General features: G+C 41.5%; 3 protein-coding genes and 1 pseudogene across 8 annotated transcripts; all 4 read left to right on the top strand.

Annotated features, from left to right (window-relative positions):
• Positions 1-4513: 4513 nt before the first annotated feature.
• On the top strand, positions 4514-17636 carry LOC119889830 (annotated as a pseudogene).
• An 8600-nt stretch (positions 17637-26236) lies between these two features.
• On the top strand, positions 26237-39650 carry commd1 (copper metabolism (Murr1) domain containing 1). Its single transcript, XM_038734962.1, has 3 exons — positions 26237-26447; positions 28010-28300; positions 37543-39650. Exons 1-3 carry the CDS (start codon positions 26274-26276, stop codon positions 37648-37650), a joined length of 573 nt encoding a protein of 190 aa, XP_038590890.1. The 5' UTR covers positions 26237-26273; the 3' UTR covers positions 37651-39650.
• Positions 39651-40707: 1057 nt separating this feature from the next.
• Positions 40708-51540, top strand: LOC119915403 (N-acetyllactosaminide beta-1,3-N-acetylglucosaminyltransferase 2-like). Of its 4 annotated transcripts, XM_038734951.1 has the most exons (4): positions 40883-41164; positions 42470-42536; positions 45672-45804; positions 48698-51540. In XM_038734951.1, the coding sequence occupies exon 4, from the start codon at positions 48698-48700 to the stop codon at positions 49919-49921; it is 1224 nt and encodes a 407-aa protein (XP_038590879.1). In that variant the 5' UTR covers positions 40883-41164; positions 42470-42536; positions 45672-45804; the 3' UTR covers positions 49922-51540. The 4 variants fall into 4 exon arrangements, with proteins under 4 accessions (XP_038590871.1, XP_038590862.1, XP_038590879.1 ...); XM_038734943.1 differs by lacking the exons at positions 40883-41164; positions 42470-42536 and adding an exon at positions 40708-40859; XM_038734934.1 differs by lacking the exons at positions 40883-41164; positions 42470-42536 and adding an exon at positions 40708-40872.
• Positions 51541-51993: 453 nt separating this feature from the next.
• zgc:66455 (uncharacterized protein LOC393502 homolog) lies at positions 51994-59322 on the top strand. Of its 3 annotated transcripts, none has more exons than XM_038734908.1 (10): positions 51994-52155; positions 52249-52279; positions 53611-54206; positions 54570-54921; positions 55769-55810; positions 56129-56229; positions 56330-56391; positions 56787-56953; positions 58563-58718; positions 58823-59322. In XM_038734908.1, exons 1-10 carry the CDS (start codon positions 52072-52074, stop codon positions 59203-59205), a joined length of 1974 nt encoding a protein of 657 aa, XP_038590836.1. In that variant the 5' UTR covers positions 51994-52071; the 3' UTR covers positions 59206-59322. The 3 variants fall into 3 exon arrangements, with proteins under 3 accessions (XP_038590836.1, XP_038590829.1, XP_038590844.1); XM_038734901.1 differs by having other exon boundaries at positions 54570-55023; XM_038734916.1 differs by having other exon boundaries at positions 54570-55023; positions 58884-59024.
• The last annotated feature ends 12767 nt before the right edge of the window (positions 59323-72089 follow it).

The following is a 72089-nucleotide window of genomic DNA, read 5'->3' as shown; positions in this document are numbered from 1 at the left end:
TGCACCATTTCATCAATAACTCGTTGAAACTCTTGTCCATTTGCAACCAGGCTTCGGGCATTCCAATGTATTAATAACACCATGATATATTTACCAACCCATGATTCCTGGCTAGACTGATGTTTGAGATCATCTCTCACTGTTTCCCATGTCAGCCCTGTTACATCCAAATGCCGTACTGCTGCCATCACTATCAGCTGTATTCTTTCTGTCTTTGACTTTACATCTGCAGTACCGTTAATCACACCAGCAATAAATGTCACTAACTTTCTAACATCCACTTGTATGATATTTCCCTCATTCTGCTTCACTTGCCTTGCTTCATGTCTTACATTATCCTCACCGCTACCCCCTGCTGTCTGGTTCTAAACCTTTTTAACCGCTTCTGCGTATGACACTTTCTGTCCCACTCTAATGTGTTGCACTTGCACCGCTTCCTTCATCATTGCACACCCTCCATAAGCCACGCTATGTGCACCCCCACAATTACAACATTTAGGTTGGACACCTTTCCCACACATGATTCCCTCCACATCTGGCACACCTTCTTATCTCTTTGCACATTACTGCTACATGTCCAAACCGCTGGCAGTTATAAGATCTAAGTGGTTTAGGCACGTACGGTCTCACAAAGTAGCTCATATATCCAATTGTTACTTTTCCTGGAAAGACCCCTCCCTCAAACTGTAACAAAACTGACAACATGTCTATCTTCCTTACCGCCATCTCTTGTTGTTTGTAATCTTTGTGCACTCATTAGAGTCCCCCTCTTATATTAATCTTAACTTCTTCCATCTCTACACACACCGGAATACCTGTAATCACCCCCTTACTCCATCTTTTCCCTCCCTGATCTTTTACAACACTTACTACCTGAAATTGTCCCACCGTTTCCAGCTTCAGTACCCGCTCTCTTTGAACCCTATCCTTACATGTAACCGCTGAACTACCATTTCGTAGGACCCTTGCTGTAACTATCTCACCTATTGGATTCTTTAATGCCGATGTTAATCTGACCGGATTTACACCTCCTACTCCGCCTTCCTCATGAAAATTGATAACTACTTTATACTCATCAATACCACAATCCTCTTGTGTAAATACCTCACTCTCCTCACCACTCATTTCCGAACCACTACTCGTTCCTAGTGTGTTGGCCTTCCTTTCTTAATCAGACTGTCATTTCCACTCTCTACCTGCTTTCCCTTTCCACCATTGCCCTTTCCTCGTCCTCCTCCACCTTCTTCCTCCATCTCCGGTCCAGTCACAGTACAGCCGTACCGAACCGCCGACACTCCTGTTGTCTTTGCAATTATTTCCGTTCAATCTCAATTTCCACAGTCCTCGGGTAGTTGTTCTGTTGGTAATCGACCACCGTTCGAGCGACCTCAGCTAAATGTGGAGCAACAGCTCCCACATATTGTTTCTGAGGTATCCAAGTAAGCAAAAAATAAAAAGCCTAAAGCTAATGTAACTTCAACCTCAGGTCTTACTGTACAGTGACAAAGGGTCTGCATGGCACAGGTGCTAGCTAACATTACTGTTCTTCAGGTAAGACAACAGGTAAGCATAAACCTCTGTTTTTTCTTATAGATAAACACAAGCCAAACTAAAACATACAACAGAAGTAGCATAAGAAAACTTACTGCTGTTATTGACATTATTCGAATGTTCATTTATTGAATTTAAATAGTGCTAAAAAAACTTCTTGTTCTCGTGCATCGTCACGTTTCATGACCCAAATGTATCATCACACCCCTAATCTGAGCCCTTCTGTCCCCACCACTTTTCAACACAAAGTGACCCGTTCCGCTCTGCACCAGCTCCTCTGTGGTAGGCCTACTCATTCTCTCCACTAATTAGAGAACTGTGGATTCATTGAAATTTAAAGGCATTTTCTCCCCCTGTTTATTATTTAAGTAGGCCTTAAGTGCAATTTATACTTCTGTGTCAAATCAACAGTGAAGGTGACGGCGTGGGCTACAGGGCTACGCAGAGGCTACGCCGTCGCCTGACGTGCACCTCCTCAAAGATGTAACTACACGTCGAGTCGACGTGGACCGTAAGCTCTGTGATTGGTCGGCTGGGTAGCCTCGCAATGCCTCCGAGCCGACCGGAAGTACCCCGCGCTTTAAAGTAACTTTTACTAGCGGCCAAAACGGCAGCTGTACACACAAGTATAAATGCATGGCTACGTGCACGCAAGTAGACCCTACGCAGGAGTATAAATGGGCCTTAATAAATACGGAGCGTTACATCGCGATGCAGAGCTGCACTGAAAACGCAGAAAAGACAGATGCTGTGTTTACCTGTCAAGTGCAGTGAGAGATTTAAAAGTCGTCCCTTGTGATTTCGGGCATGTTCAAAGGTGTAACAGGGACACTGGGCTGCTTGTCATCATAGAAACAGATCATCAGATTGTGAAGTTTATTGCAGCTTCAGTAATATCGGCTGCCTTCCCTTCGACACACAGCTCCGCCGTTCACCGGAGCAAATGTCTCAAGCGTTGATGGGCTATTTTTTCGCGACTTGTAACAAATCAGACAGAGAATTGCGTCACTACTGAAGTAGCACTGATCACTCTGAAGGGGGATAAATTTTGTCCCCTCCGGGGATGAAAGTTATTCAGCAGAGGTAGGGATATATAAACCAGAATGGAGGAACCCCCCCCTCCGATTATTATTACTAAATATAGCCATTTTGCTACAATTAGGCTTCAGGTAACAGCTGACCTGACCTTTCTTTTCTCTGTCAGATGGAAGAATTTCGAAAGTTGTGTGGCGCTGTGGAGAGCCCCCAGCTGTAGTGCATGGATCATGTGTAAAATTCATCCAGCCGGAGGGACGATCACGAGCGGTTTACAGACTAGGGCCTACTACACAACCCATTGTAGGTACCGGAGAGGGAGTGGGCCTCTGGGGTGTACAGGGCCAGGGACAGGAGACCATGTGGCCAGTAACTAAAGTCATCCTTCTTTGTGACTGGAGTCTGACTCGAGTCCAAGTCATGTGATTAGAGTCTACACCTCTGATCTATATGTATCTGTTAATGGGTGTGGATGTAGATTGTTGTTTCTGTTGTGTTCATGTGGTACAGGAAAGGACAGAAGAAGACAAATATCCATCTTTTTCAGACGAGTATTAGCCTTTAGACAGTTTTGTGTGATGTAAAAGGACAATGGATTTTCCCTCTCGCCCAGTGTTCCTCTACCTCCACCTGGAGGTGCCTTTTAGTTAATGTGCCAAATGCATACATACAGCATATTGTGTGTGTGAGCGCACTTCCTCTTTCTGTATTAGCAACATGCATTTCTCATTAAGCATCTACAGCAACACTACTTCTGTTACTGCAGTGAAAAATGTAGTTTTACCTGTGCTGTTTTAAAATCATTTTATCTTTCAGGTGTCTATAAATAGAAACCTGCAACAGAGTGACTTACACCAACAGAGGCATCCAAAGGCTCACCAGTGGACATTTGTTGCATGGACGAGAGTGATGAAGAACACAGCATCCTCCCTTTTTGATTCCAATTTTTTTGGACTAACTGACATACAGGACTTCTCATGTTTTTGATCTACCTGCTGATTTAACAGACGTGAGGAGCAGCTATGAGTTTAACAGCAGCAGCGAGTGGATTTGTTGTCTTCCTTCTCTCAGTACAAGGTACTGTCCATCTTTATATTGTGTTAGCACACTTCAGAAAATCAGAGGAAGGTGGGTTTTAGTAAATAATCATTTTTGATTTGTGATGTTATGCAATGTGTTGCGACCCCTGCAACCCTAGACATTCATTTTTAAAAACTTTCGGAAAAAACTTTAAATTGAAGTTTTTACAAGACTACGACAGTTTTTTTTACACCAGCAGACTCTCGTTGCGTTTATACCTTACCAATGTAAATGTCATAAACTAAATTATATAAAATGATGATTATGAACAATGTTTAATGTTTAAAATTGATAAGTCAAATGCTTAAAAAATATTTGCCACAGTGTACCTTTATCTCATACCTGAACACAGTTATAATTTCAACTTCTACATTTAGAACAGACTTAGGAATCAGCCAAAATTAATTTTAAACCTTGTGGCGATTTCTGTCTCTAGAATAAGTCTGTAATGTTTTATATCACACCATACAGTATCATCCACACTCACACAGCAGCCTGACCACAGGAAGGAAAGAAGCCGAGCTCCACCCTTCTAATATTTAATCTAGAGCTTTTTTCATACTTTTCAGTTTCAGTATATTGCTGCTCTTCCTTCAGTGCAGCCTCTGTGTGATGTCCTGCCTCAGTGCACTTTGAGATTAACTGCAGAGATCATATGTACATATTTGACTGTTCCTTTGCGTCATACAGTCTATTCTCATAGCTTTGTTCACTTTGGAATAAACCAGATACAAGTTGTTTTACAGTATACTGGTATATCCATTTTTAAAACAAACCAAAAGAGAAGAAAGAATAAGTTGGTACAATGAGATTATCTTTATCTCACACTGACTTAAAGTGGGATGGCATGAGAGCCAAAGTAAGGAGTCATGTAGCTTCACACGCTGAAGCACCTCTAATACAAATGAAAGTCTGTCTCCTGATGTTGTTGAGTCTGACTGTAGTTTCTGATGTGCTCTGTGTTACAGTGATACAGGCTCAGAATGGCTGGGGAGTGACTTACACCTCTACTCAGATCTGTGCCTTAAAAGGATCAACAGTGGAAATAAGCTGCATCTACACATACCCATCCAGAATAAATGGCCGTGATACTACAGTTGAGGAAACATTCTGGTTCAACAGACTCAAGATACGCAGGTCGTTTGCAGTACAGTTGTTCTAACAACATCTGCACTCTGAGAATCACAGACCTGAGAGAGAGCGACTCAGCTGAGTACAAGTTCAGGTTCATAACAAACCAACAAGGTGGAAGCTTTACTGGTTCACCTGGAGTCACTTTGTGTGTCACAGGTAACACTTTTGTTGGAAACCATGTACGTTAGCTCCAACATGCTCAACATTTAGGAAACACTACAGTGAATCTCGGTGTGCCTGTTAAAATGATAGTTTAATCTAAAATTATATTTTTGTTTCTTTGCAGATACAGGTTTCCAGGTGCAGATGAGCAACTCAGAATCATGCATGTTGTACACGTGTACATGGTCACAGCTGAAGTGTCTCAGCAGCTGTCGTCTACCTGATCAAAACTCCTACATCTGGTACAAGAATGGGCAGAAAATTAAGGAAGAATCATCTTATTCAGACTACTTTTATCCTGCAGACAGCTATTCATGTGCCCTTAAAGGATGTGAAGATTTTCCTTCTCCATCAGTTTGTGAGTTCACTCCACAATCTTCTACTAATGTGACAAAGTTTTGAACATTTTAGCTGATGTTCTGTACCATGACTTCATTTATGTTTTAACATGAGCGACCCCATCCACAGGAATACAACCAGCTGTGAATTACTGCAGTAAAGACAATAGTTTTAATAATAATTATCAAATATATTTACATTTTTCAGGTGGCCACGGTCAAACCTGCAACAGAGTGACTTACACTGACAGAAGCATCTGTGCTGTCAAAGGCTCATCAGTGGACATTTCTTGTACTTACAACAGTTATGAAACTATCAGATCTAAATTCTGGTTCAGTCCTGAACGTAGTCTTCAGTGGCAGAATCCCTCACAGCCTGAGGACCTTAGTGAAGACTCCCAGTATGCAGGTCGTGTTCAGGTCCTTGAAACAGAGAGAGGACGCTCCACTCTGAGAATCACTGACCTGAGAGAGAGCGACTCAGCTGAGTATCACTTCAAATTCACAGCAGGAAGCTTTGAATGGAGGAGTAGTTTACCTGGTACAACTCTGACTGTCACAGGTACTGATGAACACAAACTGTAACAGCACATTTAAACTATCTGATGACAAGTGAATGTGTCAAAGAGTGATCCTGATGAGAAATAAATGTATGTGTGATTGTCATAATGTTCTGTTGGTTATATGTCTGTGTGTCATTCAGTTCTACATAAAGAACAAATATTTCTGTTCCTTCTTCACAGATCTCCAAGTGCAGGTGATCAGATCAACACTCTATAGTAATTATACTGAGGCAGATCTGCTTTGTCACAGCAGCTGTCGTCTTCCTGATCGTTCTTCCTACGTCTGGTTCAAGAACGGACAGAAAAGGGAAAGCGTGGAGACATCTTCTTATAAAGATCAGTTTTATCCTGGAGACATCATCTCCTGTGCTGTAAAAGGACATGAGGCCTTCCGCTCTCCTTCAGTGTGTGAGTTTACTCCACTGTGTCAGGAAAAAAACATGCATAAACACTGACATTACAATACAAATTACAATTTCAGACATAATGGTATTGGAGTCTCTTAGATCTTAATGTAGACAAGCAGCAGTTAATTACTCAAAAGAAAAACAATTACCAGTAGAAAAGCACATTTACACAAAGCTACATTTAATGTTTGATAGTTATAAAGTTATTGAGATAGTCCATTACTTCTAGGTAGGTAAGTTTATTATCACAATATTTATTATGTTATATAGTGAAATTGCGTTTGTAACTCCCTTCTGCTTCATAGCAAACAATATCCATTAATACAGAATCAAATATGAAAAATGGTAAACAGAAATAAACCATCATCAGTGGAGCAGTGCTGAGGATGAATCAGAGTTTAAGAGTCTGATAGCTGGGGGGAAAAGCTGCTCTGCAGTCTGGTGGTGCGGCAGCAGAAACTTCTATATCTCTTCCCAGAAGGCAGCAGGGTGAACAGGCTGTGACTGGGTGGGTACTGTCCTTTAGTATCCTTTGGGCTCTGCAGGCACCTCAGCGATATCACTGATGCTCAGGAGATGGGTACCAATGATCTTCTGAGCAGTTTTAATCAGCCGCTGCAGAGCCCTCCGGTCCTGGGCCGTGCACATCCCATACCAGTTAGTGATGTTTCCAGTCAGCGTGCTTTCTGTTGCTCCTCTGTAAAAGCTGACAAGAACTTGGCACAGGAATTTGGTCTTCTTAAGCTTCCTTTAGAAATACTGTCATTTCTGAGCTTTCTTCACCAGTGTGGAGATGTGAGACGAGCGTGTCAGGTTCTCTGTGATGCTGATTCCCAGAAACCTGAAACTATTCACCTGCTCTGCCTCAGCTCTACTAATGTAGACAGGAATGTGTGTCTTTATCTCCTTCTTCCTAAAATCAACGATCAGCTACTTGGTTTTTGCTGACGTTGAGCAGTAGGTTTTTCTCTGAGCACCACTCTGCAAGATTATGAATTTCTTCCTGATACGACGTCTCATCGTTGTTTGACTGGGGTCTGATTGTGAGAAAGTCCAGTATCCAGTTGCAGAGTGTTGTATTTAAACCCAGAGTGCTGAGTTTGCTGATCAGCTTCATGGTGAGATTGTGTTAAACGCTGAGCTGAAATCCACAAACAGCATTCTGATGTAGCTGTTGTTTTCCTCAAGGTGTGTGAGGGCTGAGTGGAGGGCAGTGGAGATGGCATCCTCTGTGGATCTGTTGGTTCTGAAAGCAAACTGGTGAGGGTCCAGGCTGGCTGGGCTGTTCTTTATGTGCTGAAGAACCAGTTTCTCAAAGCACTTCATCAGAATGGGGGTGAGAGCTACAGGGTGGTGGTCGTTTAGACTGGACACTGCAGACTTTTTAGGTACAGGAACGACGGTGGCTCTCTTGAAGCAGGTGGGAACCCTCTGCTGAGACAGTGAGCTGTTGAAAATGTCAGTAATGAAAACAACTAGCTGATTGGCTCAGGTTTTTAGTACACGGCCAGGAATGTTATCAGGCGCTTCTTCTTCTCTAGCTTGCTTTCCTCTCTTCCTTCTCCGGTGTTTCCTTCTTATTGGCTGTGAGTTTCCACCAGCAGGAGTCAAACCTGGACAGCTCCAGGATCAGCACTCTGGACAGCTGCTGTGACAAATACTAGAGAGAATCAAAAGAAAAGAGAGGTTTTAATAAAAATAGTCATCCATGATAACCTATTCTAATCTTTAAGTAATTCATGTTCATCTCTTCTCCAGATGCTCCAAAGCTTCCCTCTGTGTCAGTGAGTCCCTCTGCTGAGATAGTGGAGGGCAGTTCAGTGACTCTGACCTGCAGCAGTGATGCTAACCCAGCAGCTAAATACACCTGGTACAAGGAGAATGTAAATGTCAAACCTCTCATTAATAAACCACAGCTTGTCTTCAGCTCCATCCGGTCCTCTGGCTCTGGAGAGTATTACTGTGCAGCTGAGAACCAGCTGGGGAGAAGGACAACTGAATACATCATTAATGTGAAATGTGAGTGAAACAACTTATTAAATCTGTCCAGTCATTGCAGAAGATTTTACGGACCGTGCCTACATCCTTCATCTCTACTTTCTTCACATTAACAACTGTAATTCACTGAGCAGCTCCAGTGGATTTTAGGAGTTTTATGCAGTTTTTGTGATTGTGAACTGTCACACATCCATTTATCAGACCACCTTCAAAGTCTAAAATGCTGCTGCACACAGCTGTTCCCAGTTTATAATAAATACCAGATGTGCTACTGTAATAACACACCCTTAACCTAGATTAATCCTAACACATCTCCTCCAGATGCTCCAAAGACCTCCTCTGTGTCAGCGAGTCCCTCTGGTAAAATCATGGAGGGCAGTTCAGTCCTGTGCAGTGTTCAATTCAATTCAATTCAATTCAATTTTATTTATATAGCGCCAAATCACAACAACAGTTATCTCACAGCGCTTTTCATAAAAGAGCAGGTCTAGACCGTACTCTGTGAAGACCGTACTCTGTGACTCTGTGTTGTCAACGTAGAAGAGAGGCTGAACACATTATTAGCAGGAGGAACACAGAAACAGCAGCTGGAGCAAGACTCAGGAACATCTATCATCAGGGCTTCTCATCCTCTTTTGAGTTGAATTTAAATGAATAATTTGTGATTCATGTGGGAGGCCACCAAGTTTCTTCAGAAAGATGGGTCATGAAGACGACACCTGTGACCAAGTTTCACGTACAGGTCTATTAGTGGTTGTTGCTAGCTAGTTTTCTAAAGCAGGTGGATAAGTAACCACTGGGACATCAGAATAATGAATCAAAATAATTCTATTGCTCCTCTTAGCTCGTGGTAGTCTGTGCTTAAAAACAGGTCTGTAAACAAATATTGATAAGTTGTCTCTCTTTTGTCCTCCAGATGCTCCAAAGCTTCCCTCTGTGTCAGTGAGTCCCTCTGCTGAGATAGTGGAGGGCAGTTCAGTGACTCTGACCTGCAGCAGTGATGCTAACCCAGCAGCTAAATACACCTGGTACAAGGAGAACCAAACACTGATTCAGGGACCATAAGACATTTATCATTTCACCTCTATCAGCTCTAAGGACAGCGGGATCTACCACTGCAAGTCTGAGAATGAGTATGGCCAGATCAACTCCACATCTGTATCCATAGATGTCCAGTGTAAGTACAAAACATCAGCAAAGCACTTCGACATAAAATGTGTTTAATTACAGATAGTGGATGTAAATGTCTGCTAAATACTTTTCCTGGGTTCCTTGAGTTCACAAAAACAAGTATCACCTCATTTTCATTGTGCAAATCCTTTTGGATCAAATTCTCCTTTTAAGGAGACCCTCCCCAGTTTCCTGCAGCCTCTAAGCTGTTTGCCTACAGTAACCTTATAAATTTCATAGAAACACAAATGAAGATCACTTTACATTGAATTCAAATACACACATTAAAGGATGAACATAGTGCTACGTAATTATAATAGTGAGCACATCTGAACCTTAAATTCCCAGTTCCAAACAGTTCCTGATCATACATCGAGGAAGGCTTTCACTTCCTCCTTGTGAACATGTGGGTTCACAGGTCCAGCTTTACATTCTGTGTTACATTTTGCATGTCTATATGACCTTTACATTAATTTGGATAACCTTAGTGATTACAATCTCCCCAACTACTCTTTAGTCTCTCTCTCTCATGTGCAGCGTGTTCCCGAAAGTTCTTTGGCAAAGCGAAAGGAAGTTGTATCTAATGGATCCATATCTTGTTTTATGTGTTTAAAATGTCAAATGACCCACATTTCCCGTCTTTGTTTACTCAAAAGTGCTCCAATAAGTACTTTTCACAGCTGCTTCCCCTTACAGCTCGTGATTTCGTTGGCAACCAAATGAAAATGTGTTTTTGACAGTGACAATTAAGTATGTGAACTGTGTCGACAACATTTTATCAAACTAATCATTCCTTTAAACTTGTGACTGTTGACAATAGTTTTTCTGCACATAGGCCATAATTTATTACTACATGGATGGCACAATGTGAGAAACTATTGGATTTAAACTTTTGGCTTTGCTCCAAGCTTGTAGTGGCTATTATGAACATTTTATCTGTGCAGACAGAAATTAGACATCTGTGAGATCAACAATATTCTTTTTAAGACATAAGCTGCTGCTGGATAACAATATAATGTTGTGACTTATCTTCTAAGGGTCCTTTCACACCTGCAGTTCGTTTCATTTGGCCCAGACCAAGAAAGAAATTATCCAGACCTCATGTTAGCTTCAGCTAATTTTGAGACAGCAGTTTGCACAGAATGCGGACAGTAGATTTTGACCCTCATTTCTTACAGTGTAGTTGTGAATAAACAGGGGGCTGCAGGACCAGTGTGGAGAGGAGGAGTGACCGCAGGGACCAATGACTGTTTCAACATGCATAATATGGCAATCAAAGTATTATATTTAGAAAAACTTGACAGTCTGAACCTCTGGTTGGTCTATTTTGTGGAACAGTATTGTGTTCTCATTTGTAATGTAATGTTTGTAAGTTTAGTTATATAGAACCTTTAACATATAAAAAGTGCTTCAAAATAAAGTGCGACACAAGTGGTTTAGATATGTGTCATGTGAAATATAGACATGCTTTCTGTTCTGTGTTCATCCATTTTAAATATTGTTTATTGTTACACACTTAAAGCTTTATTGGATTGGGAGTAATCCACCTTGCAAATGTCTTGCCCATCGTGATATAGCAAAACATATTAACTGTTTTCACTCATTGTCATAGTTAGTCAATACACATTTTCTCTCTTACCATGATGGGAACCTGCAGCACAGCTTATCAAGTGGAGCAGAGGGATCAGAAATTATAACTAGCTATTTTGTGTTATAATTGTTTCTCTTTTCTGTCCCTCCCAGTAGGTGGCGCTCAAAACAGCAACCTTGTTTGCCTAAAACCTGTTGTATTTCTATATTTGTTTTCCAGATGCTCCAAAGCTTCCCTCTGTGTCAGTGAGTCCCTCTGCTGAGATAGTGGAGAACAGTACAGTGACTCTGACCTGCAGCAGTGATGCTAACCCAGCAGCTAATTATACCTGGTACAAGGAGAACCAAACACTGATTCAGGGACCAGAAGGCGTTTATCATTTCACCTCTATCAGCTCTAAGGACAGCGGGATCTACCACTGCAAGGCTGAGAATGAGTTGGGCCAGATCAACTCCACATCTGTATCCATAGATGTCCAGTGTAAGTACAAAACATCAGCAAATCACTTCGACATATAATGTGTTTAATTACAGATAATGGATGTAAACGTCTGATGAGCTCAGGCTAGAAACAATATCATGTTCTAAAGTAGCATCACAGGGGTTTAAAGGATCATTTCAGATTTTTTCAATTTTACCTTATTAATATATTCACATTTTATTTGTACATTAAAATAGTTTTTGGTGACTAATCCTTCCTCCTTTTCCTCCTTGAAGAGATATCTTCGTAGAGCAACATGCAAATAAAAGCTCAGCTTAAGATAATTTGAGGTTTCAGCAGAGTGTAACGAATCAACTGTAACTTCCAAAATTACAGTTGTTTTAGTACAAAATTCCCTTTGGTGTTTGTCCAGACAGAGATTCTTTGCTGAGCAGCAGCAGAAGGTTTAGCCCCATTGTTGTCCTAACGTTACTCTGTCATTCAGTCACGTTGCGTTTGTAGTGAACCTACGTATTTATTGGTTAATAAAATTATGAATATGAATATTTGGAAATATTAATTCATAAAACTCGTTTTGTGGCACCATCTAAAATTTTCTGTCCGCCCAAGGCTTTAGGACTCCTTGGGTATAGCTTTAATAATTACACAATCATTTTTGATCAGTTTAATCAGTCAGTCTGTCTCATATCAAAGTTGTGAATCCTCCGTCCAGTGACTTGGATTTAAACAGTACATACACACAGTTCCTGTGATTTAGGTGAAATTTATTAACTAACTAAAGTGAATACACAGTGAGGTTAAATATATCAAAGAAATAAAACAACGATGATTAAACAAACAGAATGCAATCAATTAAAATCATGGAGTTCAATGTGAATTTAGTGTCTAGAAAAAACACGCATTGCAAAACAGCATGAGGGTACAAATGCAGAAAGGACAGTGAGCATTGGTGAACACTGCAAAATTAACTTATTCAGGGATTCTTCTTTTCAACACAGTTTTTAACAAAACATAGTAAGAGAACTCTAATTGAAGTGGCAAGAACTACTAAGTAACTTAACAAATATTATTTAATTCAAACAAGGTGATAGGGAAGTTTATTAGAAATGTAAATGCTCTGTACTTGTATAGCGCCTTTCTAGTCTTTTCGACCACTCAAAGCGCTTTTACACTACATCTGCATTCACCAGTCATACACATTCATACACTGATCCTAAGTGCTTAAACAGAAACTAACATTCACACGCAACCCATTCACACACATTCACACGCTGGCGGAACAGACACTTCAACACGCAACCAGGGGGAACCAGGGATCGAACCGCTGACCTTCCGATAAACGGCCAACCCGCTCTATCTCCTGAGCCACAGCCGCAAGAAGACAATATTCATTTGTCCACACAAAAAGGAATTTGGGGCAGCGTCCTTCTCTGGCGTCTGGCTTTTCTCACCAGTTTCACAACTGGGTGTGAAAAGGGAGAGGGCATGTTAAGAGTCCAAATTAATGGCTCTTTGGTGGGGTAGAGCATCAAGACTGAAGAAGGGGGTCTTTGATGTCTGAGGTAATCTGAAAGGGGAACTTCGTTACCATGGTTACCCTGGAAGTGTTTAGATGTTGTTTAGTTTATGGCTGCTGAGGTCCTCACAGCCTGATTCAGGTTGAGGTTATTCTCTGGACAAGGTTAATATTGTCATTTTAACGGTCATGCATAGTCTGAGTCTGTTATCAGAGTCTGTTATGTCAACTCCACCAGAGGTGGTAGATTTTGATATAAAATAAATAAAATAACACTAGCTGGTTCACTACACGTTCCATACGCAAACCTTAAAGGGGCATTATGTAGTTTCCAGCGGCCACTAGCGGTGCGGTTCTAAGATTTCACTCAGACATGTTCAGGCTCTGTTCTATTTTCGCTATTGGGTTTACCTTTTCCAAGCGCCTGCGCAGCACTGAGAATTTTAGTCTATGCCCACCCACAGCGTGGGCCTCTCCTACGTCCGCACCTTGTAAATATACAATGGTGAGACCGAGCCATCAGCTTTTTCTTCAGCACTGAGTGCTCTATAGACCAGAATAGACCAGAACTTATACACACCCGGTACAGATATTTTTCTGACAAAGAAATCTGTGCCCGGCCGCAAGCTTGTGAATAATCACAGCATCAATGGCATGGTCCTTCTGTGCGTCCAGGGGTCCCCCCTTGGTTCACAGAAGCCAGGCTGTGTCAAATGAGCCCTTGAATCGGTCATTACACTTCATGCAGCCGGGTTAGCACTACACACCACCCTGCGTGTAGTGTTCTCTGCTCCACACATTACACACGCTGGCACGTGACTGACCACAGCATCACCGACGCAGTCCCTCCTCCTGCATCCAGAGGTGTGTGACAGGCTGTGTTGTGCGCTGTACATGTGTGATGTACGGCATCAAGTGACGAACAGCAAGGGCAGCAGAGTGGCTTCCCTTCAGGGCCACCAGGGCACCTCATCAGCAGGTCCGACCGCTTTCAGAGACGATACTCGGAGTGGCTCGCTTCCTGCTCGATGTACAGATGGATGGACAGCCTGATCCGCTGGGATCACAGGCTGCAGTTCGCCCCCCCCTCCTTCGCCGGGATTGTGGAGACTGTACTCTCCTCCTCGGCTCAGAACGCCGCCCTCTTGGCGGAGCTTCAGGAATAAGGGGTTCTACTCCCGCTACTTCCTGGTCAGGAAGAAGACGGGTGTTGAGAGGCCCATCCTGGACCTGTCACTGTTCAACAAGGCGATTATGGTGAGACCTTTTCGCATGTTAACAGTGAAACAGGTGATTGAGTGTGTGTGCCAGGGAGACTGGCTCTCCTCTATCGACCTGAAGGACGCGTACTTTCCAGTGTCTGTCATTCCTGGACACAGGAAGCTTCTGCGGTTTTCATTCCAGGGCGTCGAGACAGCCCTGGAGCCGCTGCGGCGGTCAGGCATCAGGATCCTGTTTTATCTAGACGACCTGCTGCTACTGGCGCCGCCCCTGAATGAAGCGGTGGTGCAGACGGTCCAGCTAGTCGCACACCTGTCTTACCTGGGCTTCACAGTGAACTGGAAGAAGAGTGCTCCTCTCCCCTCCCAGAGACTCACATACCTTGGCGTGGTACTGGTACAGCTCTCTCAGGAGAGTGTGGATGCTCTGGTGGAGCTGCTCCGCCATGTTGTCCCTCGAGCGGCGGTGGCAGCTGTGTCGGTCATGAGGCTTCTGGGCCTCATGTTGGCGGCTCACGTGGCTCACGTGGTCCCCCTGGGTCCCACTGGGCCTCCTCCATATGAGGAGGCTGCCACGCTGGTTCATCCGCCTGCGTGTTGACCTGGTGAGACAGAGGCCCCTGATCTGGCCTACTGGCGGGAGCCCCTTTCTCTTCGGTCGGGGCTCCCCTGGGCAGGGTCACGTCCTCCATCTCGGTCTTCACAGATGCCTCCCTAATGGGCTGGGGCGGGACCTGCCTTTCTCAGGTGGTGGGCGGTCTGTGGCAGGCCGCTCCTGGCTCTGACATCGGCCAAGAGTGTCAGCGATCTGGCTGCCCTCTCTGTGGCTCCGTCGTGTCTCAAGATTCAGGGCGATGGCAGCTTGGCTGCGCCCTAACCCAGCATTCATGCCTAAAAGCATTACGAACTCCTTTCGGTTGTCGGGGTCATCACCCTCTCGGGTTCTTTCCTTTCCCCCCCATGGGTCGGTTGAGGACGCCACGTACCACTTCCTCTGCCAAGTGCGAGCTCTGTCCTGTATCGAAGCATCCACACACAACAGGGAGTGGTCCAAGGGACTTCCCCTGTCGGTGCAGCGCCTGACTCATTGGCTGTGCAATGCCATTTCCCAGGCTTACGTGTCTGCCGGTGAATCTCCCCCAGATGGCATCAGAGCGCACTCCACGAGAGGCGTCTCCTCCTCAGTGGCGTTGCACGGTGGTTGCACCCAGTTTCCCGACTTACGCATGGGTCGGCCCTCGGCCTCCCATGCCGCGCCATCAGTGCTCGTGCGCACGCCGACACCACGGCACGGGCGACTGGGTGGCTCATAATGGCTCTGGGCAGGTGAGTTGCGCTTGGTGGTGCCGTATGGGCCAGTGAGGCGTCTTATCCTGCTTCGCCTCTAATCCAATAGCGATAGCCTTAGAAGGCGAAGCCTATACGAAATAGAACGGGGGTTACGTACTGTCACCCGGTTTCTATGAGTATAGGCGCAGCCCTCTAAGTTGAAGGCCTCACTGGACCTTGGTTCTCAGTGCTGAAGAAAAGGCATTTGGGAGCCGATGGCTGGGTCTCGCCGTTGTGTATATATACAAGGTGTGGACATAGGAGAGGCCCACTCTGTGGGTGGGCGTAGACTAAAATTCTCAGTGCCGCACAGGCGCGCGGAAGGGGTAAACCCAATAGCGATAGGCTTAGAGGGCTGTGCCTATACTCTTAGAATCCGGGTTACAGTACGTAACCCCCGTTATTTCAACGTTCCCACCGCAGAGGCAGATCAACCCCGGCACTGTAACGTTACTTCATTCAGCGCAGCGAGCCGCATATCAGCACAATCCTCCTGAAAAATTGACAGCAGCTATAGACAGGCAGGGAGAACAGACAGAGCTGGAAATTCAGGTACACTCCCACTGCAACGTTACATTAATAGTTTTATCAGCTGCAGGCTGAACTAATCCATGCTCCATGATCACGGTATATTTACTACATTTAGCCGACGTGCTACATCGTACACCTGCAGCTTTCAGTATCTATCTTTACCATATGTGAATCTTTCACTGAAGGCTCAGCAATGTGAGCACAGCTACATGTATTGGATGATAACGAAACGGTTAGTGATCTGGACTGGATATAAAAACGAGATTAGAGAGAGTTAGACCACAGTAAGTAACTTTACTGTAACTAGTGATAGTGCATGGCTCTTCCTCTGGGTTGTTGTGGCCGTTTTGTTGCAGTGTTTCATCATATGTGGGTCACGTTAGTTACAGTGACTGAGGTGGAGAAGCTGTGTATCTGAATAACATTATTGGTAAAACCCATAGACTGTATATAAAAACCACAATAAGCCTAAAGTGAACGTTACGAAGAAAACAGCGGCAGGTCCGAGCTACTGTAGCATTAGCTGGCTGCTCCTGGCTGCATCACTATAGGCTAACGTTAGTAAACTAGTCGCTCCACATTTGCTTTACATCCTATTTTGCAACTAAATCAACAGTGGTACACAGGAAAGTAACATGGGTCGTGTTAGTTGGTGAAGTAATATGCAAAGCTAACGTTACAGTATATAACTTTGCACCGGATAACATTAGCAACTGCTCGGAGTTAGCCTGCGAGCTAACATGACTTTCTCTTCTGTTTCTGCAGCTTCACTAATGCTCATTTTGTTCTTACTCGACATCATGTGAACCTGTTTGAGCTTCAGCACATAAACCTTTATTGTTGTTGTGTATCCTTACGTGGAGCCTGTGTTTTGCTGGGAGCCTGTTGTTTTATGGTGTTAGTGGACTGCATGTCATTAGCTGCCGTGTTGTTGCTGTAGCACGAGAGAGGCTCGGGAGTGTGCACAGGGCTGAATCTGACCCGGAGACCTCACATTGAAAGCAGAATAGTGACTGACGCAAGCAACGGAGAAAACAGGCATGTGCTTCATTTCTAACTGAGTTTTGAGCCCATTGACAATAAGGCAATGAAAATTTGATTAATTTAATTGAAAAACTTACATATAGCCCCTTTAAGGTTAAAATCAGAACATTAATTTTTACTTGTTTCCAGCAGTGGGTTGTATTCTTGTAGAGCCACCAATGTCCAATGTCTGCTGAGAAAGGTAAAATGTTTGCCCAGTGAGAAAATCTCAAAATTGTTTTGTTTCTATTTACATTCTCTCCCAGATGCTCCAAAGCTTCCCTCTGTGTCAGGGAGTCCCTCTGCTGAGATAGTGGAGAACAGTACAGTGACTCTGACCTGCAGCAGTGATGCTAACCCAGCAGCTACTTATACCTGGTACAAGGAGAATGAAGACTCACCAAAAGCATCAGGACAGAACTTCACCATCACTGACTTCAGAGCTGAACACAGTGGGAATTATTACTGTGAAGCCCAGAACAGAAGAGGACGTCATAACTCCACCTTACATCTGATTGCTGTGGCAGGTACGTTTCTACCTGGCTGATTAACAGAAGAGCATCACCTGGCAAACTAATTCATGATACAAATCCTACTAGTGAGGTCCAGAACAGTTTTTCTATAATAACTGTCTGTCTCCCTTTCTAGATAAAACAACAATGATAATAATTATCATCACGTTGACTCTGGTGGTTGTGATGCTGATCCCTCTGCTTCTGGTTTGTCTGTGGATGAGGTGAAACTATAAGAATAAATCAGTTCCATCACTGATCTTTTACTTTGAATATTTAGTTTCATAGTTTTGGAGTTATTTATCAAGCATTTGTTTTTGTTTTTTTTATTCAATTCAGAAAGAAAAAAACTCTGAGCTCCACTGCTGAACCAAATGAACCCATACAGACTATAGAGGTGAGAAAGCTGTTGGGCCACAGTGACAGAACTTACCAAAGGGTTATAATCTGTTGGCTTATTCATTTAATTATTTGTTCAATATAAAATAGAATAGTTCAAATTACATTTAAGAAGCCTTTGACATCTTGTTTTTTCTCCCCATCAGTTGGAGTCTGATCCTGTTTATACAAACATCTCAGCCTTGAAACAAAACTGTAAACAGAGGGTCTCACCTGGATGGAAACAGAGAGTACAACATTGAAGTAGTTCAGTGGACGATTTGGATACGTTTACTTTCAACTCCAAACATTTTTAGTTTTAGTTTTCATTTGCAGCAGCAGGTAGACGTCAGCAGCAGCATGTAGCACAAGATTAAAGTAGAATGTTTTTTTACCTGTGCAGGTACATTACATTAAGCTAAGAATTTAACTCAGGATATAAAATTGTATTAAAATTTTTAATGTAATAAATTGTTTTAAGAAATACGGAATGCCCTTTCACATCACATCTGTCCTGGCCGGAAAAGCCGATAAAGTCTGTTCAAAACAAACACGTCAAACTGGAAGCCAAGTATTTCACAGCATGTACAGTCTATGTTTAAACACTTACATCAAACAGAAGCCCAGCTCTATCATCTTTGCTAGTTGTATCATATATAAAAAGTGTTGCAGTGGCTGATTGAAATAAAAAGCCAGCTTCCACAACAACTCTGCAGTTTGATCATCATTTCAGTTTCCTTTCACTGCTGCAGAGGGCGACAGTGTGCAGGAAGTTTTAGATTTCAGCTTAAAAAAAACTCTATTATTATATTACTTATATTATATTAAACTATTATTCAGAAAGAAGTTTGTTGTTATCAGTAAAGAACAAAAATAAAATTTCAAATGATCTCTTTGACTTATTTTTCTCGAATATTAGTAGAGATTAGCAACACAACATCTCTGTAAGATTTACTTCTCTGATCATGAAAATATTTGTTAAAGCACAAACACACAGCCTACAGAAATCTATTTACGCATTACCCATCAGGGGAGCTACTGTCTTGTTAAGAAGAGCCGAGCTCCTCTGTAGTTTGCACCCTGCCTATAGTCTCCACCATCAAATTTCAGCAACAGGAAATAACGTTAAGTTTTTCTGGTGCCAAAATGTGTCTCGGTGCTGGTGAATTAAAGGACACCTATTAAACTGCTTTTCCAGTCCTATATTGTAGTTCTGTAACTCCTGTGTGGCAGCTTTGCATGATTCAAAGTTCAAAAAAATAATTCTTATACTGATTCTTCATGAAGGCCTTCATTTCAGCCTCTGTCTGAAACCATAGACTGTATATAAAAATGGACGTAGCATCCGTGACGTCACCCATTGGTTTCTGAAGAGCCCAGTCACCACGCGTCACTCCCGGATAACCAAAAATGGGCAAAGAGGCGGGTCGTAGGTGGAGCTGAGGTGACGTGTTGCTGAAACCACTCCCACCTAGCTCGACATGACCGAGTTAGCTCATGCTAAGGAGCTAATGCTACATGCTACTCTGCGGTGCTGTACAGTGGAGGTTGGATCCTGCAGCTTGTTGTTACCAGTTTACCGACATTACCAGCTACAGTCAAGGTAAGACACCGGAAAATATTAAAATAACTAACATATCTGTTATTGACATTATACTTCACAAGGTTTTAAATGCTTTTTAATATATAAATGTGGTAACGTTAAAGTTATTTTGCAACACTAAAGTTAGATTTCAAGCAAATCAATTTACATACCGTTGGTATGTAGCGTTTACGAGTCGTTTATTTGGACTTCACCTCAGTATGTTACTTGTAATAAACTAATAAGCTAGCTAGAGTCCTCAGTTACATGATGAAAGCTGTATAACTTGTAAAACGTTAGCCATGGCTGTTATCACGTTAATTAATTCCCCACACCGCTATTTTGAGTAACGCTGCTGCTGTCGGCAGGGCTGTGTGGGATTATTGTCTGGAATAGGACACTTGAGAGAGAAAGGCACTTTTTAAATTTGTCACAAGATTGTTGTTGAGGTTCTGGTGCCTCCACATCTGCGACTCAAAGCTTAAACTTTGAGTCTAAATTACTGTTGCTACCCATAGCTGCTGGACATTTGACAACTGATATAAAATTGTCTGTCTTAAAAGGACAACACAAACATTTAAATAGTCTCCCTTGTTCCATTTTCTCCCACTTACGTGACATAATAGTGCTGTCAACATTAACATTAACACTGAGGCATCTTTTAGAGGACCATCTCAAAAAATTTGAATACTGAGGAAAAGTTCATTGTAAGCATCAGAACCAGACTGTGAGAGTACAGGCCTCAGAAACCTTTGCAGGTGTTTTGAGTTAATTAGCTGATTAGAGAGGTCTTCTCCAGTTATTTCTGTATAATTTATAATACAGAAATGTATTTTCATTTTAAAATGTTTATACATTTTGAGATAGTGGAGTTTTTATTTCCATGAGCTGTAAACAGTAATCATCAAGATGAAAGCAAAAAGGGTTTGGAATGCGTCGCTTTGTGTAATGAATCTAGAATATATCAAAGATTCACTTTTTTTTTCAATTAAATTACATTAGAAAATTAACTTCACCACAATATTTTATTTATTAAAGAATCCTCTGTATTTACTTTATAATTTTTATCACCTGAAGAATTTATTACACATTTTCCTCCCAGTCACACTGTGGATCAGATGTCCCACCTGGTGCCAGAGAGCTGCAGAGACCTGGAAGCCTTGTTATTGTCGTGGAAGTCTGTATCTGTTGGCGTGGACTGACGTGGAAAGGCGTTCTCTCCTTCTGTTTACTTTGAGTTTAAAATATTGTCCATATTTGAATCATAGATCCATTTTAAAAAAAGATATGGTTTATGGTTCACTTTAAATTCTATATATATATTAGCACTCCCTGTCTTTACTACTTACTGAAAAGCTAATCGTATACCACAGAAAACATGAAAAATTAAAACTGAACTCTTGCTTAAGAACATCAGTCTAGTATAAGTTAAAAAGTGAAAATACTCCCAACATGTTTCACATGCAGTGTATTTCTGTGTGTGCAGGAGTATTTTTACTTTCTACCTTATACTTTAAGATAAATAAGGAGCCATACACCCAGTAACAGAGCCTGAAGTTTCTGAAGAGTGCCTTGTTTGCTGCTCTGATATAAGTCTAGTTTAAACACAGAAACAAAGAATGATCTGCAGAGTAATTAGGAATCCCACTAGGTGGTTTTTATTGTGACCTTGCAAACTCTGAGGTCTCAGAGCTGACCGAACGCACATGTAGTAAATAGGTGAGTCTATACAATGTAAACCACACAAGAGATTCTCAGAGGTCGCAGTAAATGACACCTCCTACAGGGCTTCAAAACTATTCAGTGTGCAGATAATTCTTTGTTTTTCACTACAGAGTAACTTCTCAGTCAATGTCACATTTGTCTCTTAAAGAAATGTCAAAATAAAACAGTATATAACATCAACCTTTCATTTTTTACTTTCTACTAACATATATGCAAAATGTTAGCCTATAAATAACATCTTAATATTTTCATTTACAGCTGTTAACTATAATACTATTTAAAATTAAAATATGAAACTGATGATGAATGAAGGATGATTTTATTATGTATAATTAGTTTGATACACTGTATAACAAAGTATTCCTAATACAAAAGCAATAGGTTATATATATATATATAAATAAATTAAACTCTTGTCTTGCATTCATGAAAACATCAATATTAAAAGGCTACAAAAGTAAAAGTAGTTTTGTATGACTTGAAATGTGTTGTAAGAGTTATTATAATGATAGAACCCAGTGTCATAATTTCACATCAGTAGTGTTCAGGTGTTGTGAGTAAAAAGAAAAGCAGGAGCTGAAGAGCTGGAAGCTGGAGCTGTTCTCTCCTGAGCTGGACACAGCTAATCACATCTGGAGGGTTCTGTAATCAGCTCCTCTGGCACCTGTAAAGACAACAATGGGTAGACAGTTAAGCAGCTTCTTCCAAAGAGCCATAAAGCAACTGAACTATGAGATCGCCTCATCATGATAACCTCTGGCATGTGGCAGTAATTAGGGGTGGCAATGTTTACTAATATGTGCAATATACAGTTTGCTGCTGGACACTGTGCAATAACTAGATCTTATTGAACGTTTATTGTAAGGATCTTATTTTATATTTCTTATTGAACTGTACTACCTATTTTGGCAAATTCTAACCCACCAAACAAACTCAGGCAGCTCACACACACCTAATTTCTCGCCTTAACTAAACCATCGCCCTAGTTACAGCCCAGCCACCTGGCATAACGAATTATGCATCCACCTCTTAAGATCCTTATCAGAAACGTCGCTGATCAAACGCAGTTATCACATCAGATTGTTTGCTGAATCTCAAGGAACGCTACATCTACTAAGTGTAATAACTTATTGATGACTCTAAACTGCCTTTAATATGTACTTCGAATCCATCATCCCCACTGATGAACCCCACAAAGAACAGTACAACGTTATCGTTTTCAAACAGTAACGTTACACTTGGAGGTGCACGACTCTCCTCGGGAGAGACAGCTAGCTCAAATAGTGGCATCGGTGCTCCTCGGTGTGACAGTTTCAGGCTCCCCCCTCGGCTCTCTACCTTTAAACCCTTCGTGTCCTTTGGGATCAGGTGCAGCCACTTACAATAGTATCTGACTAGTATCTAACTGAACAGTGATTCCGTTACAGGACGTAGAAAAATTTCACATCGCCCGTCAGTAAAAGTTACCATTAACATAACGGCAGCTAACTGAGAGCTGAGCCTTTACTTACAACTTCACACAGACGCCTTTTCTTCAAAGCATTATCACCCTAATGTCTAACACTAAGGTTAATCTAATAATGTTACATTTTGGCTTCTCCCTTCTTGCTGACTTGTCTTTGACTCATTAAAAGCTGCAGTTAGAACACACTAACTTACATAACGTTGCTTACACTAAGGGCTAATTCGCGTAACGAGCTAACGTTAAGCTAACAAGCTATATGCCGACAGCGATACCTGTTAAATGTTAACACATAAATAAAATACAGGAATTTCACTCACCAAGTTTAAGGCTTAATATAATTTAAACAGGTGAGTTATAAATTTTTTTTACCCCCCTCACAGTTGTCATGAAGGGCAAACTTAGCAAATGCACTAAAACCATTTTTTGAACCAGGCTGTAAACATGTTTTATTCTGCTGTAAAGTTGGGCATTTTAACATGTGGCAGTAATTAGGGGTGGCAATGTGAAATACACCGCAGACAGCCTCAAGTGGCCACTCGATGAATTGCAGTTTCAGATACTTCCTCATTGGTATCGGAAGTGAGAGCCGGAGGTTGCCGCTTGTCTGAAACAAGCTGTAGATGCTCCTGTCTCTTTAAGCCCCCCCCCCCCCCCCCCCCCCCCCCCCCTCTCAAAGCCCACTCTCTTCTGACTGGCCAAGACCTGAAGCATGCTACCAGGCTGTCGTTGTCACTGACACTACAGACAGACTGAAGTGTGATTTATACTTCTGTGTCAAATTGACAATCGTAGCCTGACGCGCACCTCCTCAGGAAGTGCCCCGTGCTTTGAAGTAACTTTTAGTAGCCTCCAATCCAGCGTCTGTAACACGGTGGATCAATATATTTGACAGTCACAACCCGAGTGAAATGACTCGTTTCACTATCAGAATGTGATCCATTCGTTCGATAACATTTGAAACGTGTATAACAGCCACACGTATTTTACCCCCATTCAAAATATCTTCTAACAAATGTAGACTAAGTGTTGTCAAATGACCTGTGACGGTTTTTAAGGTTGAATTTGTTTTATAGCAAGGCTGTACAAAAGACAAAATAAAACACTTCTGTAATGAATACGCCTGTGTCTTGTTTTCTTCATCTAAGTGAACGTTTCAAATAAAATACAGCCATACCTTTCTGAACCCAGGTATTAACACATACTTACTAATAACTCACGTTTAGTCACATAGAGGAATTCAAGTGGAGCACATATTTCTAAGTTCAGAGAATTTAAGAGAAAGGAAAAAAATGCACTTTTTAATGCAAAGAGAGAGATGAGGTTTGGGCACTGTGGGCTCTGATTGGTAAACATCCTGAAGGAAAATGCAAATGTGGAGATAAGGAAACATCTAAGCTTGTACTAGCCCATTGCAAAAAGTTCTCTCGTCAAAGGAGGAAAGTGTTCAGGGACTTGGGAGCAACTGAAGAAACTGGTTTTAATCTACACACTGAATTAGGACAGCTGGAACCAAATGAAGAAACTGATGGAACATCTACATAAGACTGGATTAAAAAGGCAAGGCAAGTTTATTTGTTAGAGCTCATTAAAACAGCAAGGCAATTGAAAACATGAGAGCATTAGAGGGAAAGAAAAAAAGACATTGAAATACAATTTTAAAAGGGTGAAAAAAAAAAGAAAATCAGATGATATAGACAAATTCATGAACAATGATGTGTACAGCAAACTGTGGAAGGCAGCATGCACGTGCAGAGGGGGGTGCTATGGGTGCTTGAGCACCTGCCCTTTTGCCCTTTGATGCCCAAAGTGCCCTTTTGTCAATGACAAATTTAATTAATTTTTAAATTTGTGAAGGTCCTTTTGTGAAGGCCTGCAAAATCAAACTATTAGTAAAAATAATTTTGTAGTAAATAAAATGACCCACATTATGACCTTTCACCTGATGACCTCATCCGTGAAGTCAAACCGTTAGTGATTCAGCAGCTCTGCCTGCAGGACACCTGCGATTCTGCAGGTAAGAGGGGTTTGCCTCAACGTGCTTGTTGTGGGTTGTTGGATGTATTTTACAAGAAAGATGCAAAGAGAGCAGCACAGTAGTTGTATATTGCTGCGTGTCGCCAGTAGAAGTAAGTTTATCTGCCGACTAACACTGTGCCGACAGCTAACGTTGCTTCTACACACAGATAAACTAAAGTTGCTCTGTTCACTTCGTTCTTGCTGTTTGAGGGAGAAAAGTTTCACGGGCGTCGTGAGGTCTGGTATTTTTTATATAATTTGACTAAAAACCTTTCACTTCAACTAGGATTATTATAGTAATTTAATTAAAAACATAGTGTATCTTAAAATAATTATAGCAACTTTGGTAAAACAGGTTTATTACTTATTCCCCCGAATTATAGCCTACTTATCAGCCCTTTTTCAAACGATCATTTAAATCAGAACAGTATTTGAATAGATAGCAAACCTATTATATGAACTAAATAACTGGAAATACATGTAATAATGTCAGTGTCAATATAAAATAAATAATATTCCTGACATTGAAGAAGAAATAGCCCTATTAGATTTCAGAAAAAGGTATGAAATGTTAATGTGAGAGGTAAATGCTGCTCTGTCATGGTTATTATGGGCCAACAGAAAGAACACACACATATATTTTTAGATTTATGATTAGTCACTCAAAATCCAATATATATCTCAGATTCACAATGCAACATATAAAATCATTATCACAATATTGCCCACACACACACACACCTGTCTATAGATTTGTCTCACTCTTACCCCTGCCTTGGCTAACCTAGTCCTTTCTCCCAGTACTGTTTCCTTCCCAGATTATTTCCCACACTTTTTTGAACCTGGTATCTTATTTCCTCTCCCTGCAGCTCTCGGTGTGCAGCAGTCTCTGTGAGCGTCTCCCTCTTATTTTCTCATAGCAGTCAGTCTAGGCAGCGGCTGCAGCTACAGCAGGTCAGTCATAGTGAGCCGGTCCCAAATACTTAAAGCAATCTTTACATCTTGTCATGGTCACATATTTGTTTCATCAGTTTATGTATCTTCTATGTTTGTTATAATAAATCTAGTCACAGATCACCTCCAGTAGTATCAGCAGCAACCAAAGCAGCAGCAACAACCCTAGCAATCCCTCAACAGCAACTGTTCCCTGTAAGTTATGTCAGCCCACCGTGTATTAAAGCTAGATCTGGGTATTCCCTGTGTTTCTTTTTCAAAACTGTGTCACAGCATTTGTTGATGTATCGATACAGAAGCATCTGTATACACATATAATCAAGGAATACATAACAATATATTTCTGTATCGATATTTTGAGGCCCTATTTAAATCTTTGTTCCATGTGCCCCTTTTATACTTTGAGCACCTGCCCTTCCAAAGGTCTCTGGAAGGCAGCAAAACGCCGTAGATGAGTCTGGACTACCAAATAAAAGAACTACAAATCCCACAATGCCGCAATGGGGCGGGCTTCACGTGATACGATCCGTCAGCTTCATGTGACCAGGAAACATGGCGGATGTAGAAGTAGCGAAGTCTTTGAGCGGACTGTTGAACGGAATAGCTCAGAAAGTATATTATAACAACACCGAAATCACAGAGGAGCTGCTGAAAGATGAGCTCTACCCCGAGCTGTCGGAGGAGGAGTTCAAGGCTCTGCATGAGAAAATGAAAGGCCTGCTAAAGGTAATAAAACACCTTCATCCTGGAAGTAACAAAGCAGAAATACGAGCCTTTTTCTATGAATGAAAACGAAGCAAACTAAAAACTATTTTATTTTTTAGTTGAGATAAGTGATAAGTTAATAAATGTCAACTGGCAATGTTTACTTTACATTTTGCAGAAGCTGTAGCTGAAGCGTCTCTGAAATTACAGCCTGAAAAATTAGTGACAGTGACTCATTTTTGTCTCTTATGTCAGCCTTAATGTCATTATAACCAAAGCAGGATTAGTAGTAACACAGGAATAGTTTCATGTAAAAAAATAAAAATAAAAATCACAGATGGAGTGAAAGAACAAGATGCTGCCAGAAGTAAAGTTTAACCAACAGTTGGTAAAATATTTTTATTTGTTAAGGTTTTCTGGTAAATATCAGGTAATAACCCATGTATGTAAATCCCAAATAGACTGTCTTTAATGTTAATCAAGCGATCAAACTGATGTGTTTCCAGTAATTAGTCTGCTCCTGTGTGTCTCCCCTGTTGCCAGCAGGGGGCACTATCATACCTGTTAATCAGGTTATCAGCCTGGCTCCAGTGCTGTTCACACTTCAGGTGTAAAATGATTAATGTAAATCACAATAATTTTTCCTTTATTTAATCAAGTAAAAGTGACACAATTAAATTAGAAACTTTCCAGGACACATGAAAATATTCTCACAACATAAGGAGAGGTAATAGAAAATGGTTGAACACTATTGCGAAAAAGCATACATTACAGTTAAAATGCACAGAGCACAAAGAGCAACAGTGAGATAATGTGCAGCTTGATTATTTTATATTAATATATTTGTGGAATATATATATAAAACAGCCAAACATACTAAAACTAAATGGTGATAACAGTCATTTTTGGTGTTGTTTACGGACAATGTTTTTTCTGAACTGAAGTTGTTGATTAAAGTTTGTGCTGACACTCATAACACTTATTTTCTGTATATATCTCTGTGCAATCTGGTTCATTTGGTTGCATTTGGTTCTACAATAAATATGAAGAAGAAGAACAAATTAACCAGCTGGCGTAGGCTGTAGGCCAGGCTGTACACAGCGATGCACAGGCATCATTATTTCTAACCACCATCCATGAGCAACATTTATAAATGAACATCAGGTTTGATTGGAATATAATGACAAACTACAGGCTGTGCTTGACCAATAAAGCAGCTTTTTTGTGTGGGAGTATAAAGGAGAGAGACAAACTGGATAAAGCCATAAAGTTCTTAAAATAACTCCAGCACAGAGAAAGCGCCAGTTTGGAAGGTCATTAAAATATTTCCAACTGATAAGAGCTGCAGATCAGCTGCAGGACTCACGCCTGTGTCGCCTGACCTTCAGAGGAACGTGATTTTAACAAGCTTCCTTACCTGTCCGGCTCTGCCAAGCTCCAGCTCCATCAGGGCAGGGTTCCTCCAAAGGTTCCTAGTTCCGTGGTATAGTTCCTTTGGTCGAAACACGGCTGTAGTTGGTAGAAAACAGTGACTGGCTTGTGTCATTTTGAAGAATAAATCCTCCTTTTCCTCCATTTCTCAGTCTATCGCCACGGCAGACATGGACCATGCCCAGCTGGAGGCCTTCCTCACGGCGCAGACCAAGAGGCAGGGCAGCAGCGGGGTGACTGCCGAACAGGCCGCTGCCCTCTCTCGCTTCTGGAAGAGCCAGCGGGTCCGGGTGAGGGAGAGCTTGCTGGCTCAGAGCCGCTGGGAGCCCGGCCTCAGGGGCCTCTCCTGGAGGGTGGACCTCCAGACTGCAGCCAGCCGGGGGGATGCGGCTCACAGCGGCCCGGTCGCCCTGATGGAGCTGGAGCTTGGCAGAGCCGGTCAGGTGAGACTCTGATGCTGATCCAGCTTCACACATTAATGCTGGGGACCGACCAGCTAGAGACAACTTCTGGAGAATTTTGCTCAAGAGAACAACAGCAGCAGTCAACATTAAACATTTACCTAAAAGGTCAGACAAATATGTAATAGAACTACTAACAGACTGAAATAAATGTGAGTTCTCTTTAACTGGGACACAGTTTCTCAGTTCCTCACTATATAAAGGTTTTACATAATCAAAACAGTAGTGTTCATTGGACAAAATATATACAAAACGAAAACTTAAAGATGTCAACATGGACACTAATGTTTCCTGTGTGCTCTGTGTACAGTGCAGCAATAGAAATGGAGAGGCTGGGAAATAAAGATAGAATTGATTGATCACTGCCATTGATGTGTCCACGATGGCGGCCCATTCAGTCCACCGAAAGAGCTTTTATGAAAAGTCCCTCTCTGTCCGAGCCGGCTGTCCCTGCCCACGTGAATGGCACAAAAATAAGTTACAGTTACAGCTTTTAAGAATTTTTTAACATCATTTTTATTGATTTGATTTATTGATTTTATTGATGGGCTCAAACAGCCATCGAGGAGACATTTGGTAGTGTTTGTGGACATTGCTGTCTTTCCTTTTATAATGGTTTGGTCTGGTGAAAGGTCTTTCTACCTCTAAGCCAAACAGCACAGGCATGCACTGGTTTTGGGTATGGCAGGATACTTGGCTCTGGATTGCTGGTCTCTTAATAAACCCAGGTCCCATGAGAAGGCTAAATTTACTCTATCTGGGTTTCTGGGCTGAAAACAGTTTCAGAGCCTCTCCCAGAGGATAATAGGCAGTGCTACTGTTAATGTGTGACCTTATTTGAAATGAATAGAGCAGGTCAGTAGTACTTCATGTGTATGGTAGAGATTGTTTGGGTTGTTGAATGCCTTTTGTATGAACAGTGTTTAGTCTTTACACATTATCAACTTCATCTTCAAATGTCAGACTGAAAGTCAATGTCTTCCTGTTTCTGCTGCACTAGATCCTAATTAGCTGCACAGGCTGTGTACCATCAAACTAGAATTGAAGAACCACCTCTAATTAATGTTGATTATTTTGGCCTGTAAAGGTAATCAGGTAAAATAATTTGAGTGAAAAACTGAATTTGGTTGCTTAAAGTTAACCATTTCTCGCAAACCCCGAGAGGATCCAGGCTGTAAAATGATTAGTGTCAACAACAAGCAGCAGCTGTTCATTCAAAGAATCCTCAGTTGTTTTGATTTTTGTGCCGTTAGCGTAGGAGTCAGTGTCACTGACCCGTTAAAGTTATTTTGAATTGATATAGTGAAAGTGAAGCTGAGGAGAGGCGGACAAACTTGCAAGCCACAAACAAGCCAAACCATTCTGTGCTGTTAAGCTGCAGCTTTCCCGTTTGATTTCAGTTGTTAGTTGTTGTAAGGAAAGTGCCTTTTTTGAGTACATTTATTCATTTGGCTGATGCTTTTATCCAAAGCGACTTCCAATTGCTATATATGTCAGAGGCCTCTGGAGCAACTTGGGGTTAAGTGTCTTGCTCAGGGGACCATTGGTGCGTCACAGTGGATTCCAACCCGGATCTCTCACACCAGCGGCATGTGTCTTATCCACTGCTCCATAATTTTTTTTTTTCACGGACCAAATAACAAGCTGGAAATGTTTCTGGATGTAACACAGGAGTTAAAACCGACTGGGAGTCGTCGCAAAGTAAATACGGCGTGTTATTTGCACGGTACAGTTAATAAAAATCCCAAATCAAAAACTCTGTCAGTAGCACCGTGTTTCTGCTTTGCATGACTTATGAGACCCAATCAGAGAACCGACTTTTGCTGCGTTCCAGGCAACTCGGAAGTGGGAAATTTCCAACCTCCAACTAGAAAAAGAACTCGGAGAAACGATATGTACCCCGACTTCCCGAGTAGCAGCCGAATGACGTCACACAACAATGGCTGCTCCCATGGAAGCACACAGTGTAAATGGTAAACCATAAACTAAAAGGCAAAGGAAAGTATTAACTTGAAATAATACATATTAGTATCAAATAGTAAAACTTGTTCTGCATGTAAATTAATGTAGAAATATAGAAATATTTTAGCAACGTTATTAGGTAGGTGGTTACAGTAAACAATCTCTGAATGTCATCTTCTCTGCCCAAAAGATATTCAGGAAAATGTTAAAAATGCCCAGAAATGTGAAAACATTTGGAAATATACCATGAAACTTTTGCTGACTTGAGGATTACCAACTGATGTAGCTAGAAGGATACACAGTTAACGGGTTACGTGTATAAATCACTTATTTTTAATAAAATGTCCATCCTTTACTGCAGCTGTGGCTCAGGAGATAGAGCAGGTTGCCCGTTAATCCGGAAGGTTTGCGCTTCAATCCCTGGCTCCAGGCTGCATGTTGAAGTATCCTTGGGCAAGATACTGAACCCAAATTGCCCATGGCAGCTGTTCCGCCAGCATGTGAATGTGTGTGAATGTTAGTTTCTGTTTGAGCACTTAGACTCAGTGTATGAATGCAGATGTAGTGTAAAAGTGCTTTGAGTGGTCGCAAAGACTAGAAAGGCGCTATACAAATACAGTGTTTACATTTGCTTTAAATATCACCAATTGCTGAGGGTTTAACTGTGCATAAACCTGCCAAAGAAAGTTTGCCACAGTCAGCCATGTTTGTTGTTTACATTTAGCGTCATGCACCACCCTGCAATTAAAACACTTTTTCAACTTGGAAATTTCCCAGATCCGACCGGTCTGGAACACAGTATTTATACCTGCCCTGTGACATCACACAGACACCTGAAACAAAACTGTCACCTTCCCAGCGCAGTGCCGTTAACCAGAAACACTGCAGCTCTGCCTTATTTTTACTCAGAAAGTGGCGAGAAATGATTCCATGAAATTATGTTCAATGTGACTTGTGATTTCAGTACATTCATGTACTTTAGTCATGAAATGTATCACACAGCCTAATGTCTGGAACACTTGCAAGAGAAAATTGAATCTGCAGAGCCCAAGATATCCTGACTTTTAGTCACTTGTAGCTCCAAAGACATCCTACGTTTCACATAACGCAACTCACTAGGGTTTTATATTATGCCTTTGCTGTGGCCTTGTTGCTCCAGTGCGACCTCTGACATATACAGTAGTTCTAAGTGTCTTTGGATAACAGTGTCAGCTAAATGAAGTTGCAGCTGAGTTTCTGTTTTTTTTTTTTTGTTTGTTTGTTTTTTTTAACGATGTTAAGCTACCGTCAGCAAAACTTAACACTTCTTTCTTATTTTTACATCAGAGGAAGGCTGCAAGACTTTAAACAAAACCATTCTGTAGAAGAGTTTAGATTTATTCATGGTGCAGCTTAACATCGTCCTGGGAAACGAAAGACATGCAGTTCAAGTGCTGTGGATATTCTTCAGGACCTATCACAACAAAGGGTAAACGTGGAGGAATTTTTGAGTTTTCACTAACTAGGGAGCTGGGGAAATAAATACAAACCCTGTTTCTAAAGCCTTTATTTACCACATAAAGGCCTGGTTCTCTCTGCCTCTGAGGTAAATAAAGGCCCCTAGTTGATATTTCACAGCATCCCGGTGGTTGTGTTCATTCTGATTATGGGTCATAGGAACTTGTGCTTGCCATTTCAATTGTAGAGATTCAGGAAACGTGGACAATAGCATAACTATGTATATCTGTAGGCAGCCATTTCAAACATTCGTCTCTGAGAACAACCAAGAGTAAATACAGTAAGTATCTCCTTGGATTAGCCGTTGTAGCTACCTGCCTGTTTGTTTAGAGGCTGTGTGCAGTTCATGTAGGTGAAGAGCATTTGTTTCATTCAGATATATTGTTGTGTTCTTTTGTTCTTGTATGATTTTTCATCCATCATGTCCAGTTCAGCTCCAGAGTTCAATCCACTTCCCAGCAGGAGGTTGAATCAATCAGTTAACTTGGTTGTCTTGGAGTCGCGCAGCACATTGGCTCCTCTGCAAGTCTCTCATCTTTTATTCCACTTCTAATTGTTTCCAACCATTGACTGTATAAAAGAAGCAAGCCACAGTCCTTCCAAATCAAAATGTGGGCTTCTGTTGTAGTAGAAAATACCCAAATCCATACTGATGACTTCGCCTGGTGCGGTCCGGTTAATGCGCTCAGACACCATAAACAATCTAAGACCTGGATCACGTAGGTGGATTTTATTTTCAGGCTGTGCTGTGGATGATTGGTGAGGTCTACGAATTGTTTACCTCATATAATGTTCTTCTATTTTTACGTTTATGATGGAGTTAAATGTTTGTCTGGAAAAATCATTTGAAATTACATTTTCATTGTTTGGTTTGTAAAATGCTATAGACGCTATGGGCCCAGATGTCCCAAAGAGATTATGCACTGTTGTCTGAGAGAACGTGTGTGTGTGTGTGTGTGTGTGTGTGTGTGTGTGTGTGTGTAAAACGTAGATATTTTGGGCATGTTGACCACCAGCAGAGGTCAGGGGTCAGCTTGCCTCATTCCTTGCTTAAGACATAATCGGCGACGCCTAAATTAACCCGGCTGTCTGGAGAGTTCATCCTGTTTGTCACTGGGCTGGTTTTTCTGCTATGGCTTCGGTTCTGTGCAGGAATGTTTTCTACCTGCGCCAAAAACAAAAGCTCCTCTACTGATCATGTTTTTACCTGCAGCACGGACACTCACATCAGCAGCAAGGAGCCCTCTAGACATTTCTACTTGTAGCAGCGACGCTTTAACCCAGTCGGCTGACTTCCTCAGTAATTCACACGTTGTAAGGAAAGCATTTTTATCCAGCCAACCATTCACCTCACCGATACCTACAATGAGTGGTGTCGCTATTAGCACCGGACTGTGAACAGCTGGTGATCGTTCCCTCTGGCTGGATGAATTTTACGCGTGATCCACGTACTACTGCAGCTGGGGGATCTCTGCAGCGCCACGCAACTTTCTAAATTCTTCCATCTCACGGAGAAAAGAAACAAAATTTGCTTTATTGGCATGAATATTAATACAACAGTATCGCCAAAGCTAAAGGAAAATACAACAAACAATTCAATTCAAATAGTTCATTGAATAAATAAAATATTTGTATTTCTATATATTGGATATAGAATCATCTAATATTGTTAATTTCTCTACGACTTCTTTCATTACGGCTGTGTCTCCTTCTGGCAACAATAACAGCAGCCATCTCTGCAACACCTGGCGGTTTGCACCTTCCTTTCCTACATATTAAATCCAGATGCTGTTGCACTCACAAGAAATCGCTTGTAGGCTTGTTAGATCACATTGCGTGCAGTAAATAAATGTGTTGGCATGTTACCCTCCCACTACTTTGCACAATGAAACTGGAACACCCCAAATTGCATATTCATTAAGTAGTACATGAACAACAGGTGCTATTTTGCACTTTTGATATACTTCATTCTGGGTGCACACTGTTAGTAGATCAGCTTACGTGTTATTTGATGGTGATATCAAGTTAGCACACGTTTTTACTCACCTTTAGGATATCTGGCCCATAGTCCACAATATTACATAGGCCAGATAAAACGGCAATGATTCCACGTTCTAGAAAAGAACCTGACTGAACTTAGTGCCGGTTTGGTCAGTGCTGATGGTCAGAGTCTGATAGCTTACACATACATCTGTACATGAGATTGCGCTGCACAGCAGAGCAGGTGGGCACGCCAACGCTGACAAACATTTGGCTTGCACTGCTCCATCGTGGCACCTGAAGCAGCAGCCTCAAACCATCATTATATGCTGCATTGAGCTTCTGCACACTGCTCTTTCTGTAGCACCTCCACAAATGGGCGGTATACATAGGGGCACAATATGCTTTAAAAAGGGTAGTCCTCACAGATACTGAGCACATACTAAATTTGCGAATCAACATATTAGCGCGTGCATACATCATACGACACTGTAGATCATCCATATAGACATTAAAAAGAAAAGGAGACAAAATACTTACCTGTCACCAGTAATTACTGATCAGTTACATAAGAAAGGAAATCTATTGATGTGTTGACTTAAACAACAGTACTAAAACTGGCCTGTTGTTGTGCTTATTCCCATTCACTGATCAGTAACTCGGTAATCAGTAAAATTAAGATGAGATCAAGATAAAGATGCGTGAACACTCCTATATTTGGGCTTATAAATATTTTAGAGGGTGGACTTAATTGTTTGGGAGTTTTATGGGCTTTTCATTCTGAAAGCTGGTGAGGAGTTGTCATTGTGATGTGTTCCTGATGGCCGTTTGTCCTTGAAGCGTCTGTCTTGTCCCTGTTCTCTCTGAATGTGAGCCAATCTGCAGGTCCCACGGCTCAGAGAAAGTAGGTCAGCAGACTAAAGCAGCATGCTGCCACTCCGCTGTATTATACTGTAGGATAAACATGAAATCATTAGTGCATCCAAATTAAATCTAATTATAGCCAACAGAAGGAACGTGTAACATTAACCAACAAGGTGACCTTAACTCTTAAATCCCTGCCGGTGGCGAGGGATGAGACGATGCCCTTCATCCGTGTGGAGGAACCTGCTTTTCTCGAACGTCAGACTGGAAATTAGGCCAACGTGTTTTCATTTTCATTTGATTTCCATTTGCATTAGTATGTTCTCTGATGAAATGATTAGTTGATTGATCCATTTGTTTATAAATAGAAAATGTATTACCGTTTATTTTAATCTTATTTATGATGCCAAACTTCTCCTGCTTCTCCCTATTTTATACTACTTATAAAAACTAAATTGAATATTTTAGGTTTTTGACTGTTTGTTGGACAAAACAAGCAATTTGAGGATGTTACTTTGGCCTCTTTGTGATGAGCATTAATATTTTACTATTTCCCCCCTCTATTTTCTGACAAATGTAGACAACAATTAACTGAGAAAATAATCTAGAGACTAATTGTTAATGGAAATGATCATTAGTTGCAGCTCTGTTATGTTACAACTATGTATTGGAATCCAAATCCAAAAGATTTTTTGTGTTTTATAAATATCACTGAAAGGGTAATTCACAGCTTCTCGCCACCTGATTCAGCTTGTCGTGCTCGGCCTAATACATCAGTCTGTCTGAGAACACACTACAGTACATCTTAATAAAGTTTTTATATCGCCGCACGCCTACACGTTCTGTAATGTCTCGTGCTCGGTGCTAAGGGATGTGCCTCTAACCGAGCAATAGGCGATGCATACAGACAATAGCTGTATCCGTGGTAACCAGGAGAAGGATCACGATGTCATGGTAAACAATTACAGGATACAATAATGAGGGCAGATCCAATACCCTCAGATTACAGCTGAACCAGACTTCATTCATTTTTAAGTAGCATGTAATTAACACAGTGCTGGTCAGTGGCAGGAGTTTGTTCTGCTCTATTCAAACTATCCAAGTTCTCAAAGTCTGACGCTGATAATGTTGTCTAGGGCTGAACAGTTTATTGAAATTGTTTTGAAATCACAATATGACCTACTGCAATTTTCAAATCACATGAGTTGCAATATTTGTTAAAGGCAGAGATTGTGTGTCAAAATGCCATTTTTAAATTGAATACTGTCGTGCTGCAGAGATGTGCTGACCTACGCGTCATATTCTACAGACTTAATAAAACATCTTTGTTTGATCCTTGCAGAAATCGCACCATAATTCTGTGTGCATTTTTCAGGAACAGGAAGTACTTTTAAAATAAAGTTGATGTCCTCATATGACATTGGGTTTATTTTACTATATAACACAATAATGTTACCGATGTGTAATATAGTAGACTGTTAATTTCAACAGAACATGGCTGTGCAAATTTGTAAACCGTGTACCCTAGAGGGCACAGGCAACTGCCCCCTAATGAGGACAAAAGGTCTAAGTTAAGCAGAATGAAGTGTACAGTGCAGGGAGTCCTAAACCTAAAGTTCCCATATGAGGACACTGGGTATAAGGAGGGTAATATCTTTTTCAATGAAAATGAGAATAAGCATCATTCCCCATAATATCACAGATTATATCGCAATTGTAATATCAGTCAAAATAATCACAATTATGTTCTATTTATTCAAATTGTTCCTAATGTTGACATGGAGTCAGTTAGTTAGCTACGACCTGAGCCCAATTGTTTTATTATATATTTGTTGGCACCATTAGAAATATATACCGAATTAGCTGTTAACATAAATGAACCATTATCACTGGAGCAGTGCTGAAACGGTCGTTTCTGAGCTTTCTTTCTTCACCAGCGTGGAGATGTGAGACGAGCGTGTCAGGTTCTCTGTGATGCTGATTCCCAGGAACCTGAAACTGTTCACCTGCTCTGCCTCAGCTCCACTAATGTAGACAGGAATGTGTGTCTTTATCTCCTTCTTCCTAAAATCAACGATCAGCTCCTTGGTTTTGCTGACGTTGAGCAGTAGGTTGTTCTCTGAGCACCACTCTGCAAGATTATGAATTTCCTCCCGATATGAAGTCTCATCGTTGTTTCAAATCTGGCCGATGATGTTGGTGTCATCTGCAAACTTCACAACAGTTCTCTTCATGTCGGGGGATGCAGTCGTGGGTGTACAGCGGGAACTGGAGGGGGCTGAGCACTGAGCTGAAATCCACAAACAGCATTCTGATGTAGCTGTTGTTTTCCTCAAGGTGTGTGAGGGCTGAGTGGAGGGCAGTGGAGATGGCATCCTCTGTGGATCTGTTGGTTCTGAAAGCAAACTGGTGAGGGTCCAGGCTGGCTGGGCTGTTCTTTAGGTGCTGAAGAACCAGTTTCTCACAGCACTTCATCAGAATGGGGGTGAGAGCTACAGGGTGGTGGTCCGTTCAGACTGGACACTGCAGACTTTTTAGGCACAGGAACGATGGTGGCAAGATTAGAAAGGCTCTTATTCAAGTACAGACTATTTACTTCAAATCTTCCATGAGCTGTCTGTCACACCCACTGCTGCAGCTCCAACTGCCAACTGGGCTGATAAGTGGGCCAAACTGCAGTTTTGTTTTTAAGCACCATCTTGAACAAATCCCTTTACTCCCTTTAACCCTCTGTCTTACTGTCATTTTGATAGCTACAGTACAACAAAAGCCTCGTCTCTCTCAGGAACAAAATGTTTGACTGGCCAACCATCTGACACTGACATCACTAGGGCCACATCGCTATCAAAGCTAACAAACTGAATGTCTGTACTCTAAATGGGAGTGTGAATGTGTTGTAATATAATGTCTCTCTCTCTCAGGACTCAGAGTTTGTGTGTCTGGAGTTTGATGAAGCCAAAGTCAACCAGGTGCTGAAGAAGATGGCTGATATCCAGGAGAGCATCGACAGAATCGTCCACCGCACCTAAAACTCAAACAGCAGAGAAACAATGGGGCGTGGCTCTGACTGAGAGACGACCGACCAACTCCAGCTCTCTACTCACACACAAGTGGGAGTGGTTCAGATCTGTATATGCCAGAAGGGATCCAATGTGGCTTCTGCACCTGCCTACAGACTCAGAAACGAAATAGTGTACAAGATATGATCACCACACACATGCATTTAGACATGTTCAAATCTGCCATAATTGAAAGTGCTGGACTGTTTTATTACATCAGAGCGACCCTTTTGCTGTCCTCCTCTGAAAGAATGAATGTTCCTCTCTGATCACAGCGGCAAAAAAATGCAGCACTGGCCTTTTAAGATAAGGGGACGATAAAGTCATTGAATAAAGGTTTTCAGAGTCTTTGCAATTAAGAAGTTTAAAGCAGGATTTTTGGATTGTGCAATGGAGCAAAAATCTTTCAAATGAACACAGCAGTTTGATGTCAGAGGTTTGACTAGGATGATATAACTTTCAATGTGTTCAGGGAGCGATTGTAGATAATCGAAGCATACTACTGATACCTAAAATGTTAGCAAGGTAACATTAGCATTTAGCTCATGTAAAGCTTACAAAGTCCAGTTTAGACTGATAAAGGCTGGCCTGTTACTGGCATCGAGAGGCCTTATCAGGCAGCTGAAAAGTGTTTAGAGCTTCCTGTTCCTTTAAGACAGAGGTGTCATCATCCAGTCCTGAGCCCACCTGGTGTCAGGTAGACGTACAGGTGAGGCATGGCCCATCAGTCTTTAAGAGGAACAAAAGCCTGCAGGACATCAGCACAGCCTATCATTATATATCATTTTAGTGGTGCTAATTAGCAGAGTTTCAGGAGCGTGACCACACATCAGCCACGTCATCGCCAGCATTTCCATAAATACCCACACGTATCCTGCATCCGTCCCCTACCACCCCTTTCTCTGTCCTGCCTCCTGATCTTCTTCCTCTTCCATAGGGTTATAAGGGGGACCGTCGTGCCCGGGTGCTACGGCGGATTTCCCTATCGTAGCTTCCCCACAGCGCTTTCGAATGTCTCTTCGGCAACCGCAAGCCATACATCTTCTGTTTCGATCATCAGTAAATCATTTAATCACACCTGTTGATTGTGTGGTCCTTATAGGGAAAACCCGATTACCCAGTTAGTAAACACTTTCCACATCTATCCAGTGGGGTACACCACTTCCTGTAAGTGAATACTTATTGTGCATGTTGGTAAATAAATAAATAGTGAAATAGCTTCTTTTTCTGTGACTGTGTTCAGGTAGGAGGCTTCATCAGATCAGAGGTGGATTACGCTGATGTGCAATAAAAGCAGATAGCGACTTAATAAAAAAACTCAGTAAAGTTTGTACCATATAAACCCGGTGCAGGTCACATTTCTGCTTTGGAGCCACAGGATTGCACTTTTAACCCAACAAGTTTATGCTCTGACATTACTGTGGTGTAATATACTGTATATAACAATGTTCTTTTACACAGAGTTGTGCCCGTTAATATTAAAGGCAGTGACTGAGTCATAATGTAAAATCAGATGGGTTTTTTTCAGTTCTCCATGGTGTCTCAAATACTGAAACAAAGCTATATTGTTTCACGGCCATAAATACAACAATGATATCTTTATCAAGCCCTAAAATATAAACAGGCTTTGTCAGTGCTTTCAGGGTAAAACATCAGGGTGTGGAGATACTGGCCACTTTATAAAAAAAGTTTTTTCATGTTTGTCATAATTGCTTTCTACTGAAACCTCAGTAGACTTAGAAGGTCTACTGAGGTTCGAACTTTGCTGCTAGTTTCAGAATGACTTTTCACTGTTACGAGATAACTGAAGCATAAAGTGTTTCTAAGACTACATTCACACTGCAGGTTTTAATGCAAACATCTGATCTATTGTCAAGCTTGGTGTTTGTTTTTGTTAAAAAAGTAAAACATTTCACTCATCTAACTCATGCAGAGGTAAATAAAGGAAGAGGTGGCTGACTGCTACTGCAGCGAGTGGATGAGAAGTTTTTATTCATATAGCTTCAAATGACAAATCTGTCTTCACTGTTTCTACAACATAAGAAAAACTTCACCAAATGCACATAAAAATTATAATGAGGGTGGGAAGATATATTAAATGTTGCAGTGGATGTGAGATGTGAACTGAAAGAAAGAAACAAATCTTATTCATAATCAAATATTAACAGAAATGTTAATGGAGGTTGGTGCGGATAGAGATAGAAGGGCAGACATTCATGCTGTTAGATCCCTAAATTCGCCCCTGCTCGAGTCCTCACCAAGACCAAAAAGGTGGATCACATCACTCCAGTTCTGAGGTCTTTACATTGGCTTCCTGTATGTCAAAGAATTGATTTCAAAATCCTGCTGTTAGTTTATAAAGCACTAAATGGTTTAGGGCCAAAATACATTTCTGATCTTCTGCTTCATTATGAACCATCCAGACCTCCTGTCTGGTCGTCTGGGGCAGGTCTGCTTTCTGTCCCCAGAGTCAAAACTAAACAAGGAGAAGCAGCGTTCAGTTATTATGCTCCGTATATCTGGAACTCCCAGATAACTGCAGGTCTGCTGAAACTGTCAGTTCTTTTAAATTAAGACTGAAGACTTTAATTTTTACCATTGCTTTTAATTAAATATTTACATGGTGAGAAATGAGTAGGTAATTGGGTGAAAAGATAATGAGAGTGAGATTGAACAGAGTGAAGGAAGTGGTCTTAAATCTCACGCCTGAGTGATTTGCAGGAACCTCTGTCCATCTGTAAACGTGCAGGTGGCCTGCTGACAGACATGTCCTGGTTTCTCTGTAGTGTCCGAGGGTTTTTGGAGTTTGGAGTGGACCCAAAGATTGCTGTGGACCCGAGTACAGACTAGCTAGAGAGAGTAGATTAAGTACACTTCTCTGTTTATTCTTTTTTCAGAATAATTGTAACTCAATTATTGGCTCAACCCCTCAGCCTGTTTTTATTTTCCATTTAAAGCTTTTAACCCTGATTGTACACTGCACTGTAACTTTTACTGTCCTGTTTTACCCTGATTTAATGTGATTGTTTAAAATTTTGTTGTTGAAATGTGCTATACAAATAAACATGCCTTGCCTTGCCTGCAGGTAACACAGCCACACAGTTCGGACAGCTGAGAGCTGCTGAAGGCGCCCATTCAACCTGAGGGAGGAGTCACTGCGCGCGCAAAACCCAGGAGAGGTGCGTCTCCACAGTACGTTCCTTCTTTTGTCCACTCATGTGAACAGAGGATGTGTGACTTTTGTGTTTATGTCGGAGGTTTGAGGATTAACGATCAATCGAGTTCACATTTTGTGGATAAGTGCGCGCCAAGCTCTCCAAAACGCGCCGCCTGGAGGATGAGGGAGGCGCTTTAGTTCAGGTGCAGAAGCTGCTGCCTGTTGATCACAGCTGGACTTCCTTTTATTTCACAACCAGGGCGAAAGGAGCCAAAGCGAAGGGTTTCTTTTGCCACAGAATAAACCGACACGTCTCAGCTTTAAACGGTAGGTTTAATGAGTTTAATCGCGAAGGAGATCTAAAAGTACAGAAAGTGCAGTTTGACTTTGTGCTTGTAGACACTGGATACTGTAACCTGGATGACGTGTTGAAGTGAACGAGCGTTTATTATCATCTAAAACATTGGAGGAAAGTGCTCTGGACATCATAGGAATATCACAGGAACAATTATTAAGCTTCCTAAACAATCAACTTCCTATGACTCAGCAAATTAGATATCCACTAAAATATCAACGCCATGGATTACTCAGTGTTAATACAAGTTGTAGTGAAAATCAAAAGGTAGAAAATATGTTTCATGACTTAACATATAAGTCCCTTGTGCTCTTCTTAGTGCTTGAACTTTAATAGGAAGGAATAGACTTGATCTCATGTGGACAAGTCAGAGGTGGTGTGTTACTGTAACTGACGCAATTGTGGTGACTGTAAAACATTTGCATTGTTGTCCAAGTGAAATTAACTCTGAAGGAATGATAAAAAATTATGATGAAGATAACTAAAATATAGGAAATTTTCTGAGCAATCAAATTCCTAATCATAAATACTTTCTTGATCCCTGAGGGGGACTTGTTGAGTTACAGTTGCTCACTTTGCCAAAAAAAAGGCATTAAAGAAATAAAAATAATAATAGTTAGCAAGCAGTACTGATAATGTGTAGAGATTGCAGTATTTGGACAGAGTAAATCAGAGTATTGACATTAGTTAAATATTGTAACAGCGAATATTGCACAAAAGTCAAATATAGCACTTACAATGTCAAGATAAAGACTAAAGAGTACAGTGTCTGACACACTGTGGGAGGAGTTAAAGAGTTTGATGGCCACAGGCAGGGATGACTTTCTTCTAACCATAAACTACAGTGGTTAGTGTTGCGACACACAATCTGGATGAGAAATTGGCACGAATCCATTTTCTCCTTTTTAAAAAGCTGTGAAAACAACAAAGACACTCCGATGCATATACCTCAATAACAGCTCTGTAGATCAAGACATGAGCTGAAAGGACTTGCTGTAACAGTTATCAGATCACTATCGCTATGCGCACAGGGTCAGGTGCTGTAATCACTATCACTATGCACACAGGGGTCAGGTGCTGTAATCACTATCACTATGCACACAGGGGTCAGGTGCTGTAATCACTATCACTATGCACACAGGGTCAGGTGCTGTAATATAATCTTACTGGTTATTCATGGAGCACTAATCTAAACACGTGTTACAAAGTAAATACAACAGGCAGTAAATAACATTTGCCCTTAAATGAAAGTTTCTTGTCTCCTTGACATTTTGCAGGTCTAGTTTAGCCTCTATGTGATTTTTCATGCATCAGTCTGAAGGCATGTAGAATCATCAACCAGAGGTGGGTGTAATGAAGTACATTTACTCAAGGATTGTACATAAGTACAATTTTGAGGTACTTGTACCTTTCTTGAGTATTTCCATTTTATGATACTTAATACTTCTACTCCGCTGCACTTTGTAAGCCAATATTGTAGGGGGGAATGGGGTAAGTTGTCACATGTGTAAGTTATCACACTGTTTATAACTCCAACACTAGAGGCTCAATCTCAAAAATCAAATAGCCACTTTGTGTGACTTTTTGTTCTTTGTGATCAACCTCCTGTTCACATGTGGTCATGGTCACGCTAATCTGCAGAGAGCACAATTTTCCTATTATTTCACCTCCAAAAGTAAAACATTCGCACTTTACATTTTATGCTATACAACTTTGTTAGATATGAATATTCAAAATCATAATTTTGCATTAAGTAGAGGAGACAATAACGTCTTTTTATAGCTAACCTCTAGATTTAGCCAACATTAGCAAACATGTTATGTGGATAGACACATGCATGTGTCAACAAGGATAGTAGACAGCATAATACACCTGGTATTTATTTGTAATTGCAATGAGAAAATGTGTTTTTGAAGAAAGGAAGGAATGAAGGAAGGAAGGCGGTTTGAAATTATCAACGAAAGACAGAGCATGGCAGCACACCACCTGACATTTGGGCTGTCACAACATCAGATTTTCACTACAGAATTATCATGGCCAAAAGAATTCACGATAATGATATTATGGAGCTGACCCCTGAATCCATGGCTCTCTCTCTTGTTTCTTTGATGATGTCAAAATACTGTCAATTCATGATAACTTAGCTTTATTAACTTAACAACACAACTAGCTAAGACCTTACTGTAACCTAAATGTTTCCGGTGTCAGGGTTAACAAAAAACAAACTGCAACTTACTCTCTGCCGTAGCGACATCTGCAGGATGTGAAGGCAAATTTGGGTGAACAGGATTGTGTTTTTTTCCCCCATTTTGTGGTCACTATTCAGGGCACGTCCTGCAGACTGGGATGTCTACCAACACCCTGTCTTTTTTACAGGATCCGAAAAACTCCCTCCCTGGTGAGCTAACTTTTTTCGGGTGTGGGTAGAGTGTCTCACTCTCGTCTGACATGATGGAATTTGCGTGTGTAGCATAGACCGTATAAAACAAGGTCAGTAGTTGCCAAAGTGTGGTACTACCTTGATAGCTATTTACTATGGCTTATTCTTTAATCAAAAATCATCCCAAATCAAGGCAAGTGGCTTCAACAGAGAATGTTGATGCTTTCCACAACAATGCCGAAAATGTGCAGTTTTACTGTATCGGTGGGGTCCGGGGAGGTCCAGAAACCAGTCAGTATCTGGTGTGACCACCATTTGCCTCACACATCTCCTTCACATAGAGTTGATCAGGTTGTTGATTGTGGCCTGTGGAATGTTGGTCCAGTCCTCTTCAATGGCTGTGCGAAGTTGCGGTCAGGTCGAGACCCCGATGAGCTCCACGAGCATGCAGATGAGCTTCCCTGAGACGGTTCCTGACAGTTTGTGCAGAAATTCTTTGGTTATGCAAACCGATTGTTGCAGCAGCTGTCCGGGTGGCTGGAGGTGAAGATGCTGGATGTGGAGGTCCTGGGCTGGTGTGGTTACACGAGGTCTGCGGTTGTGAGGCCGGTTGGATGTACTGACAAATTCTGTGAAACGCCTTTGGAGACGGCTTATGGTAGAGAAATGAACATTCAGTTCATGGGCAACAGCTCTGGTGGACATTCCTGCATGATCAATGGGGGCAAAAACCACAATGTTGCGTTTATAATTTTGTTCTGTGTATAAAGTATTCTAAGGAGAAGCCCTGTTAACTCCTTCTGGATAATCCCAAATCTCATCTGTCCATTGATGGACTCAATTATGTCAAAGAATTATTCTGGCATAATTATTCTGTTGTTCCAACCCCACTGTTCACATCGGTTCCAAACATTAGACAGTAGGAGTATTGTGTTCTTATTTGTTGACTATCCAGAGTGACAACTTACCCGATGCAGTGCACAGTCTTTATTCAACAGTCTACAACTCTGTAATTAGATAAGATATGAATTGTATTAAATACAAAATTTCCCAAGACTTCCTTCTTTCATTTGGCATGACCAGTAAATGTTGACAGTGTGAATGTGTGACATTATACCTCTCTACTACTTTTTACTAGGGCTGAAGCTAACGATGATTTTAGTACTCGAAGCTTCTATAGATTATTTCAACGATTCATTGATGGCGCCGTTTAAGAAGTACTTTTGCTTGGCGGCGGCAACAACAAACGCACATGTGCACATTTTCAGCTGAGGTCTGCGGCTTACTTTGGCTAGCCTTCAACTTAACAATCAATCATGATTTCAGTTAAATGCTAAAGTTACTGTTACTGTTAGCTTGTCTGTGATCCGCTGGCAGAACACCGGGTGCTTTCTGATCAGGCGCCGTCGTGCTTTTGGTAGGCGACATAAGTTTCGTTTTACAGTGGATGGACTGCAACATTCCAGACTTGTTGTTTTCTTTAGCTTGAAATAATCCCATACTTTGGACATTTTCTTCCCTCGCTTTTTTCTCTCTCTTCCTCCACTTTGCAAACAGCTCCATCATAATCACGTCGCGTACCGCGAAGTGCGACAGTAATAAAAATCGATTTAATTGATGAATTGTTTCAGCCCTACTTTTTACTCTACATTTATTTGACCGTTTTTAGTTCCTAGTTACTTTTCAGATTATTAATACAATATATACATTGACTAATAAGTTATGATGTATTGTTATGGTTTAAGCTACATGGCAGTATATAAAATAGTTGAAGTAAAATTTCACCTTACACACAATGTATCACTAATTATAATCCATAAATCATATAATATATCTTAATATCAAATGGGCCATTCAGCATAATGAGTACTTTTGGTACGTTAAGTATATTATAATGCTAATACTTACATACTTTTACTCAAGTAATATTTAGAATGCAGTACTTGTACTTTATAGAGTATTTTTACAATTTGGTATTACTGCTTGTCTTACGCCACTGTTACAACTAACATTCTTGTAGTCTCTGTATAATAATTACAGAGAGTTTAATCAGTTCTGTTCATTCAGCTTCTTCCTGGTGTCACTGTGTTAAACTCCAGATGGCTCCAGAAATAACATGCCGGATCTTCTCGGAGACGTCCTTCTCCGCCCTGCAGCACACCCCTATGAGACCAGGAGAGGTCTGAGTCTCCACCAGACCCAACGGATCAATCATCTTCACACCAGTCTCAGGTAATATATGTCTGACAATACATGACAAGGTGTCCAGCCCATTCTCATCTTAGGGCATCAAATACCGACGCTTTGACAAAGCAACACACAAGGTACCCTTCAGAGTCCATATGAGACACCTAAGGCTTTCAACTAACTCCACTGTAAACCATCTGCGTCACCTAGTATAGTCACCAAGTAGTTTTGGTGCCAAAACCTAACCAAAACGATGATCTTTTCCTAAACCTAACAACCAAAACCATGATCCTTTCCTAAACCTAACCATCAAAACCATGATCATTTCCTAAACCTAACCACCAAAACCATGATCCTTTCCTAAACCTAACCACCAAAACCATGATCATTTCCTAAACCTAACCACCAAAACCATGATCATTTCCTAAACATAACCACCAAAACCATGATCCTTTCCTAAACCTAACCACCAAAACCATGATCATTTCCTAAACCTAACCACCAAAACCATGATCATTTCCTAAACATAACCACCAAAACCATGATCCTTTCCTAAACCTAACCACCAAAACCATGATCCTTTCCTAAACCTAACCACCAAAACCATGATCATTTCCTAAACCTAACCACCAAAACCATGATCATTTCCTAAACCTAACCACCAAAACCATGATCCTTTCCTAAACCTAACCACCAAAACCATGATCCTTTCCTAAACCTAACCACCAAAACCATGATCCTTTCCTAAACCTAACCACCAAAACCATGATCATTTCCTAAACATAACCACCAAAACCATGATTATTTCCTAAACCTAACCACCAAAACCATGATTATGTCCTAAACATAACCACCAAAACCATGATCATTTCCTAAACCTAACCACCAAAACCATGATCCTTTCCTAAACCTAACCACCAAAACCATGATCCTTTCCTAAACCTAACCACCAAAACCATGATCCTTTCCTAAACCTAACCACCAAAACCATGATCATTTCCTAAACCTAACCACCAAAACCATGATCATTTCCTAAACCTAACCACCAAAACCATGATCATTTCCTAAACCTAACCACCAAAACCATGATCATTTCCTAAACCTAACCACCAAAACCACGATTATTTCCTAAACCTAACCACCAAAACCATGATCATTTCCTAAACCTAACCACCAAAACCACGATTATTTCCTAAACCTAACCACCAAAACCATGATCGTTTCCTAAACCTAACCACCAAAACCATGATCGTTTCCTAAACCTAACCACCAAAACCATGATCGTTTCCTAAACCTAACCACCAAAACCATGATCGTTTCCTAAACCTAACCACCAAAACCATGATCCTTTCTTAAACCTAACCACCAAAACCATGATCCTTTCTTAAACCTAACCACCAAAACCATGATTATTTCCTAAACCTAACCACCAAAACCATGATCATTTCCTAAACCTAACCACCAAAACCATGATCATTTCCTAAACCTAACCACCAAAACCATGATCATTTCCTAAACCTAACCACCAAAACCATGATCCTTTCCTAAACCTAACCACCAAAACCATGATTATTTCCTAAACCTAACCACCAAAACCATGATCATTTCCTAAACCTAACCACCAAAACCATGATCATTTCCTAAACCTAACCACCAAAACCATGATCCTTTCCTAAACCTAACCACCAAAACCATGATCATTTCCTAAACCTAACCACCAAAACCATGATCCTTTCCTAAACTAAACTACCAAAACCATGATCATTTCCTAAACTAAACTACCAAAACCATGATCTTTTCGTAAACCCAACCAAGTAACTAAACAAACTGCTACCATTTCACATCTTAAAAAGGCATTTCATACGGACGCTGAAGGGTACCTCATGCATCAAATACAAAGCATCTGCATTTGACGTCCCGGGAAGAGAACGTATATGTCAGTATCATATATTAGAAACTCTGCAATACAGTTTAACAGTACCACAAACTACAGCCTCTAAAATTACCATAAAATTGAATAAAAAACTCTTTCAAACAGTTTCAACAACAATTGAACATCATGAAGGAGGATTTGTTGCTGCATTTCTTTTAGCTAATGACTATTGTTATGTTTACCTTCAGTAGCTACTCGTGGATTGAACACTAGACTGAAAGCCAACACCCTATGTTACGTTAAACTATTAACTAGTAGCACCATGGAGACTTTTGGTCCAACTAAATGAGGAGAACATAAAGGAGAGCACGATTATGATGTTTTTGTATGTAACTTTCCTGTGCGTCAGTAAAAATAAGCCATGCTGTATTTGCTGTATTTCTTAGCTTAGTGAAAATTGATAAATACATATGAATTTATCTTATCTGAACAAATAGGTTTGTGACTTAGTAGTGCTAAGGTGCTACAACAGTGACATCAAGTGGTATATCTATTAATGTGAAAGGTGTACATTTTCTACATGTATTTAAGTTAAACTAACTGAAAAACCTTATTTGCGCTGCAACCTCATGTTGAAAAAGTTGTGTGCTCTATTGTTTGTGCAGTCAGTACACAATGATGAAGACTGCTGCCAGTAAACTGGCATCATGTGCACGGCTGAATTGGAAATGTGTGATTCGCGTCTGTCATTGTTGAAGGGAGAGGAGAAGGAGAGGGAGGAAAAAATGTTCATGGGCTCATTCTTGCAGGATTAGAGGTAAAAATGCGGCCCTTATGCAGCCGGTCTGAGCTCTGAAACCAAACGAGGGGAAATCCATTGAACTTCCAGATTCTTCCAGTCTTTTTCTTGCTAAAGGCTTCAGGGTCAACCAAGCTGTCTCTATGTTTCCAAATGTCCCTTTATATCCCGGCTTTGTTGTAAGTCTGACCGCTGAGGCCACAATACTGCAGATTTGTGCCTGTTTCGTGTTGATTTTTAAAATGTATTTGTTGTCCTTTATGTAGATGCAGAGCAGAGGCAACATGCCTGTGGCCCGCAGAAAAGTGAGGATGCTCTGTGTGATGATGATGCTCAACATCTTCGTCTGCGTTCTGATGGGCGTGTCGTGGAATCTCCGGCATAACAAAAGTGACAGCCAGAAGATTAAAATCCCATCCAAGAGATTTTGGCACCAACATGAACTGAGCAAAACTTTCTGGAACAAGGAGCAGCAGCGCTTGGACCTCCTTCATAACCCCATTGTCAACTCTTTCATCTCCAGCGACTCTCTCGTTGAGCTGCCGGATTGGTTGAATGACACCGGGCCCCTCAACCCCTGTGAACCAGACTACAGAGTCCCCACACAAATCTTGGACTACAACTCCCTGCCGCAGCGCTTCCAGGATTTTCTTTTGTACATGCGCTGCAGGACATACCCCATGCTCATAAATCAACTCCATATCTGTGATGAGAAACCCTTCCTGCTGCTGGCGGTCAAGTCACTCATCCCGCATTTTGACCGGCGGCAGGCCATTCGTGAAACGTGGGGACGGGCGGGCGTCATAGCCAATCAGACTGTGGTTACAGTGTTCTTGCTTGGCAACACCTTGGCGGTGGACCACTTCCCAGACCTTGTGGGGATGCTGGGCCACGAGGCGGCGCTTCACAAAGACCTCCTCCAATGGGACTACAGGGACACCTTCTTCAACCTCACCCTGAAGGAGGTCCTCTTCCTGGAGTGGTTCAGCCAAAACTGTCCCCACGCTAAGTACATCCTCAAGGGTGATGATGATGTCTTCGTCAACACCTTACGAGTAATTGACCACCTGGAAGGCCTATCAGAAGTCAAGGCCAAAGATTTGTTCATAGGTGACGTTATCAGTAACGCATATCCACACAGAGACCGGAAACTCAAGTACTTTATCCCAGAGAGTGTGTTTGAAGGGCAGTACCCGCCTTACGCAGGAGGCGGAGGGTATCTGTTCTCTGGGGAGTTGGCACTACGCCTCTACAATATATCTCAGCAAGTAGTCTTTTATCCCATTGACGATGTTTATACGGGGATGTGTCTGAAAAAGCTGGGCCTGGTTCCTGAGGTGCACAGTGGCTTCAAGACTTTTGACATTGAGGAGAAGAACAGGTACAACCCCTGCATCCACAGGGGCTTGATGCTGGTTCACAGCAGGACGCCACAGGAGATGTTGACGATCTGGCCGTGGATTACACACCCTGAGCTGGACTGCCAGTGAACACCTTCACTCATCTTTGTTCAATGTTTGCTTGCAAGTTTGACTGTAAATCCTCAAGTCCGAACCTCAGAACCTCTGTGTTAGTAAAGTCATCAAAATTTTTGAGTCAACTTTATTTGTTGTTTTCTTTTCCACAAGCTGTGTTATAAAGTCATTATTGAGCCATGGTCTCTTTTCTGTTGTTTGTTAATATCGGGGGTTTTTTTGTTTTCGTAGAAAAATTTAAAATATCTTAAATCCTGAATGCTTAACAGTTTGATTTTACCTCGGTTCAAAATTGGTTTTGTAACAACAATTCATTCATATATTTCATATCCCTTAATATAATGGATTTTGATGAAGGATCACCCCTTGAGGAAGTAGATCCGTTCAAATATCTAGGACTCTGTATTGACACTTATTGATTATGCTGAAATTGTCTATCGCAACACGTCTTGACATTTTCTCTATAGGGACAAAAGTACTGGGACCCCTACACATTACTTATAAGACATCTCACTGTAAGTCACTAATGTTGGACGAGAGGGTCTGGCTCGCAATCTCCGTTCTAGTTCATCCCAAAGGTGTGCGAGAGGGTTGAGGTCAGGGCTCTGTGCGGACCAGTGAAGTTCTTCCACACCAAACTGGAAAAACCATTTCTTTATGGAGCTGGCTTTGTGCACGTGGGCGTTGTTTACATTGAAACAGGAAAAGACCAAACACAAACTGTTGGAAGAACTGTTATCTAGAATTAAAGACCACACCATGAAAACAGCTCCCTCTCAAAAGTACTGGAACAGGGGTGTCCCATTACTTCCACAGTGGATCTTAGGCCTTAATGTTTTCTCTGTAGATTTGTTTTGGGTCCATATAGAACTCAAATTTGTTTCAAGGGTTCAGTTCATCTTCAAATGTTAATTTAATTTAATCGTCCTTCCTATTTGAAACAGTTTTTGGTTTTACATAGATCTTCATATCCACTCGGACATATCCGACATTCCTTAATTCCCAGAACTTTCAAAGTGAAAGTCAGACGCAGGTCGTTCCAGCTCCATCCAACTGGAATAATCTTTTTAGAGATCTGCTACCTACCATTCCTCTGCTTCAGGAGATCTTTATGTTCCCTTTTAATTTTCACTTTATATTAAAGACAAACCGCTTCAAATACTTAATATCCAGCGGGAGGAAGCTTCAGCATAGCAATTATATTTTTCTACAGTAAAATGACTACTGTGGTTCCTAAATCTGCAGCATTGCTTTCGCGTCCATGAGCCAAAAGCACACAAACCAAGGGGATACCCTCTGATCTTTAAGTTACAGAACAAAATGCCTTACTGACGACACACATTTCCACAAACCCTTTTAACTAAAATTTTTACATTTGTACAGTAGTTCCAAAACGTGTTAATTGTTTTTAACGTCCCAGCTGGGATGTTGCTGCTGTTACCGGGCATTCAACCTGTGTATATACGTATATTTGTATAATTGTTTGTGAGCGATAAAATGAGTTCACATGCAAAAACAGATTTTCAAGGGCAAACTTTTGAGTAAGGCTGAGTCATGTCCTCTTTTCTGTCATTTGTTAATATTGTTTTGGTTATTACAAGTCTTTCTCATTAGTAAAGCTAAAAAAAATCTCTTGTGTTTGTTTCTTGTATTTATTTTTGTCTTTTATAGATAAAGTTCTGATCTACATTAAATTGATTTGACTCTATTTTTGATTATTTTGTACAGTACAAATGAAAAGTAAGCAAATGCTTTACAATATTTTTCTCTTAATGTAAAACACCTTTAGTTTCATTTATATGGTTATAGACCTTTTTTTTGTCTTATTTTAGGCTATAACAACTGACAATTTCTTCTTTCTGTAAAGGAATGAATGCGGAAATAGTTAGCCAGTACATCTACATCATTTCTAAGTGTAAAAATAAAGAGTAAACTTGAGCTTTAAGCTGAGGAGAAGAATGAGAAGACTGACTGTAAGATACAACGGGGCCCTCTGGTGGACATATCTCATACCAACATCCAGCAAAAGGAAACTCAATCAGCTACTTGATGAAGTTCACCTGCTCAGACAGGAAAGCAAAACAGCAGTTTAACTGAAGCTTTGAGGGCCAACTTATTTTTTTCACAAATGTAAGTCGTTTAACAGACAAAGCTTTGGTAGTAAAATGCAGCGAAAGAACAACTTTAAAAGTGTGCTGCTCATATTTCTGATGATATTTGGTATATTTTGGAAACACTGTGACTCACAGGTAAACTGCTGTCCTCTCTGTGAAAACAATTAGTTTTTTTACTTTAGAATTTGTGCATTATAATTCTGTGTGTTGCTTTCTTGTTGTTTGCAGGTGAACAGAGAAGAAGCCAACACGCTTCCAGGTGAGACTCAGCTGAAAGTGTGGGGCTTTTGGGGTTTTGAATGTGAATGTGTGGCTTTACTCTTCCTCTCTGTGCATTTTGAAAATCAACATTCAGCTTCAGGTTATGAGCAGACCTGTAAAGGTAAAGAAACAGACTCTGCAAAAACACGTCTCCACGGTGACAATGTTCGCAGAAACTGGTTAAACTTTTAGAAAAACATCAATGCAATCAGCTGAAAGGCCCCAAACCTTATCTCAGTGTTTACTAATCCACGCATGAAGTTTGGCATTAAAGTTGATCACGGTGATCTCTCCCTCCCCCTTGTCACCTGTTTTGAAAAATCTAAAAACCAATGGCCTGGTGAGAATGCAAATAAAGAAATGGAGGCAATTTATAGGCATTAATAAATATAACAGTATTTAAAATTTTTACTTGTAAGTAAAGCTCAATAAAACAAAAGCGTAACAGAGAAGTAAAGAACAGGAACATTGTTGAGCTTTGTGACACTTTTACAAGCATTGCTTCACCTTTTTTTCCTCGTTTCCCCACATGTCTTGATTTCATGTGAAGCTGTACTTTGACTTCTCCATTCACTCTGGTTTTCATTAAAAACTAGTGCCCTGTTCTTCATTTGGTCAGATGAGTAACATTACCCTGACTTGCAGTTCGCTTGCATGACATGTTCCTTCAACACCATGAACACACTCTGTAGTTTATTCTGACTCAATCCCACATTTACCGTCCTGCTGCCACAAATACTCACTACAGCACCACATGTGGATCCATCCACCTCCAAAATTTCCTCCTGTTTGGTTTATTTATTTAGGTCTTCAGTAGGACCCAATGGGCTTGAACTGAGAGCCACAGACAGAGTAAGGAAGTCAGATTCATGAAGTATTGAGAGCAACACACTGTTGGTTTTGTTATTTTCACGGGATTTGTTGACATTTAAAAAAAACATCCTTTTTAAAAAGTCTAATGAAGGCACTGTGTTTTGCATGGTATGAACTTCAAACTCAAAGAACAAACAATGAGCAAAAAACGGGGAGGAGAATGTGAATTTAGTCACTTCCTGCATGTAAAATGTTGCAGTTTTTAACTTTTATACTTGAAAATCTGAATAGTTTTTAAAACCATTCCCGTACCACAAACTCAAGTCTCTTCAAGTTGAGTTTCACGCTGCACTGAAATGAAAGCACTGACTACCTGGAGGGTTACAAATAAACCTAAACATTGGAGATGCTTTGGGAAATGGTTGGTAATTTAAAAAACGCCTCACATGTGTTTGAAGTGAACTGGAACATGTACTGCACTGTTGTTTACCTAAACCTGGTCTGTTTCTTCCTCAGATGATCAGGGGGGTGACAACGGCGCGTTCTTCGCCCTGCGGAGCTGCCACCAGCTGCTGCAGGGCGACAGCGGCGCCTTTTTCTCCCCCGACTACCTTTGCTCCAACCCACCTCTGTGGTGCAACTGGACAATCCAGGTGGATCCTAGAAAGAGGATCCATCTCCACCTGGAGGACATGACCCCAGATGACACCTGCCACCTCAAACAGGACCAGGTCCACGTGGATGAGCCCACTGGACGCTTTAGGGGTCACAAGGTCCTGCAGAAGTGCTGGCACGAGGCCAAGTACACCTCCTTCTCCAACACACTGCATGTGGTGCTGCTGATCGGCGGCTGGCCCAGCCCGCTCTACAGGGGCTTCTATGGCCGCTACCAAGCGTTTGGGCCGCCGGTGCTTTACAAACCACAGGAAGGATTCAAAGAGCAAAACAGGAAGTCAGAACCTCTTGGCCACATGGACTTAAATGAATTTGACCCCGTTCTGAATGGTGCTCCGTCACCTGCAAATTCTGATCTCATGTATGAGTATTATGATCAGCCTTCAGCCGTGATGCCTGAGCTGCCCTGGGAGCCAGAGGAGACCACAGACAGTGAGGTGGGTGGACACAAGGCAAAACCCTCAGCTCTCATGGTGTCTTGCTCCTTTTCATATACCTGACCTGATCATTAATAATCACCTCTACTGTTGCATGATGATAAATGCTGAAACATAGTGTAACAGTAGCACAAGAAGTGAGAAGTTATGGCAATAATACACCAACATGAAGTTTAAATGATCAATCATGAGCTACAGGTACCTGACCAAGTATTTCTAGGATCAGATTTGATGACTTTGTTTAATAAATCACATCATCCAGTGTAATCATACCTCTTTTTCCAGTATTTATCTGCATTTTGTTCTTCTGTTAGTAGCCCAGATAAGTAGTATGTACTTTGAAATTCTTCCATCTTCACTCAGGTGGGTGAAAACCATCATCCAGCCTTGGAGAACCACAACGACGCCTACCAGTTCACAGCCGTGCCAACAGTGCCAGCACCCACACAGGGGACCTCTCGATGGGAAAAACGTGCCGTTCAAACCCCTTCAGGCCAGTCAAACTCGACCGTCCATCCTGAGTATACACAACAGCAACATGGCACTGAAAACCAGGAGCTCCAGCCCACCAGGAGCACCCAGACTGCAGAACAAAGCAATGTTGAGGAAGCTTCAGTCCCAACAGAGGAAGCTGCTGTTCCAGAGGATGAAGGCAGCATACACAGCCTGTCGGAGGGGGAGAAGGCTGCCGATGGTTCAGAACAAGCTGCAGAGGGTGAGAACAGGACGGAGGTCAGCGAGGGCGAACGAGAGGGCGCTGAGCAGACCCATCCTCACCCCAATATGTTGGAGCCGCTGTCGGAACACAGAAGGAACCGTGAGTACACGAGTGTTTTTAGTAGGTTAACCTTTTCACATGAACCGCTGATACTTGGCCAGACGTGCTGTCGGATATTTAATTTAATAATTCTGCTTGTTGATGCAGGAAACTTTGGATCCAGTTCACACTGTGATCTCAAACACAGCCAAACTGGATATTTAACGTCTGCATGCTTTTTAAAATAGATGCAAAAATGTTAATTAGTTAAACTTCACAGGCAATATTTTTATTTATACAGTTTAAGGTTACAGAGACGGATTTCTGTAAATGTGCCAGTTTAGCCAGCTTGGCTAGTGTTCGACTGTAGTCCCTGGGCAGGTGTTATCACAACTACATAAAATACACTATCCATTTCACAAGAACACGGAAAATACTTTTTTAAAAAGAATTTATGAACAATTAAAAAAAAAAAAAAACATGAAACAAAACACTCTTCAGGTGTTTTTGAATAAGTCAGAGATGGCACACTTGATTGTCTTAACTATGGTTTTAAAATGATATACATTTTCAGTGTCACTGTAAATTTGCAAAACAAAAAGAGCTTTTTCTTAACTGTTCTTTCTAAAGACAATCTTAAATGATCCATTTACAAACTGCAACTAAATAAACGGACAACAAAATCAGTGTGTGTGTTGACAGCCCGTAGAGCCCCAGCTGTCCTGCCATACCTGATGTGATTTTGAATTCTTCCTCAGCAGAAACATTTATCTTAAATATGTTTGACTTTGTTTCTCTCTTGTAGTCAACGTTAGAAATCACTCTGAAATTCCACATCTTCCTGGCGGTGAGTGTTTGACTTAAAAATGTATAACTTCACAGGACGTAAAAATGTCTTTTCTATTTCTTTTCTGGGATGACATTTGTATTACACAACACATCAGACGCATTATATGCTGAACTGACTAAATCATTGGTATCCAAATGAGACACATGATGTTGGGATCAAATTTTAATATGAATGTATTTTATATTTTCACTTGATCAGATGTAAGACAGATTTATTTACATGGTGCCAAAATGCTGCTCAGACTGTAGTGTTGCTTTAGCATCATTGTACTGTTGATGCTTTATTTTGGTACTTCACGATTTTGGTCCCTGACAGATCCCCTGTTTGAAGTGGCTGTTGAAGTGAATCTGAGTGAGGATTTGAAAGAGTCCTGGGACAACCTGGTCAGGTCACTGCTGCTGTCAGTAAAATCTCTGGTATGTTCTTGACGACAGAGCAAACACATTAAGATATTAAGATTTATCAGAAAGAAACGACAGCGTCGGCGATACCTGAAGTGAAGTTGTGTCTCTGTAGATCAGCAAGCAGCTGGAGGCTCTGCACACACCGCTGTCCATGTCTTCTAAAAGAATAAAAAGGTTGGTGCGCAAGAGTTTCACAAAACTGCTGAAATACAAGCTGCAGTGGAAGTTTGAATATGTTTGGAATAGAGCGCGCACACAGTGATGAAATCAGTCTCCTAAAACAAATGAAAGTGAGGTTTTACAGATCTTGATGGGTCGTTCGCGTCCATGCTTTCCTTCATTTGCATCTTCCTCCCACTAAAGAGAGATGCAAGAAAAGTTTTTTTCTGAAATGAAACTCCCTTTTCTATCAGTTTCTAGCGTAAATGTTTAGGTAAAAATTGGAAATGATTCTAGAGCAGCTAGTGTGTGTGGGGGGGGGGGGACAATCTGAACTCGAGGGCCACTGACTGGCTTGTTCAGGACTGTCTGTCGACATGCTGTGATGCATCCTGGTTATATGTGTGCAGGCTGAGTGCTGGCGTGCTGTACATCCTCTGGTTGCAGATCGGACAGGGGCCTGGAGGTCCGCATGTCCACAGGGCCGTCCACTCCGAGTTGCAGGGCCTCATCTCCAGGGACATCAGCGTCAGAGGAAACGACAAGCACGCTGTCATCACCTCTGTGTCGACTGCAGGTACAGCGGGGCTCAAGCCTCCAGTACGAAACAGAGAGAAAATGTTACTGTGGAGCGTTTTAGTACTTAAATTAACACTGCCAACATTAATGTGTTCACGCACAGCGTGAAAGAAGTATTCAGTTCCTTTAATTAAGTAATCGTACTAATACTCCACTACAATTAAAAGTACTGCATTGAAAATCTTATTTAGGTGTTCCTGTCTGTGTTTCTGGATTAATATTCCCGCTGCAATAATGTGGATGTTGCATTTTACTGCTGTAGATGTTTAAGGTTGAGCTCATTTTAACTTTTATATTCTGTTGGGTAGTTTAATCTACAGCAATACATCATATTTTACAAGATCATAATGTGGATGTAGCATCACCATCCTGTGAGAACCGCATAAGCTCAGGAAAAATTTTCATCCAAGAGGGGCTTTAAATAGTTAATGAAGCTGAAGGAGGAGGATTTTCTCAGCCAATAAAGGAACACTTCATTCATCCTTTAGTTTAGCACAAACATCTGGAGATGCCTGGTTTGCACTGCCAAGAAAGGAGATGAAAAATTGTATTTTGGAAAATAGTAACTAAAGGGGTAAGATAAATGTAGCGCAATACAATATTTGCCTTCTGTAGTGGAGTAGAAATGGCAAAACCTCTTCAATAGTCAAGTTAAAGTACAAGTATTTCAAATTTTTACTTGGGTATTAAAGTACTTGAGTAAATGTGCTCATTCATTCCAAGTCTCATTGTGAAAGTCCACAAGACTGAATACAAAACGGCTTGAAAATACAATCATATTCTAGTTCTCCATATCTTTTCACATAGTCCCAAATCACAAATTTGTCTGAGAGGGCTTTACAATCTGAACACACGATACTCTCTAATCTTACACCAGTGATTTGAATAAGAAAAAAACTCAACATAAACTGTCAGGGGGGAAAATGGGAGATACCATCCCCCAAAACTGTGTAAAGGTGGACAAGAAATCCTTCAGAATCCATTGGCCTTGATCAGCTTTTGCGCTTTGAAAATGTGATCCAGTAATCAGATGAAGTGGAAACTAATGAACAGGCCACTGTAAAGGGTAAATAATGGAAACTTGCTGGAAACTGTGTGTCAGTGCTCTGCATCCACATGGTCTCTCACCCATAATGCCATGGTTATGTCCTCACATTAACTCTAGTCATGTGACCCCTGACCTTCTGTTATGTTAGTTGAAATAAAACCTTAAATAAAGAGCACAACATTTTTTTTAACTAAAATGATTTAAAATGGCATATTGTAGGACACATTTTTTGTTAATGTTACCTTTTTAAAACGTATTTCACATGTCTTTTTCATATTTTAATAGTTGTATGTACTCAAATATTCATGATTTTATTCCAGAACACCCAAAATAAACATTTCAAAAGAACATGTCCCTGAAACATCTACTGTACACATTAAAACAGAGATGGTAGTAAATTTGAAGAACAGGAAATAATTTTTTCCTCAAATTCCTTTAAATTTGTTGTAGTAGCCTACTAAGATATTCTGCAAACTAACACACAGAGGGAACTGAACCCCAATAGAGGAGATTAAAACATGATCTTCGTGTCTCTCGTCTCCCTTTGTGTGTATTTCAGATGTAAACGAGTGTCAGACACACCTGGTGCTGTGTGACCTTAACGCAGACTGTGTGAACCGGTTTGGTTCGTACTCGTGCCGCTGCAGGCCGGGCTTCCAGGACAAATCCCGCCAGGGATCAGGAGGAACTGTGTGTGTTGATGTGCACGCTGCAGGTATGCAGGTTAACAAACTCCCAGCCATACTGCTTTATTTAGACTAAACCAAATGCAAAGATCCAGAGGCGACCAACTGCTGACTTCCTGTTGTTTGCCTGCAGGTTGCAGCTCAGGCCTGTCTGCTGAGAGTAAAGGCGTCTACGTGCTTTTCTTCCTGCTCAGCTCCCTCATCCTGATGCTGCTGGCGGCGGCCGCCTTGCTGTACCACCGTCACCACCGGGGGGCCTTCTTGGTTCGCTGCCACAGCGACTGCAGCATGTCTCCTCCTGACCTCAACAACAACAACAACCACCATCACGATGACATCTACTCCACCCCAGCTGACTCTGACCTGCCCCCTCCACCCCCACCTGTCCGGGGCTTTAGGGAGGACTGGCCCCAGATTAAGGAGCGCCGCCCGGCCATGGACCTCCCGCTGCTGCGCTTCAGCCCGCTGCTGCCGCCGGACGGGTACAGGGAGCCACAGGAGGGCGGGAAGATGTGAACAGACGGTGGACTTTGGAGCTGTGGTGCTCCAGTCTCTTTTCATTTAGTTTGTTTTTGTCTTATACCGTTGTCCACTACTTGTAACCTGTTGAATTAAAGTTACAACACAACAGCATTTGTCTTTGTGTTGTTGCAGTTTTGTGCCTGAATCCATAAGGCCTCTAATAAATATCTTTTACACATTTTATTCAGGATTTTACATGATTCTGCCAAGTGATTCTCTGGCTCAAGGACTCTCCAGCGGGACACATGGCCTATTGTGGACCTGTGACCTCTCACTTTCAAACTGGCCACGCTGCATCGCTGTGTGCAGGGAGTGAAGTGTAGTCTGTGCTGGCCCACCTAGTCCAGACCCCTTTAATAGGCTTACAGGAGCTAATCCAGGGCGGTGTGCTGTCACATGTGGAGTCTGCTGACCTTACTCTGCTTTATTGCAGGGTGCTTGTTCCCCCTGTCTTTCCATCTATAGTTTCTATTGAACTGTAACACATTCAACTGGGGGGGGGGAATCCTGCTCTGTTTTTCCAAATTAATGACATAATTAGCTCAGAATGACGAGATAAATTAATCGAGATAATCCTGCGAGAAGCTCACCTGCATGGAGTATGCCACGTCTGCTGATGCTAATCAGCCTGACTTAACATCAGTGCTAGGCCTTTGATTTCTGCGGGTCGCAATAAAAAATAGGCTATTTAACTTCTGGTTAGACTTAATAAAAAGAATTAAACTAGTGTTTAACGCTGGGAAATTGGTCAGTTTGATTAGGTTTAGGCAACAAAACTCCTTGGTTTGGTTTAGGAGAGGATCGTGAGTTGAGTTAACAATTAGCCTACATTTGGTAAGTTGCGTAGCATAATTATCAAGAATTTGTTAAAAACTGACGCCAAGGGGCAGTGGTGGTCCGGGGCACCACTGCCAATTGGTGGCACCCCTGTCGAGGGGCATATGCATAAAATGCTATATATACTGTATAATAATCCTTATTTGTAGAGCACTTTTCAAAAACAAGTTACAAAGTGCTTTAACAAGTGTAAAGAATAATACAAAAAAAAAGATAAGAGCATGAAAATTTAATATAAAATTAGTAAAATACAATAAAATAAAAGGGATAAAATAAAGTCAAATAAGATCGGGAAAAGCTCTCCTATAAAAGTATGTTTTAAGAAGGGACTTAAAAGAGTTCACTGACTCAGCCGACCTGATTTCCTCGGGCAGGCTGTTCCAGAGCCTCGGGGCCCTGACAGCAAACGCTCTGTCCCCTTTAGTTTTCAGTCGAGACTCTGGAACAGACAACAGACCTCTGCCCGAGGATCTCAAGGTACGTGCTGGTGTGTATGGGACTAAAAGTTCAGAAATATAACAAGGCGAGAGACCATGAAGAGCTTTAAAAGTGATCAATAGAATTTTAAAGTCAATTCTAAAACATACTGGGAGCCAGTGTAATGAAGCTAAAATAGGAGTAATGTGGTCATATTTCTTTGTTCTGGTTAAAAGCCTGGCAGCTGAGTTCTGGACAGTCTGGAGTCGATCAATAGATTTTTGGGTTAAACAGGTGAAAAGGCTGTTGCAATAATCCAGGCGTGATGAGATGAAGGCGTGTAAAATGGTCTCGGTGTCCTTAAAAGTTAACATAGATCGAATTTTGCTATATTTCTAAGTTGATAAAAACATGATTGAACAAGCTTTGTGGTGTGCTGCTCGAAATTTAAATTACTATCAAACCAAACACCAAGGTTCTTTGCCACAGGCTTAATGTGATTTACTAGGGAACCAGCAGATGGCAGTATTTGATTTGCCATCTGCTGGGACCCGATGACCAGGATTTCTGTTTTGTCTGAGTTCAGCTGGAGGAAATTATTTGACATCCATTTTTTAACTTCACAAAGGCAGTTGTTAAGTGAACTCAGCATTCCAGGGTCTGTGGATCTGACGGGCAAGTATATTTGTGTGTCATCAGCATAAATATGAAAAGAAATGCCATGTTTATGGATAATATGTCCAAGGGGAAGCAGATACAAGGAAAACAAAATGGGTCCTAAGACCGACCCCTGAGGCACACCATATTTAACTGGACAGAATGAAGAGACATAGTTGTTTACAGACACGCAAAACTTCCTATTTGACAGGTAGGATGAAAACCATTCTAGAGCAGTACCAGAGATCCCCACCCAGTGCCTCAGTCTGTCTAACATGATGTTGTGATCAATGGTGTCAAAAGCAGCGCTAAGGTCCAGGAGTACAAGGACTGAGCACATACCTTCATCAGCAGACATTAAAAGGTCATTGGTGACTTTAAGCAGGGCAGTCTCAGTGCTGTGGTACTTCCTAAAACCAGACTGAAACTTTTCAAATATTTTGTTATTTTCCAGTACAGTGAGCAGCTGTTTGGACACAATTCTTTCTATAATCTTTGCAATAAAAGGCAGTTTTGAAATTGGTCTAAAATTTTGTGGGAGGGAGGGATCTAAACCAGGTTTCTTTAAAAGTGGGTTCACGCAAGCCGTTTTAAAATAATCAGGGACACAACCAGTAGATAGGGAGCTGTTGAAAACAGAGATCAAATGGGGCCCAACAGAATCTATTACTTTTAGTAAAAATTTTGTAGGTATTATATCAAGTGGGCTGGAGGACACTCTCATTTGTGATATTGTTTTTAAAAGCTCAGACAAGTCGGATAAAACTGGTTAAAACTCTGTTGTTGCTGGTGAGGAACCTCTGAGTAAGAGGCCGCGGGGGTAATAGAGGCTCTGATTGACACCACCTTATTGGTAAAATAAGATAAAAACAATTCACAGTCATCATTACTTCCAGCTGAGGCACAAGGAGGGGTTGGGTTTACCAGCTGATCCACAGTCTTAAACAGAAACCTGGGATTGTGTTTATGTGTAGTAATGAGTTCAGAAAAATAGTGTGTTCTCGCATCCTTAACCATGTTATTGTAGTTAATTAATAAATCCTTCAGACTGAGGTAATGGACTTGGAGACTGGATTTTTTCCATCTGCGCTCTGCTTTCCTGCATTCCCTTTTTAGGCTGCGAATGCTGTCATTTATCCAGGGTTGTTTACTAGCTTTAGACGTAGGCCTAACCTTTAGAGGAGCAGTAATATTTAGTGACGACAAGCAGATATGATTGAAGTGATCAACCAGATTGTTGGTGTTGGAATCAGACAGGTGTTGGCTTTGGCTCTGAAAGACTGCGCAAAACTTTGAAACACTTTGTTCATTAAAGATGCGACAACACACGGAGCTTGGTGAGGCGGCATGAGTAACAGGCGAATCGCAGCTAAAAACAATACATCTGTGGTCAGATATGGTCATGTCCACTAATTCCACAGAGGAAATGCTGACACCCAGGGTAAAAACCAAGTCCAGTGTATGACCACGGTTATGTGTTTGCCCTTTGACATGTTGTTTGAAGTTAAAAGAAGTGGCCATATTTAAAAAGTCAGTTGCATTAACATTGTTGGGGTCATCAACATGAATATTAAAATCACCACAAAGAACAATTCTGTCATAATTTAAAACCACAGTAGATAAAAATTCAGGAAGTTCTGATAAAAATCCTCCAGGCGGTTTTGGGGGGCGATAAATTATAACAAATATGATAGGTTGCAGCCCTCCAACTTTAAGAGTGAGAACTTCAAAGGAGCTAAATTCATCACAGCGTACTTGATGACATTTAAAATTTTTCCTATACACGCTCACTAGCCCACCACCACGACCACTGACCCTCGGTTGACTAAAGCAATCATATTGAGGCGGACACAGTTCAGCTAGCTGGCTATAGTCATTCATCTGCAACCAGGATTCAGTTAAAAACATAAAATCTAGATTTGCAGACAAGATAAAATCATTTAAGATAAAAGTCTTACTTGAAAGTGATCTCACATTGAAGAGAGCCATTTTAAATGAGTTTGTTCTGGGTGCTGGAGTTGGTGCAGTTGTCCTAATCCTTAAGAGATTACTAATATTTCTGTGTGGGATGTGCACATTTCGGTTTACTGGTCTATGCGTGATGATGACAGGAATAGAAGTCTGTGGAACAGCGCTGGGAGCAGACGGCTTTACATGCCAGCAGGTGGAGACAGTTGTTTGTGGCAGTGAGGCAGAGATCTGTTCAGTGAGCGGTGGTGTATCCTGGTGTGCTGCATGAATGATGAGTCATTCACGTAAGTCACGTGTGGACCGCACCACATGCTGTATGTGCGCAGCTAACATTTCTGAGCCCCGTTTGTTTGGGTGAAGTCCGTCTGTCTTAAAAAGAGACATTCTTTGCCAGAAAATATTAAAATTATCCACATAAAACACACGGTGAGCCCTGCAGGCGGACTGGAGCCAGTCGTGGAGGCCAAGGAGTCTACTGAAGCGGCTAGCACCGCGACCAACTGTGGGAATGGGACCAGAGATAAAAACGGACTTTCCGCACTGCTTTAAAAAGTTAAGAAGACGGTTAAAATCTAATTTTGTCAGCTCAGACTGCCGAAGAGCTGTGTCATTTGTTCCGACATGGACTATCACTCTTGTGATGGAGGACGGGAGCGACGGCATCAGGTCCTGGAGTCTTTTTAAAATGACAGCCGTGGTGGCACCGGGGAAGCAGCGAGTGGTAGCGTTAAAGAAACGGAGGTTTCTGGTTATGGAGTCACCAATTATTAGTGTGGTTGGGGAGAAAAGAGGACGAGGAGATGCTGGTTGTGGGGATCCAGAGCAGGACTGAGCAGAATCTGCTTCAACACTGCGTGCGGACTGAGGATGGAGTGTGTGAGCTGTTGAGTGTTGTGTTGGAGTAGCAGTAACAGACCTGAGAGAAGGGCTACCCGACGGTGCAGGGTACAGACGGCCTCCGGAGCGTCTGAGCACAGCCTCCTTCAGGATCCTACGTCGGGAAGCGGAGGTTTTTGACCGGGATGACGGCCGCCGATCAAGTCCGGCGGCAGACCGGCGGCCCAGTGCAGGAGATGTAGCCGGTGGCGGAGATGCAACAGTGTCGGCAGGCACTGTGCGCCGAAAGAGATCCGTATCAGGGAGACTCGAAGCCGCAGGTGCATCAGCTGGATGGACCGGAGTGTCGTTAGACAAGGCTGCATAGCGGTTGGAGAGGCCAATGTCCGGAGGAGAGGCAGCCCCATCCGAGCCTCTCTTGCAGCCACGGACCACCACTTCAGCCCAGGTTGACTGATGCTTCGGAGTCGAGCAGGATGAAAGCCTGGGAAGGGTAGAGGGGTCCCAAAACACGGTGTCCTGGATGTTAGCGGTTGCGCTAAGAGAAACAATCTGTTTGGCTTGTACTGAAGCTACATCCATAAAGCCAGTCAGCAGGGAATCTTTCTCTTTGAGTTCCTCTGAAAGTCGTCGGATGTCTTCCATAAGCTCAGCAATCTTCTTGTTCGCTTTCTTAAGGAGTGAGCAGTCCTCATGGGGCAGAGTTCTCTCGGCTTGCATAGTCACCGGAGATTTGTTGTGATCAGTAGCATTGATCGCGTTTTTACGGTCATCTATCTTAAAATCCATGTCGGATGACTAAAATCCTTAACCCACGTAAAACTTAAATAAAGTTAAGTTAAATAAAAGGATATAAAAAATGTAACGAAAAAAGTGGATTAAAACTGGATAAGAGTCCGGTTCAAGACGGAGCTTCCGACAGGTGGCTACAGACGCCAACGCATGCGCAGAGTGCAGATTACGTCAGATTATGTATTATGTAATCACTCAGTTTGAGCTAAAAGGGGAATAGCAGCATACAAGTCTTGTCATATTACCCACTGCTCACTATATAGTGAGCTCGACATTTTATAGGGCTGTCCAAATGTATAGCAATAATTATTATACCCCATATAGTTCACTCAATGTATCCCAGAATGCATTTTGAAAAGCTCTATATACCCTCATGCATTGCGCTAATAGAAAAAAACAGTCCACCAACTGATTGTCCGACAGCAATGATGTTATTAATGGTGCCGAAAAAACGATCGGAGTAGTGTCCAAAAGTGTTAATAATGTGAGTGAGTGAGCTCACTATATAGTCCTCTACATACAACTCCCAACATAAAGAGTAAGGAGTAGTGAATGAGTGGGGATTTCGGACACAGCCTGTGTCACTTTAAGAGGGTAACCTCTGACCCTGAGGTCTGACAGACTATGATGTTTATTTTAAGAGAGGCCTCCGATTCGTCCATGTAGATGGATATATTTTCTACGATTGTGACTGGTCCAGGGGAGGGACTAACAGGCAGAGCAGATCGGAGTTACAGGTCAGTGTTCCTCCAGAGTGTGTTTTTCCCTGGAGGTAACTTAGCGACAAGCTGCAGAAGAAAGAAAAGTAGCCTGGCTAGTTTATAATAAGTCTGTCACAGTGCTACACAATTTTGTGAATTGTACTGTGTGAGAGCTGTACTAGTGTGCAGATAGCTACAGGTTAACACCATTGTTAACAGCAAGCGTCGAACAGACAGTGTCCCACTGACAGCGCCGTGGGTTACCAGATAAGCACCTCTGGTTTCGAGGAAGACCATCGTGTGCCTGTTTTCATCATCTTTCTGAAAGGATTGCAAAACATGAGAACAGCGGAAGTCATCTGGACAATGCTGTAAAACTGGGCTTAAAGTTACTTGGAAGGGTAAACCTCGCTGCGCAACAGGTGGAGGAAAACAGCTACAAGTTCAGTGACAGTTGGATTATAACATTTATTAAACTACATGGAAAATCTTAAACAGCACTGCAGTCCACCGCAAAGAGTCGGTGAACTCTCTGAAAAACTTCAGAGTCATCCAGAAGATTGCCCAGCGGAAAACCCGCTGTGCCGCCTTTCTCCTCAAGTGAGCCTCAGCTCTGGTAATTGAAAGCATCTTTTATCATCCTGATTCTGCGGCTGCATGGACATTAGACAATTCGTTTACAATAACTGTAAAATAATAAACCAAAGTATATCACTCTGTGATTCCTGGGGGCGTCACTGGGGGCGTCACTGCCAAGAGGTCTGGAACAAGCATCCAACTGTGACTATTTGGAAGTGAGAAGTGAGGGGTCAGGGGCCATGTTTGCTTCCACGAAATCAACTTACTTTCTTCATGGCTCCATCCATGGAGTTTTACAGCTCAGAGAATCAACCACACATTACCTGATACCCGTACATATGTACCTGACATTACACGACCTGACCAAGATAAAGCTAAAAGGAGAAAAAATATTGGACTGACATTCAAGTGTGATGATCATGTCACTCTGTGACATTGTGAATTGTGTGAAAAAAACATTACAACTTTGTTACATTCCCCCACTGCACAGCACCCACCATGTTACCAGCTTACAAAGTACATTCATTCAAGTACTGTACTGAAGCACAAATTTGTCGTCACTATATGAGGGAAATATTGTACTCTTAACAACATTTATGTGAAAGCTTTAGATACTTTTGAAGTTAAGATTTTTAATACAAAACATATGAGTTAGATATTTATACCACTTACTCATGGTTCAGTATATAAAATATAATAATAGAACACCACAGGTGCCGTTGAGAAGATACTTTAAGTATGTGTTAGTAACATTTTGTAATGCAGTATGTTTACTTGTAATGGAGTATTTTATAGTGTGGTAAAACTTACTATGAATCTTACTAACACTATAAAAAGCATCAGAATACTTCCACCACTGTAGTTGCCAGAGGTCTCCTGTGTACCACATTTCAGCCCAAAGAGAGAAACACAAAAACAAGATGTCCTTCCATAAATTAAAACCAATGATATAAAAATAATATCCACAGCGTGAGGAGGGAGGGATGGCAGTTATGGGAATCCTTCCTTCCTTCCTCTGCTGGGAGTCTGAGGTTGAGGGGGGCGCTCCTCCTTCATTTCTCCCCATCCAACGAGCCACGCTGAGCTTCACCTGCCGGGCAGCATCCTCCACCCATAATCCCCTGCTCCCCACAGCTGTTGTTGCTGAAATCCATGAAGGTGTGGGTGTCTGTGTGATGGGGTTCACTTGCAAAATCCTGTCTTTTTTTTCACGAAATAAATACAATTAAATAGTTAAATCCATTAAAAATTAAGTACTTATTAGTTTCCCTTAAGTCTTGTATTTAGACTGTTTAAGTTGTCTTTGTATTCATTACTATTCATGCTAGTAAATGTCTGAATTGTCTGAATGTCTAAAAGGACTTGCTCATTAAATCTGTGTACTTACTTTACTGTCAGTGTTTTAGCTCTATGAAAGATTTTCTGCAACCAAAATAAGCTAAAATGGCTGTAAAGACATTAATGGTGCATGTTGATGTTGCAGAATAAATAAAACACAAACTACAAAAAGTTTCATCAAATCACAAAAAAGTTTTGTTCTTATAAGCAGGCTTCAGTATGCTTAAAAACACTTCTCTTTATAACTCTTTATAAATAATATCTATTTTTTTTTTATTTGAGTGTTGCTTGTGAATACTCAGTGTTATAATAATAATAATAATCTTTATTTATAGAGCACTTTTCAAAAACCAATTACAAGGTGCTTTCATGTGTAAAAACCATAAAACACATAAAAACAATTACATGCTAAAAACAAGAAAACACTTATAAGACTAGAATGCACATTTAAAATAAATGTAAAATATATTTTAAAAAAGTAAAATAAAAATAGAATCAAATAAGATCGGGAAAGGCTCTCCTATAAAAGTATGTTTTAAGAAGGGACTTAAAAGAGTTCACTGACTCAGCCGACCTGATTTCCTCGGGCAGGCTGTTCCAGAGCCTCGGGGCCCTGACAGCAAACGCTCTGTCCCCTTTAGTTTTCAGTCGAGACTCTGGAACAGACAACAGACCTCTGCCCGAGGATCTCAAGGTACGTGCTGGTGCGTATGGGACTAAAAGGTCAGAAATATAACAAGGCGAGAGGCCATGAAGAGCTTTAAAAGTGATCAATAGAATTTTAAAGTCAATTCTAAAACATACTGGGAGCCAGTGTAATGAAGCTAAAATAGGAGTAATGTGGTCATATTTCTTTGTTCTGGTTAAAAGCCTGGCAGCTGAGTTCTGGACAGTCTGGAGTCGATCAATAGATTTTTGGGTTAAAAAGGTGAAAAGGCTGTTGCAATAATCCAGGCGTGATGAGATGAAGGCGTGTAAAATGGTCTCGGTGTCCTTAAAAGTTAACATAGATTGAATTTTTGCTATATTTCTAAGTTGATAAAAACATGATTGAACAAGCTTTGTGGTGTGCTGCTCAAAATTTAAATTACTATCAAACCAAACACCAAGGTTCTTTGCCACAGGCTTAATGTGATTTACTAGGGAACCAGCAGATGGCAGTATTTGATTTGCCATCTGCTGGGACCCAATGACCAGGATTTCTGTTTTGTCATACTTGAGCTGGAGGAAATTATTTGACATCCAATTTTTGACTTCACAGAGGCAGTCGGTAAGTGAAGTCAGCATGCCAGGGTCTGTGGATCTGACCAGCAAATAAATCTGTGTGTCATCAGCGTAAATATGAAAACAAACACCAAGTGTTTTTGTGGAGGTGTGGTTCGGCTATGTTGTAACCCACTGCGGAACTTCAACTTCATCTTGAACTCAAACTTCCCCGTGGCTAGCTACAATGGCATGTGTGAAGCCTTCTGAGACAAACTCTTAAGAAACGTAATGTGGTTGTAGTGGCAATTGTACCACAAAAAAAGTCACTTGAGGGAATTTGAAGTCTTCTCCAATGCTTAAGTGGTGCAAAAAAATCTGATCTGCCATGGCATGCAGATAACCCTTTATTTTAAGCAGATTAATGACCTACAAAACCTGGGTGCTTGCATGACTGATGTAAAACGAACTTGTACGTATGCAAAAACAATAAACAAGGTATTAAAGGTAGGACATGACAAAATCCATCACTAATATGCACACATGCATGCATGCACGGTTGAAAAACTGTGTGGCTTCCTCAGATCCTAATTCCCCCCTGGTTGTTCACCTGTGACTCCCTCATATAGCTTACGTAACCACTGTGGTTCCTGCCTATGCCCCCTGATGTAGCAGTGGAGGAGCGTCATCCCTATACAACAAACGCACAACATACAGCACACATCAAAATTGGCTACAACTGTGGTCAATAGAATCAAAATGGCTTATCGCTGGGAGTATAAATGGTCTGTAAATTCAATGACCTACCAGTTTACATTTTCTCCAGTGAGCAGCACAAAGACTAAAACTCACAGAGTTTCTAAAATGGAAAGGGTTAATCCTCTGGGGAGCATAAATATGCTCGGTTAATTTTATTGCAGTATGCACATTTAAATTTATCTTGTGCACAACTGAACATGTTGAGGAAAGGTCAAAGGGTCACCAAAAGTATTCTGAATGATCTTCTGGTGATCAGGAATATCCTCTGCAGATCTCCTGCAGACCTGTTAATACAGTAAACTCAGCTGAGTGGTCGGAGGTCATGAATGTCCTCTTGGATGCCTTGATTCTATTACTGTACTCAACTGAGCTTTTTAATTGGTTCATCTCAGTCACAGTATGTCCTCCATTGTGTGTGTGTGTGTCTGTGTTTGTGTACCTACGTTTGGCCCGTTGTGACAGAACAGCTGAGGAACGCTGACCTTGCATCTCCCGTCAGGATGAGCTGGTCAGTAATCCCATCAGTGTTTAATAACCTGATCCCGGTGTTATTGGCTTCATTATATCAGAGGAATCAGGCTCCGGTTTTCTTCTTATGGCACAGTGTGTTGGAATTGGCTGCCCGGGAACTTATTTTTCTATTAGCCGAGCCGTGTGAAGTGTGATTGGGGCGTTGAGCTGCAGGTTGGTGGAGGGGCTGCTCGGCCTGATAAGACGACTGTCAGAGAGTCTGCTCAGCACATCGTCTCTCTGCGCCGATTTGGTGAAGATATGAAGCAGAAGACTGACCGGCACACCAGCCTGCAGCTAGTTACAGTCCCTCAGCTATCCCTGATGGTTATAATGTAAGGATGTTAAGATGATTTTGTTATAATACCTGGGGCTTAAAAAAAATGGGATTAAAACAAATGCAAATATCCAGTCAGGTGTTCTATTTAATAAATAATGGGGAGGTAGTTCATTAAAGCACATTATACATACATTCACAGACAGATAGACACAATGCAACTGTTGTGTATAACTCAGAGCTCTAACTCGAAGTTATATCATTATTTTGATTCTAGTCAATGCACAACGAGCTTTGTTTGCTTGAACTTATTCCAAAATATTGGTGTGAACTAATGATTGTTTTTGTAGTTGACTAATCTGTTAATTGTTTATTCAATTAGTCGACTAGTCACGATTATTTTTGTCACCTCCTAACACACACACACAGCCTAACTAGCTTTTTAACGTATTTTTCAAAAGTGCTTATAGATTTAAGGCAATATCTCAGTGGAGAATGTTCTGTAGGCTACATCACAAGTCAGATGTTCCTTGATGTATTTTAAACCATTACTCATTACTAATAACTTTTTTAAAGCTGGGTCTCTGACATTGTCAGCGTTGCTGTGAGACGAGTGAGAGGATGTGCTGCGCGAATGCACCACGGCGCTGATCTGCAATCAAATAAGATTTTAAATAGGCCTGGGTAAAATAAAATACAAAATCAAAATCAGTATGTGGAGGTCAGCACTGATAATGTGGCGGGCCGCCAAAAATATATGAACATATAGGAAACACTGCCTTTCCTCTGTTGTTTCTGGTGCAGTGGTCTATGTAACTGCGACCAGAGGGCTCTGCGGGCGCGACTGGCCGGCCGGCTGGCTGGCACGCTAATCCCTGTGGAGCTTCTCAACCCTGAAAATGTATGAGCACATTTTCAATTCACCATAAACTTTGGTAAAACTGCCATGTTGATTTCTCACCTCAAAACCGACCTAAAGTGTAGGCTATTTAGTGATTAAATAGCGTACAAAACTTGTAAAAACAAAAGCCGCTCTGCTGTTCGCCTCTTTCTACTTTACTTCGTTCTTGCATGAAAGCTTCTTCTTCGTGAGTAGTCTTACAGTCATGGCAGACAGTGGAAGCGACACTGCCCCCAGCACTTCCTGTAGTGCATTCCAGTTACAAATAAACAACCAGAAATGTTCCTAAAATCAAGATTGCTATCTCTGCCTTAAACGGCATCTATGTAACGATGTGTCGATAGTCGAGGTCGTTGCTTACGTCGACTAATCGTTGCAGCCCTAGTGTTTTTGTGGAGTTTGTGGTTCGGCTATGTTGTAGCCCACTGCGGAACTTCAACTTCATCTTGAATTCAAACGTCCCCGTGGGGCAGTTGTTTTTGCAGCAAGATATAAAGGACAGACATATATAAAAGACTGACTTTCACTATTGGAAGCTACAATGGCTATGTGCGTAGGCTTCGGAGACAAACTCCTTGCTCCTTGGTCCTCCGTGCCTGTGTTCCCCAGCGGCCACCTCTCCCTCATCTCCACTCCGTCAGCCCCTTTTTTCATAATAAAACCAGTTTCAATCTGAGCATTGCGTTTGGGTCTGCTCTGTCCAACTCATAACAGAATGAACTACAAAATGTGTTTCGTTATGCAGCCTTGTGCTTTATAATGACTAATAAACTACCTTGTACTCCGCCTTTCAGCTGTGATGGGCCCCAAGACATCGGTATGGACCTAGAGGTGGGCACTACCTCCCCTGAGAAGGAAATTGAATTGAGTGGTGAGAAACAAGACGAAGTCGAAGTAAAAGTAGAAAACAATGATGGAGCTCCTGCTTCTTTCAAACACTTTTCACCAATAAAGTAAATTAATGTAATTACAAAACAAGAACATAAGAAGACTGAGGTTACCTTCACAGGTAAAGGTAACTTCAGGTAGGTTTTTCATTAACTTGGGCAAACTGAAATACAACCTTTTTGAGAATATTGTTGTTTACACCAAATTGGGA

Source organism: Micropterus salmoides, unplaced genomic scaffold, assembly GCF_014851395.1.
Source record: "Micropterus salmoides isolate LMB-PRFRI ecotype aquatic unplaced genomic scaffold, ASM1485139v1 Ms_hic_scaffold_1, whole genome shotgun sequence".
Classification (NCBI taxonomy): domain Eukaryota; kingdom Metazoa; phylum Chordata; class Actinopteri; order Centrarchiformes; family Centrarchidae; genus Micropterus; species Micropterus salmoides.
The sequence above is the reverse complement of the archived record's forward strand: the minus strand, read 5'-3'. Positions and strand labels throughout refer to the sequence as shown.

What these genes read in the sequence shown, in the direction of transcription:
- LOC119915403 (XM_038734943.1), top strand. Translation starts at nt 48,698, where the DNA reads ATGCAGAGCAGAGGCAACATGCCTGTGGCCCGCAGAAAAGTGAGGATG.
- zgc:66455 (XM_038734901.1), top strand. Translation starts at nt 52,072, where the DNA reads ATGCAGCGAAAGAACAACTTTAAAAGTGTGCTGCTCATATTTCTGATG. An exon ending in TGCTGTCAGTAAAATCTCTG is followed by an intron (nt 56,230 to 56,329) that starts GTATGTTCTTGA and finishes GTGTCTCTGTAG; the next exon opens with ATCAGCAAGCAGCTGGAGGC. An exon ending in CACCTCTGTGTCGACTGCAG is followed by an intron (nt 56,954 to 58,562) that starts GTACAGCGGGGC and finishes TGTGTATTTCAG; the next exon opens with ATGTAAACGAGTGTCAGACA.
- commd1 (XM_038734962.1), top strand. Translation starts at nt 26,274, where the DNA reads ATGGCGGATGTAGAAGTAGCGAAGTCTTTGAGCGGACTGTTGAACGGA. An exon ending in AAATGAAAGGCCTGCTAAAG is followed by an intron (nt 26,448 to 28,009) that starts GTAATAAAACAC and finishes TCCATTTCTCAG; the next exon opens with TCTATCGCCACGGCAGACAT. An exon ending in AGCTTGGCAGAGCCGGTCAG is followed by an intron (nt 28,301 to 37,542) that starts GTGAGACTCTGA and finishes TCTCTCTCTCAG; the next exon opens with GACTCAGAGTTTGTGTGTCT.